Raw genomic sequence first — 72,089 nt, 5'->3', positions numbered from 1 at the left:
TCAGTAATGATTCTAAAAAACCAAAACTGCAGAAAAACTGGGCTTTCAGCTGTTGCACTCCCATGTCCTTGTTTCCAAAGACATGACCACTCTGCTGTAGTAGCAGCATACATATGTATCAAGACCTGACATAACACGTAATGATAAAAATTACACGGATCTCACATTGCTCCTTTGATCGCTTCAGTTTACACTTGCTGCACAATGGGTAACGAGAAAGAAGAGCTCCTCAGACCACCAGACCATCCTTATTCTCATCCCACAGAAAATGCAGACATACAACACTCACGAATAACATGAAAGGAGAAGAAAAAGTGAACTTGTGCCATTCACCAACAAACCTGCCCAACACAGCCAGTGCCGTCTCTTCTAGACTGGGATGGTCCTCCAAGGCATTCATTCAACTGTGGTTTCGCACGCCCTTCTGTGGATCGAGCTTGTCTCTTCCAGATTAGAATGGATGCTTTGGACGCGATGTATTCATTCAAAAACAACTGTGCAAGTAGGGCTAACACTGGGTGTGGAGGTTTGCTTCTATTTCTATGTATCTTTCTTTCTTTCTTTCTTAACCCATTTTTTGTTTTCCCACATACTTAATAAGCCAAGGCATTCAAAAATACAAATCAAACCTCAGCTTGTCCTAAAAATCTGATTTTTTGAGTAGTCAGTCCTATTGCAACAGCTTTCATTTTAGCCTGATTTTCAAAGAAAACTACAGTTACAAATTTCAGCAACTTCTTGTCCATGCAGAAGCATGCATAATTATACTACAAAATTATTCCAGAACTTCTGAATTCAAGACATCTCAATTAAAAAGAGAGATTAACGGCCTGAAAGAAGCCAAGTTCCTACAACTTTGATGAAAACAGGTAGCAGAGAAGAAAAATGCTATTGATACTTTAACAAATTATGCAGAGAGCACAATCAATATCAGGCATCAGAGAACCCACTTGGAAGATCATCACTGTGAATGTCTCTTCTGCACGAAAGGATTCTTGCATGCAACTGTTTAGAAACAAGAAAGTCCAAAGGAAACGAGCCTTTACAAACCATGCTGTTCAAAGAACTATTTATAATATGATATCCACAAGAAAGCTACCTTCTTATTTACTTATTAAACCATTTTCTCTTTGTGGACTTGTTTTTCCTTTCAATTGAATTGTCTTATTCTGATAGCTATACATACTTCACTAACTTTTTAGACACTGATATGCATTCTTAAAAGATTCTCAAGAGTCTTAACTTCGTTTCGCTGAGTTTTGTTCTTCTGTGTATGTTTTAGTTCCTTTGGAGGGTGAAACATGCACCACAATATGCATTTCGATGACTTTTGTACCCCAGTGACTCACAGCCTTGCCCATCTCTTTTTACAATAAATGGAAACAAACTATCAGTTAACAGACAGCTGCATCCTCCTTCCAAAAGAACAACCTTTAAAAATATTGTTTACTTGTCTCAGCACAAGATATCCCCTTATCCTTCAAAATAAGAGACTGATTGATAGGTAGACAAAAGCATTTGCTTTGACAGAATCAGACTGACATCAATTTTTATGTTCTTCACTGTTTGAATAGTCTCAAGCTGATCAGATTTGTAATTCTTCTGAAGCACATCAAATCAAGTGAAAAAAAAACACAGTCCCTTCCCACACTGGACTCTTTGATTTATCCAGTGTAAGTTAGTGAGTAACAGACTCAACTATGATAAAAAAACATTGTATAAACTGGTTTTACAACTTCTGAAACACAGAGATCATAGAATCATAGAATAACCAGGTTGGAAGAGACCCACCGGATCATCGAGTCCAACCATTCCCATCAATCACTAAACCATGACCCTCAGCACCTTGTCCACCCGTGCCTTAAACACCTCCAGGGAAGGTGACTCAACCACCTCCCTGGGCAGCCTGTTCCAGTGCCCAATGACCCTTTCTGTGAAAAACTTTTCCTAATGTCCAGCCTAAATCACCCCTGGCGGAGCTTGAGGCCATTCCCTCTCGTCCTGTCCCGTCACTTGGGAGAAGAGGCCAGCAACCTCCTCTCTACAACCTTCTTTCAGGTAGTTGTAGAGAGCAATGAGGTCTCCCCTCACCCTCCTCTTCTCCAGCCCAAAGAACCCCAGCTCTCTCAGCCACTCCTCATAAGGCCTGTTCTCCAGCCCCTTCACCAGCTTCCTCACTCTTCTCTGGACTCTCTCCAGAGCCTCAACATCCTTCTTGTGGTGAGGGGCCCAGAACTGAACACAGGATTCGAGGTGCGGTCACACCAGTGCCGAGTACAGAGGGAGAATAACCTCCCTGGACCTGCTGGTCACGCCGTTCCTGATACAAGCCAAGATGCCATTGGCCTTCTTGGCCACCTGGGCACACTGCTGGCTCATATTCAGTCGGCTGTCAACCAACACGCCCAGGTCCCTCTCCTCCAGGCAGCTTTCTAGACAGACTTCTCCTAGTCTGTAGCACTGCACAGGGTTGTTGTGCCCCAAGTGCAGGACCCGGCATTTGGCCTTGTTAAACCTCATCCCATTGGACTCTGCCCAGCGGTCCAGCCTGTTCAGATCCCTTTGCAGAGCCTCCCTACCCTCCAGCAGATCCACACTTCCAGCCAGCTTAGTGTCATCTGCAAACTTGCTAAGGGTGCACCCGATGCCTTCATCCAGGTCATTGATAAAAGACATTGAACAGGGCTGGACCCAGCACTGAGCCCTGGGGAACCCCACTTGTCACTGGCCTCCAGCTGGATTTCACACCATTTCCCACCACTCTCTGGGCCCGGCCAGCCAACCAGTTTTCCACCCAGGAGAGTGTGCGCCTGTCCAGGCCAGAGGCTGACAGTTTCCCAAGCAGAACGCTGTGAGAAACTGTGTCAAAGGCTTTGCTGAAGTCCAGGAAGATACATCCACAGCCTTTCCCTCATCCAGCAGCCGAGTCACTTTGTCATAGAAGGCGATCAGGTTAGTTTGGCAAGACCTGCCTTTTGTGAACCTGTGCTGACTGGGCCTGATCACCCGGTTCTCTTGCATGTGCTTCATGATAGCACTCAAGATCACCTGCTCCATGACTTTCCCTGGCACTGAGGTCAGACTGACAGGCCTGTAGTTCCCTGGATCCTCCCTGCGACCCTTCTTGTAGATGGGCACAACATCAGCCAGCCTCCAGTCCAGTGGGACTTCCCCAGTCTTCCAGGACTGTTGGAAGATGATGGAAAGGGGTTTGGCCAGCACATCCACCAGCTCGTTCAATACCCTAGGATGAATCCCGTCTGGCCCCATAGACTTGTGGGTGTCTAGTTGGGCTAGCAAGGCTCTGACCACCTCCTCTTGGATCATGGGAGCCTCATTTTGCTCCTCTAGCTCCTGTGTTTGTACACAGACGGAACAACTTTCTTTACAATTAAAGACCGAGGCAAAGAACGCATTAAGTACCTCAGCTCCTTACAACAACTTAGTTCAGCAAGAAGATGAGCAAGACTGTGATATAGGATGTGCTAAAACACCCAGCTACTTATTCTCTTTCCAGAAAAGTGAAGCATTTTAAAGTAAAGAGCTTGTTGAGGACATAAAATCTATCTGGCAACACTTAGATTTGCAGAAAGATAGGGATTATGTTTTCTGATGCTGTACATGCACAGGGCTTTTCTTGGTTTTGATACTTGTCAGATCTATCACATAGTATAAGGAGAGAGCTTCAGCATCATCTCAAGACTTTATACTCCACTGACACACGATTTTTCAACACCGATATTTTATCTGCGAATAGCATAGTTTTGAAAACTGTAACTTAAAATACATGTTATTTTAATATTTTAAAGATACTTGTGCTTTATTCTTCTTCATAAAAGTAAAAATTCATCTCCATATACACTTAAAAAGGTAGAAAATTAGATTTCCTTTCTCTTGGGAAGCCATTTCAGAATAATACGGAACAGATTTGTAAAACCTGTTTAACCCAGTCTGTTTTCTGCTGTGCCTGAAGTACTATATATGCTACACATGAAAGACTCACTAAGAAAAGCTTTTGCTACAGTCTCATTAAAGAAGCCTTGGTACATAAAATAACGTGCAACATATGTATTTGAGACACTCCATATTAGGAAAATTACCAAACTCTTTAAAAACTTAAGAAACTCTCAAATAGTCTACAATCCGCTATGCATTTGACATCTCAAATGGCAAAACTTCAAAATCTTAGTAATTTGTTTTAGTTGCTTTTCTAGATAACAAAAAGAAAGAGGCATGATGTCATGGTCTGAGTATGCAAGTGGAAATCAAAATGTCTTACGCAATGATTTGCCAAACCACACTACAGGAACTAACAAAATTGTACCAGCCTTCTCTCAGTATAAAAGAGAATTTAATTGACACTTAAGTGTTTAAATACATTCAGTTAACAAGGAATACAGGAAACATTTGGCTGCCAGAAGTGACTTTTAGAGAGCAGTAAAGGACATGCTTAGCTACAAGCTAAAACCAATTGTAACAGTATTGTTAGCTACTGAGAAATTCATAACTTCAAAATTTTAACTACTAAACAACTTAGCTAGTCTTGCTAGAGAATGGTATTGGGTAAAATAGAAATCAAAGGACTTAAATAATTTTAAGAAATAAATCATAGAATCATAGAATAATTTGAATTGGAAGGAACCTTAAAGGTCCCTGCTGCCTGGGCCGTTGCCATGGGCAAGGACACCTTCCACTAGACCAGGTTGCTAAAAGCCTCATCCAACCCGGTCTTGAAAACCTCCAGGGATGGGGCAGCCACGACTTCTCTGGGCAACTTGTGCCAGTGCCTAACCACTCTCACAGTAAAAAATGCCTTCCTAGTATCTAACCTAAAACTCCCCTCTTTCAGCTTTAAACAGTTACCCCTCATCCTATCGCTGCACTCCTTGATAAAGAGCCCCTTCTCAGCTTTCCTGTAGCCCCCTTTAAGTAATGGAAGGCTGTAATGAAGTCTCCCTGGAGTCTTCTCTTCTCTAGGCTAAACAACCCCAACTCTCTCAGCTTGTCCTCATTCAGGAGGTGCTCCAGCCCTCTGATCATCTCTGTGGCCTCCTCTGGAATCACTCTTAACAGATCCATGTCTTTTCTGTGCTGAGGACTCCAGAATGGAATGCAGTACTCCGGGTGAGGGCTCCTGACAGCAGAGCAGAGAGGGAGAATCCTCTCCATCGACCTGCTGGCCATGCTTCTTTTGATACAGCCCAGGATATGGTCGGCCTTCTGGGCTGCAAGTAAGTAATCAAATCAAATCAAGCATTCGGTTCTTTCCCGGCAAACTGAACTTGCACAACTTAATTTGAAAAATGATATATGTAATTTTTTTACTCTATACTGAAGTAAAACACAGACTAGTGACAGAAAAAAAAGTTTATAAGTTGACCAGGGCCACCGACCAATCAGAAAAAAAGTGCTAAAGATAGGAAAATTTTAATAGGGAGTTATAACTTACCAGCTTCTAAAATGACAGATGACTTGACAGAAGTCTTCAGTGGCAGAAAACTGAAGTCTGTATATATACTGCTCTGACAGTTTAATTTAAACAAAATATCTAAGGATGCACAGACAGCAAAACTAGATAAAGTGCAAAAAGAAATCTGTAAACTATCAGAGAAAATATTACAATTGTCTCTTCCCCAGCTTTTTAATCAATTTAAATTCTCCATTTGGGTGCTTTTATACATTTTAGAGTAAAAACTAACATTCAATAACACACTTCTAAGTTTTTTCAGGCCCCAAGTGACATGAACTTTTTCTTTAAATCAACATTTTAGTATTTATAGTCAGATAAATGGAGAAGGAAAAGTTAGCAGATGGACACTTAGGGGATACTAAGTATATGCTGTCCTAACATTCAAATCCCATTTGCTATGCTTTTTATTGAAATATCTTCACATGACCTTTCAAAGCAAAATTGGTCACGCTTTCTAGCAAGCCATTATGAAAAACCACTACCACGAAAGATAAAAAACAAAACACTGAAAAATAGGGATTGCGAAACTAGAAGACCATTATTTTAACATAATTTCTTCCCAATCTCTCATGCTTGTCATGCAATTATGATAATTAACTGCACATCCCTTGGAAAATGTTATCAATACATAACTGTCAAAAATTTATCAATTCTTAATGTGTGAATTGCCTTCTCCTTCTTGCAAGAGCTTGGCTGCTTCTGGCATTTTTTTGCAGGAAAGCTTTAGCATTATTTGCCAATTTAGTCCTTTTATCTTCCATCAGCATCTAGAGTCAACTACTGCTTTGGTTCAAGAGACCAGTATTCTCTTATAGTTTTATTTTAAGAGAGGAGGCACAAACTCAGAGAAAAGAGTTGTAAGTCCTGCTGTTTCAAATTCTTTTTGTAGTTCATCCAGCGTTGAATATTCTTTGACTTCAAATGTCTGAAACCTAAATTGTAAAAGGGAAACTCATGAATACGACTAGATTTGTCAGAATGTAATTATCAATTCTGTTACTTTTCTATCCACAACAGTACTAAATTATACCTTTTATGCTGTGACTGTACTTTTGTCTCACACAGTACACTAATCATTTTCTCTTTGCATTTCTTTCCGCTTGAGTCCACATCAACCTTAGAAGTTTTCTGAAGAATCAAGTACTCCTAAATGACAAAAAAAGAACAAAATATTAAATGCCATCTAGTATCTTTGAAATTTATTAAAATGCAAAAATCGATCAAAACATACATATTTTCAGAAGATAGCAATCAAACTTTGAAAGTGCCCATCCCAAAAAGTGTATGACTGTTTTTGTTCGCCAGCCTGAAGTTAGGCACAGTCTTAAGTGATTTAGAAAACACAAGTTTCAAAAGCCAAAACATTCTCCTCCAATAACACCACAAAAACTTGCCTAAAGCAGTGGGAGTTCATAAGTAGAGACAAGTTCAAAGCTCAGGTGGGCACTTGCAGCACCATGTGGTCTAAGTCAAGGAAAGAGACAGTAATGATCTAGAAATATGTCTGTCAGTAAATTCTCATCGCAAATTTTCTGTTTTCCAGGGCACTTGGGAAATACAGGAGACTGAACCTAGGCATATTAGAGTAATGGAATACAGACGGATCATTACAGTGGGAAGCAAAGCAATATAGGCCACAGTCTACAAGTATCATTGGTTTCCTTCCATAGAATAACTTGTTTTTCTTGAAAACAGAATAAAGCTGCTGGGCCTTCCTGACCTCCTAATGATCAATTTGCTTCCAAAATTGTTAATCTCAGAAAAACACACACAAAATATTCAGACACATGGGTTTCAGCAGTAGATCGATAGAACTAGACAACATTCATTGTTCCCGCACCTTAATGTTGTTCCTGTCACCCTGAAGAAGAATCAATATTATCTTGCCCATGAACATCAGTCTTCCAGTCAGCCTTAGATCTGAAGCCCATTTTTCCACAGTTTTGATGTATTTTGCCTTTGCTCTCATGTGATCTAAATGCAAAAGGAACATCCAGATACCATCCTCTGCACTTGCTTCTTTTGACAAAGTATTTTCATTGCAAACTGTTGCGGATTGCTTAATGACATATTTAAGATGCTGCTGTATCCAGAGAATCAGATCATGTACCATCGGTTCAGAAAGATGCTTCTTTGCTTGTTCAAGTAATTTATCTTTCACGTCCATACACTGGGCCCTTGTAAGCTGATCTGAGCTAACAGAAATATCTGGTATAGCTGAGGGATAATTGACTGGTAAATGAAACAACAACTTTAGAAGTACATCTGTATCCAGCAGTTCTTTCACACTGATTTGAATTCTAAATGTGAATCCATGCGTCTCTGTAAAGTATCAAAAAATAAACATTAATAGTTTGCTTAAAGTTGAAATACATAATAAATCATAAAGTCATGCTACTTTCTGTACCAATTCAACTCAAATGACTGCTTTTCCATATGAGATAGGAAGCGAGGGTTATTTTGCGGGGTGGGAGGTTGCAACCAATGGCTCAGGCTATACTTGCAGGGAATCTTGAAATGAAACACTTCTATATCATACTAGAAAGAAAGTTATTAACACATTCTAAAAAGCATTCACACTTTTTGGCTCTTTCAAAGTCTAGACAAGTCAGTAATAAAGAATTGTCTCTCTTAGAAACACATAAGCTGGCTTCCACATCTCAACAGCAGCAGTGAGGACAACTGAAACCAGACTTTTCTGGATGGATTCAGCACTACCCTAAGTTTGCTCCTAGAGAAATTTGTAGGGCTTCTAGCACCAATACCAGCACAAACAAACAGACCTGGCAAACAGACTTGTACCGGGTATTATTTTAAGAAAACCATTCCAAAGTAGCTCCACACTAAAAAGAGCCTTGGAAAGAAAAAAACCAGATTCTTTGTCCCCTTCAAATTTCAGGGAAATTATGCTTAATTATTTCTGCCAGCTTCTCTACATTTACAGCAGCTGGCCTGACATAACAAAATCATTTCTCATGTACATCTGACCCTTAATACCATATACATACATACATTTGCATATACTTATATATCTGCATATATCTGCACATCTACTCAACACCTGTTGCTGGTCTCCTTTAGAACAGAATTATTTTCAGAGTGAAACAGATACATACAGCATGTAGCAGGAAGAGCAAAAGACCACATCCTCCTTATAAATCACATAATCAGAGATGCTGAATATTTAAGTTATGTACAGTAATTCTGTCAACAAAACCTTTTTGACTAAAATGCATTTCACAGAAAAACAATACAAAACTTCATAAAGTGAAAAGCAGACACAAAGACCTAACCTACTTTTGCTCCTCTGCAATGAAGAAAGAGGGTATCAGATAAAAGATGATCTTTTTCAGATGTTCTCTGCTTCACCCCTTTGATGCATTCTAAACACTCCATGCCATTTCTTTAAAAAACTGCTAAAATGTCAGGTTGATTCATCCTACAAGGGCAGAAGAAGCCAGATTTGAAAGGCAGATTACAGCAGAGCCAAGTTTCAGAGGAGCTCTTTTGAAGTGACTTGCCGCTTTCTCCCACTACCTTATCTTACCTCCCTTTACATGCCAGTCAGTTGAATTATGTTTGATTGATATTGCTAATGCCGCTAACCAATGTCAGTGCTCTCTATGATTTCATATCTGAGCCTTACTAAATAAGTGAAAGAACCTAAAAGTGGCTTGGACAGACAGAAGTACTTTAGAGAGCTTAGCCAAGGGCTTGCTTCCAGGCCTCCTTCCTGGGTCATCTGAAGAACTCTCTAGGTCAAAGCAGACACAAAATAAAAAGGCAAACCCTCCAAACCCAATAATCAAACTCTAGCATTATTATAAAAAACTATACAAGCATCTACAAGCCATCACTATCTAAACTGAGTCAAACCCAGAGCTGAAAGCAGTGGACACAAATCCAATTAATTAAATTAAATTACAACCCACCATGCCCATACCTGCAGGCACTACACCGCAAAGCCTCGTTCCCTGCCAATGGGAGTTGGTCTCCAGTCTTGTAAGACCCGATGAAAATTTCCAGACTGTTTTTAAGGCAAATTTGTTCCCCAGAAATGCACAGAAGAGACTCCTAAGCATCCATCTGGCAGCATGCAGCCCTCACTCTCAGGTAGTAACTATGCAGGAGGACTTCAAGCCTTGCCACTCCAACCTCTGTCTTCTGCTGCCCTGGCAAATGTTTCTAACTAAGCACCAGCAACAATAGCTCCTCTGCCATCGCATTAGGCTTGGCACATTAAACCACACACACAAGAGGAAAAACCTGCACTGCACCTGCTGGGACTCCCAGCCCCCTCCTGGCCACCCCGGAGTGTCTCCGCACACACCTAAGCATCGCACCACACATGGACAGTGCCTGCTGCCCCATCTCCTTCCAGCTGCCCCTTCTGCAGGGCAGCCTCACCAGGTACGCAGCCAGTTGAACGCAAGTTGCACTGCCTGAACAGTATTAACACCATCACATTCCTGCCCACAAATCACTTTATTTTAAACCGTGCTGCCAATAAATTTTAAAATGCACAACCTATAAATGCACCCTATTGCCAGATTAATTGCAGTGACAGAAAAACATGTTACTTTTCTAATAATCCTCCTAGGATTTTTTCACTACCTTGTCATAACAGATCTCACCAAAAAGTAACTGAGGGATAAACAGACAGACCAACCTTGCCCCTTCAGCAAGGGCCTCCTGCTGCAGTGATCATCTTAAACCTGCAACAACCTCACACCTTGCCCTGTGACGATGAACTAACCCAAAGGAAGCAGCACAGCCTCGCATCCCAAGGTGTATCACCCTGTGCTAGCACAAAACACCCAGCCATGCTCATTTACATCTGCTTCAGACTTACTTTGAAAGGGAGAATCAGTTCACAATGTTTGTGGGGCTAAAGCACCTAAAGTTTATTTAAACATGCCAGCGTCCATTTTCTGCACCAGCGGTGCAGACAGCTGACAGAACAAAGAGCGAACCACTGTCATCCTGCGTAAAGAGGCTCTAAAGAAATATTTCCTTTGTTTGCACACGCTATAAGGTCTGAGCTGTCTTCACAGCAAAACAGTGATTATTCTGAAATAAAAGGTTGGGTATGGCCATTCTGTTGGCATTTAATGTGCTAGTAAGGCTAAACTCAATACATTTTAACTAATTTCCCCCATGGCTGCATGCTTATCAGTATATTTAGCTCTAGCACACTTCAGACTTTTTATGTTCCATATCAACCAGACAGATATCACCCTCCTCTCCTGCCCAAAGGCATTTTACGCAATACACGTGTCTATTTTAAAATTCAGAAAATGGCACCTACTGATGTACAAGCTTAGAATATATAAATATCTTTTTATAGCAAGCTTGGTGAGCAAACCAGAAGAGAACAGATTAACAAGTAAATTATGGATTTCTATCTGTAATGCTAACCTTTGTAAATAGATATGTAAGGTAAAAAAGATATACTGCAATTAGTTTATTTAAATTCATCAACACATCTGTTTTGATAAAAACGTATTTTACATTCTGAATACTTCACTGTTAAATTCCAGAAACCTGAAGTTTTTAGCATACCAAGAGATCTTCAAAAGCATTTTTTAAACATTCCTCAAAACGATAAATCCCCGATGGCCTCTGGTTTTGACCCTGCAGATCTACACACAAATTACTCTTACAGCATTAGCAATACTATAACATAACAGTCTTACTCAAAGTTACTTCTGTGCACCCTTTGTCTACGACAATTTGTATGGTTTGAAGAGATAAAGCAAACATAAGCTAATGAAGACAGCAAAAGTTAATCGTATACAAACTAAAAGATTCTGTAGCCCTAAAGTAAAAGAGAATTCCGAAAGTAAGACAACTACCAATAATGATTGTCGTAATGTTGTTTTCAACTCCAGCAGAAAACAATGGAAATCAACCAGATACAGATGATCCTAACATACTATGCACACAGCCTGGCTAAAGGCCCTGCAAGGTTACATAACATCAATACAAATATAACAGCCTGCTCCCCTTGAGCATTCATGGCACTTAACTCTACCTTCCTGGAACGTTTCTAAGTCTTTTACAAAGCACCAAGAAGGATGTGTGCATATTTCTCTAACAGATCTGGAGGCACAGATATGCATCCACACTGTTCAGATACATTCAAATTTTTAAAAATAAACATCTGCTAAGCCTGGATACTGTATTTTCAAACTATGCCCAAAATAACATTTCTGAACTTGATAACTTTTAAGACAATAAAGCTCATCCAAAACATTTCATCCACCAAATTCTAAAAATACACCTCTATCTGCATTGGTGTATCTGTAAAAATACATCAATCAAAAAACCACAATGGCAGAACTACCTGCCTGCACTAGTGCAAGAGGTGTGCCACGCAGATCTAGACAGAAAACAATTCTGCTTTTAGATTATCCTAGTTAATTGTGCTCCATGCAGACACTGATGTTCTCATCCCTCTGCGGCTGTCTACATACAAAGTCCTCTTTTCAAGCAACTGCTTGCTGTTGTCTATTTCAACAACTATTTTCAAATCAAAGTTTCAGGTTTATTAAATTAATTTCCTGGCAACTTTTTAATTAAAGTGAGTCACTCGAGAGAAGCTACATGTAATTTCACAACAAACCAGCAAAAAAGTTATTTTTGCAGAATCGTGGAAGAGTTGAGGTTGGCAGGGTCCTCTGGAGGTCACCTTGTCCAAACTTCCCAGTCAAGTAGGGCCAGCTGCAAGCAGGCTGCCCAAACTCCAGATGGCTCCCGAGTATCTCTAAGGGATGGACGCTCCACAGCCTCTCTGGGCAACCTGTTCCAGTGCTCACTCACTCTCACAGTAAAAAAAAGAAAGAGTGTTTCCTTATCAATCCCAGTTGTTTTGGCCTGAATACACATGCAGACGAAATCTGAAGGCAGGCCACTGGATGTGGAGACATGTTATAGGGAAGAAGGACTTGATGCTGTGGGCCTTGTTGACATCGAACAACTGGATGCGTTTTTAACCACATTCTCCAGGATTTTACCGCAGCGCACCCAGCCGCAAGCTGCTTGCAGGCAGCTTGCTCCAATAGCTCCCAGGACATCAGGGAATAGTGACTGATACAGAATATATGCACATTCACTGTGTTTCTGTGTGTATATATCTCCAACAAATAAATAAGAGAGTTGTCGCATCTGTGGTAGGTACTAGGCAAAATGTATCTGAACAGGGATGTTCAGATGTTCAAAATGTACCTGATCTGAACAGGGATGCATCACTTGCATATTTCACCAGGTATGTTCTTTGAGCCTGATAGTAACCGCTGCTGTACATTGGAACTAGTGGGATTTATTGTCCCTGGCTGAAGGGGCATCTTCACAACACGGCGACAGCACAGACTGATAAAAGTCATCTCAAAATTAGCTTCTGGCTGGCGCAGAAAACGCAGAGTGAATCATAGAATCACCAGGTTGGAAAAGACCTCTTGGATCATCAAGTCCAACCATTCCTATTGCCACTAAACCGTGTCCCTGAGCACCTCGTCTACTCGCCTTTTAAACACCCCCCGGGACGGGGACTCCAGCACCTCCCTGGGCAGCCGGTGCCCGGAGCTCCCGCAGCAGACGGCAGCGAGAAGGACAAACCTCCTCCCCTTCTCCCCTCAGCAAAGGCGAAGGCTCAGCCTCCGAGCGCTGGAAAACCGCAGCCACGCGCCTGCTGCTGGAGCCGGACAAGTTCCAGCACATCCTAAAGCCTGGATTATCGCTTTACCCCCAGGAAAAGACGGAGACAACCAAATCTTCTCCGCAGCTGAACCCTCGCTAAACAGTTCGGGATAAGCCCCAGCTCTCGCTACACGCGTGGGTTGCGAACGCTGGTTCAGCCGGGCAGCAGCCGGCCCGTGCCCCGCTGCTCCTCACAGAATCCCCGGGCTGGAAAAGCCCTCCGAGAGCCGGGACCCCCGAATCCACCCCAAGCCCCGCGAAGACGGGCCCCACGGCCTCCCTGGGCCGCTCGTGCCGAGGAGCGGCGCCGCCGGCCTCACCTGAGGCCGCCAGCACCTCGCAGGCGCCCGGCTCGCAGTAGATGGCGGCGAGGGCCGAGAGCTCCTCCCGCGCCAGGGCCGCCATGGCAGCTGCGGCGCCCCCTGCTGGCGGCGCGGGGAGCGGCACCGCGGGCTGCGGGCGGCGAGAGCGGGCGGAGCGGGGTGGCGGTCCTGGCAGGAGGGCGGGATGGCGCCCAGAGGGACCCGGACCGGCGGAGAAGGGGGGCTGGGAGAACCCCGGGAGGTTCAACAGGGCTAAGGGCAAGGTCCTGCACCTGGGTCAGGGCAATCCCCGATTTCAATAGACAATGGGGGATGATGTGATTGAGAGCAGCCCTGCAGAGAAGGACTTGGGGTGCTGGTCGATGAGAAGCTCGACATGAGCCAGCAGCATGTGCTCACAGCCCAGAAGGCCAAATGTATCCTAGGCCGCATCAAAAGAAGTGCAGCCAGCAGGGAGAAGGAGGGGATTCTGCCCCTCTACTCCCCTCTTGTGAGATCCCACTTGGAGCATTGTGTCCAGTTCTGGAATCCTCCGCATAAGAACGATATGGAGCTGTTGGAACGGGTCCAGAGGAGGCTACAAAGATGATCAGAGGGCTGGAGGAGCACCTCTGCTATGACGACAGGCTGAGAGAGTTGGGGTTGTTCAGCCTGGAGAAGAGAAGGCTCTAAGGAGACCTTACAGAGACCTTCCAGTACCTGAAAGTGGCTACAGGAAAGTTAGGGAGAGACTGTTTACAAAGGCTTGTAGTGATAGGACTGGGGGCAATGGGTATAAACTGGAGAGGGGCAGATTTAGACTAAACTTAAGGAGGAATTTCTTAACAACGAGAGCGGTGAGGCACGGGCACAGGTTGCCCAGTGAAGCTGTGGCTGCCCCATCCCTGGCAGTGTTCAAGGCCAGGTTGGATGGGGTCTTGGGCAGCCTGATCTAGTGGGATGGCCCTGCTCATGGCAGGGAGGTTGGAAACAGGTGATCTTTAAGGTCCCTTCCAACCCAAACCATTCCGTGATTCTAAATTCACACTTCTGTGGCTCCATAACCCTATTAGCAGTCCCCTGAGCTCTGCCACAGCCAAGGGTGTTCTTAACTCCCAGGAATAACCATCCCAAAAGAAACATTCAAATCATCCCTTGTTACAAAATCACTTTTAAAAGCAAGGAATGGGTGGTTTGCTTTTTCAGGAAACTATATCATGCTATTTTTAATTCCCTATATCTAGTATAAATCTGCCCCTCTCCAGTTTATATCCATTCCCCCTCGTCTTATCACTGCAAGCTTTTATGAAGAGTCCCTCCACAGCTTTCTTGTAGCCCCTTCCAGATACTGGAAGGTCACTTGAAGGTCCCCTCAGAGTCTTCTCTTCTCCAGGCTGAACTATCCCAACTCTATCAGCCTGTCCTTGTATGGGAGATGCTCCAGCCCTCTGCTCATCTTTGTAGCCTCCTCTGGACCCATTCCAACAGCTCCATATCCTTCTTACACTGAGGATTCCAGAACCAGATACAGTACTTCAGATGAGGTCTCATGAGAGAGGAATAGGGCGCAGAATCCTCTCCCTCTCCCTGCTCGCCACGCTTCTTTTGATGCAGCCCAGGATACAGTTGGCCACCTGGGCTGCAAGCGCACACTGCCACCTCATATCAAGCATCTCATCAATCAGCACTCCAAGTCTTTCTCTGCAGGGCTGCTCTCAATCACATCATCCCCCATCCTGTATTGAAACCAGGGATTGCCCCAGCCTGGGTGTAGGACCTTGCACTTGGCCTTCTTGAACCTCACGAGGTTCTCAGAGACCCTCTTCAGCCTGTCCGGGTCTCTCTGGATGACATCCTGTCCTTCTGGGCTGGCATTTGGAATGCCTGGATTCAATTCCTGCTTCTCCTGTGGGCTTCCTGGGTAAATTCTCTTGCATTCTTCCAGTTGCAAAAATGGGAATATTTCCTTTCTCCTACCAGATATCCAATTCGCACCTTCGCCTGGACACTTTTGGATGTTCTTCCACGTGGATGGGAAGCGAAAGGCAATGGGAGCTGTCAGGAGTACAGCCAGCGCCACTGGAGGAAGGCTTTGGTGGAAATCCACCTCACAAGTGCCTTGTTCTATCACTAAGAACTTTCTTGCCCCTGGTCTTTCCCCCTTCTCCTCATCCACTTTGCATATTCCATTTTACATGTTTAAATAAAAAAGTCGATGTAAATGTCTTTTAAATTGACACTATCACAAGACACTGAGGTCCCTGTGAATAAGTTACCGCGCTCTGACATTTGGAAGTCATCAAATGAGACAGTATAATGTCAGCTTGATATTTTTCACACTATGAAAATATCAGCTTCATGTCAAAGATCTGAATTCCATCTTAATGTAATAAATTTTCTTGTATTTGCAAGACTAGTGGAAATGCTAAATATTTAAATTTGAAATGAACTTCTACAGTTACAATCTGGCCTTCATATTCCATTATTCTTAAACTGGAAGTCAAGATCTTATTTTCGCTCTCCTTCTTTTATGATTTCTTCAAACATTGCAGTGTTTTATGGAATAACATTAGCCATATTCATTTCTCTAAATGGATGCTTTCCCATCAGCATGTAGCAAATAGGGTTCTAAAAAAATCTTGCTTTTTAAAGTCAGCCTAAACTAGTTCCAGCATCCTGTGACAGATCGACATGGCACTGAAGACACCAGTACTTTCCACTTTGCCAGACAAGGCAAACAGAACGCAACCTTTCATAGTATGTAAGATTAATCTTCCCAGTGTTACTTGCAAACGTAGTATCCTTTGCTTTCCACTCATTATAATTACGGCCACAATCAATTAGGTGTCATGTCAACAACCACTACAGAGCATATATAAACTGTGTGTTTAGGCCCATTTTCCACTGATCCGAGTGGCAAATAAGAGAGGAGGAATAGACTGACATTTAGAAAAAAAACATCAGCTTGGAACATCTGTCTACATCTTTTTACCACCATTTCCATTCCAGGTCCCAGCTACTGCAACTGTAAGCAATCCTAAAAGCGTGTACTCTAGCAAGCATCAAGGGACTGCTAGGAAGAGTCTAAAAAACACTGCAGTTGGCCATTTGGGGGTCAAAGACATGCACTAACAAGGAACCCATAACCACAGCTGAGTGTGATGGCTAACTGAAGCAACATAAATCATGTCCATCTTTCAGCACTGCTGTAGGACAGCTGTAGTTCCTATACTTTCTGCTAAACAATGTTGAGAGCTTTAATGCAGCCAGAGTGGCATTCTTACCAGCTAGAGCTGCTCTGATCTGAGTTAGAAAGCACTGATTTTACAGATACCTAAGAAAGAAGCCATAATTGCTGTAGTAACAACTGTTATTGCAATGGTAGTTTTCCCAAAAGTGGCTTATACAAAAATGGCAGAGAGAAAGCAACCTGAAAACGCGTAAAAATCATTCAAAATAAGCTAAAAAGCAAAAGTTTTCTTCAAACAGAAGAAGCAACCTCTGTAATTGTGAAAAATTGTGTGTATAATACGTGGAGAAGTTTGTCCTCAGTATTCTCAAGTACAACTAGTACATAAGAATTAATCTTCTTTTTTGTTGTTTTTTTTTTTTCTCCTGGCCCAAAGTATGTGCTTTTTAAAGGTGGAATAAAATCATTTAACAAAAAGTTACATTGCAAGTTAAAGTGCCAAAATTTGCATGGTTTGTTCTAGGGTTAAATTCAACATTTTCACGATGTTTTGCTCTTTAGTTTTTGAAAATGAGCTAAAGAATTCTCATTGATGCAATAAAAAGCTTTCTCTAATTTGATTAAAAAAAACAAATCAGAGGAAAAATTTTTTCTATTACTGTTCCTTTCAAGTGTTTGAGAAGCAAGTTTTTCAAGGATTTGTGGTCTAGCAGTGCTTTCTAAAGGCACTTCCATTTATTCTCCGTGCATCAGGTTCCTGTAAGTCAATTCCCTACAAAACTTAATCTTTTGGCAGATGGAAATTTTGAAAATTTTGGAAGTCTACTAATGATCAATTAAAGCATTAGCTATCTCTACAGACAGGAGGTTTACGGAGTCACAGTCTTCAGAAGCTGGAGGCAAGAGCAGCAGCATGTTAGAAAAACAGCTAAAACTTTCAGTACTTACCACAAAAATGGCAAAGCATTGGAAAACAAAAATCATGAGTTAGTCTTTAATGGTTGTTTTTGCCATAATATGTTGAAAACAAATGTGATGATTTCTATTTTACAAGAGAGGTTATGGTCCAAACTGAACGACAGGAAACTATTGTATGAATTCTTTTTAATGAGGCCTAATAACAATCCCAATGCATCCAATAAATCTACATTATATGTTGAAAATTGGATTCATTCAGGCTCTAATCATAAAAATATGTACCCATGTTGAAAATAAGCAGGCATGTGGGGAGTGAGGCCCTGGCACAGGTTGCCCAGGGAGGCTGTGGCTGCCCCATCCCTGGAGGTGTTCAAGGCCAGGTTGGATGGGGCCCTGGGCAGCCTGAGCTAGTGGGAGGTGCCCATGGCAGGGGAGATGGAACTGGATGATCCTTACGGTCCCTTCCAACCCAAACCATTCTATGATTCTATGATTTGATGATTCTGTGTCTTGCAGCTGGAATTAGTGGTTCACTGGTGCATCATTTCACATTTGCTCAAGGTCTCACTTTTACGTTTGGAGTCAAGTACTCTGACCAAAAGTTTCTATACAATTTGATGTACAAGTAGCATGACCAAACAGGTGCAACTGCTACATTCGTGAAAGAATTTAAGATTCTTTCTCTAAGAGTTTGGCAAGACTTTTTTACTTCAAGAAGAACGTAAAAGTGACTAACCATCCTACGCAAACTAAAAAGGATGCTTTTTGCAAATTGACATATCTAGCATGATTGTAGGTTGCTATTATTACTAACATTGCCGAGACAATCAATACTTACTTGATTCACTGCATATAGATCTTCACCTGCAATTTACCCTGTACAAAGTAAGATGGAATAATAAATAGAATGCTCTTTCAGTGAGCATAAAAATGTGTGAAGCTGCCTACTGAAAATTTGTAGAAAACTAGCAAAGTTGTGTACTTTTAAAACAACATATGTGATGATACCTGTGGGTAGGGAATGGTATGATACTGAAGACATAAGCATAGCTTGCATTATGAGGAGTATGTTTTACACTCAAAATGAGTTCAGCTTCCACATCAAGTACAACTGTTTGTGGAACCTTACTACATGCATGTTCCTCCAGGTAAGCAAAGGCAGACATAGGATTCAAGTGTAATTTAATGTAGTTAATGTTGGAGACAGATCTCTAGAAAGCAAAGGAGTAGTGGTTTTGAAAGGGGCATTTCTAACCTCTATAAAAACCACATTTATAATGAGTCCAAAAATTAGGCAGTGCTACTCAGTTTACCATTTTCCTTCATTTTTAGCTGCTGAGCTACAGCAGTCTCAGTATCTGTGCCTCCATCTCTTGAACTTTGGCACATTAACTATTATCCCCTCACACTCTGACATGAGAGTTGTACAAACAAAAGAGGGCGCATAAAATGAAGGATTATCTATATTCATTTTCAGACCATCAAGAGATCTTTTGCTACTCTCACACCTTTTGGAGGCAGAACAATATTTGTCATCATATTTAGACTTCAAATAATTATTTACAGAGCATATTAAAGTCCTGATAGTAAATACATTTTATAAACATTAGACAGCGTCGTTGTCTCATTTCACACTAAACTAGCATACTTCTTTCACATGATAATTAAAAAATGGTAACCTAAACCACTTTGCTTTGGCAGTAAAAACCAGCAATAATCATGAATGGACACAAATACCTTCTTATCAACAATACAGTCTCCTCCTTCTACAGCAGAGTAGGGCAGAAATTCTAGGGCTTAGCTGAAAAATTCTCGAAGAGGTTAAAGCTAGGACCATTGGCATAACATGAAAGGGAGGAGCAAAGTTGTTTCCAGGGGAGAGGCGGGGAGATAGGTAGGCAGGTACATAGATAAAGGATAACCGAGAGCTACAACTCCCTTTTCCAAACTGCTAGTACAATGCAAGGGCAAAACGCCATGGAGTGACGAGCCTGTGAATTACACGTGAATTACAGGGCACTCGCATTGACCGGATACTGTCAGGACATACTGCAGAAGAGCAGAGAGCTGGGCTAACATTACAGAGTAGGGAGAGTGTTGTAGGCACAGCAGCCACATGCTTGGTGCCCCTCTAGGCTGGCAGCACTCAGCCAGCCAGGCATCTGAACCGCAGGATAGTCACTGGCTGCCTGAAGCGATGTGATGGCAAGAGGCCAAAACCAGATTATTTGAACGCAGAATGGTCTCCTGCTCCAGGTAATGAAGATCAGTTGCACTCCTGACTACATGTGTGTGACCCAAGAGCTGATTACACCCCCCCCGAGTCTTTTTTTCCATCAATAGTCACAGAGACTAAGGCTTCTGAGCACCGCAATATCTTTGAAGAATGTATCTTGAGGTACAGACCAGGAGCGCTCTACTAACTTGTTTTAACAGTCAAACACAGTAAGTCAAGCATTGCTTCAACACAGTAAAGCAGAACATAGGTGAACTTTTAGATACCTAAATACATAACTGAGCTAAGAAGTGTTCCTCTTTTACTGAGTGTCCACCTTTTCCTTTTCATAGTTGCACAAGGTTAACCTGGTTTAAGATGCTGGGTTCCAAACTTCTGTTTCACCCTGACTGGAAATGGGAATCTAATGCTGCTGCAGAATTCCCCAAAGGGCCTGATCAGCATTCTTCCTCAATTTTTTGAGCTTCGTGAATTCTCCATACCTTTCTATACTTACAAAAACAAGATATAAATGTATTTATGTATGTATATATACACACACAACCTTTAATCTAGCCTAAACAAGTTCTACAATTAAAATATCTTCCCAAAGCGTAGAAAATGTCAATTTAAATCACTGTTTTTCAAGTTTACAGTGGAATTCTAATCACTCTTGACACTCATTTTCTGAGAAACAGTAAACTGCTAACATCATGTGGAAAGTAACTTAAATCTAGAAGAGAGAGCAGTTTTCAGTTTCCTATGTTTTGCCAGAATACAGGTAGGTGCAGAGCCAGGACAGATAACCCAAACTGGCCAACAGAATATTCTTACCATAATATCACGCTCAGTATAAAAACAGGAATTTGGCTGAGGAGCAGGCAGGCAATCCATGTTCCACACTGGCTGCAGTGACTGCATTCACGGCTACCGCTGTGCTTGTCGTGATCTCTGCACTCACAATCACAGAATCACAGAATCACAGAATAACCAGGTTGGAAGAGACCCACCGGATCATCGAGTCCAACCGTTCCCATCAAACACTAAACCATATCCCTCAGCACCTCATCCACTCGTGCCTTAAACACCTCCAGGGAAGGTGACTCAACCACCTCCATGGGCAGCCTCTGCCAGTGCCCAATGACCCTTTCTGTAAAGAATTTTTTCCTAACGTCTAGCCTAAACCTCCCCTGGCGGAGCTTGAGGCCATTCCCTCTTGTCCTGTCCCCTGTCACTTGGGAGAAGAGGCCAGCACCCTCCTCTCTACAACGTCCTTTCAGGTAGTTGGAGAGAGCAATGAGGTCTCCCCTCAGCCTCCTCTTCTCCAGGCTAAACAACCCCAGCTCTCTCAGCCGCTCCTCATAAGGCCTGTTCTCCAGCCCTTTCACCAGCTTTGTTGCTCTTCTCTGGACTCGCTCCAGAGCCTCAACATCCTTCTTATGGTGAAAATTCATTGCTATCACTGCACTTCTTATGGTGAAAAACTCATTGCTATCACTGCACTTGCTGAAACTGCTGCTCAGGACAGGCTAATCATTGGGCCATAAGCTGCTGCATTTTAATATATCCTTTCATAATTATTATTAGTCTCTCTTCTTTTACAGTTCTATTAAAGCTATTTTTATCTCAAACCATTAGTTTCTTTTTTTCCCCCATTTCTCCCCTCCATCCCACCAGGAGGGCAGGAGTGAGAGAGCAGCTGCGTACCGTTTAGCTGCCGCTGAGGGCTAAATTATGACAACAGTCAAAGGTGTCATTAGTTGTAACAGACTATAATCTCACATGACACATGCAAGAGCTCATCTTAATAATTCTTACAGCTGCAAATATGATCACAAAATACCAAAGTTAAGAAAAGTATATTTATTTGATTCGCCTTTTTGTTTGATGACAAAGTAGCACATGTCATTAACAGCACAAAAAAGAACAATTTTGAATCTATGTGAGGTGGAATACAAGACAGTAAATGCATGAAGTGGCATCTGACACCTCTCACCAGATGTAGCAGCAATTCATGTTTCCATAATGCACTCAACATCACACTTCCAAAATCAACAAATCAAACCCCTTCCTTTGAAACTTCTGAAGCACTTCCTACACTGATGTTCCTTTTCCATATTTAGTTGTGAGAAAGACAGAACTCTGCAAGTATTGAGTTACTAAATGTATATGTAAGCCAACCAAACACAAAAAAACCCCAAAAAGCAGTAAGCCTCAGTTGTTACTGTTAGAACAGAGAGGAGCAGCTCTTTCATTATCAGACATGCCTATGAAGTGGGAACCACTCATCTCCATTGGCAGCTTAAAGAATGGAAGCTTACCTGAATAATTTTTTCCTAAATGTGAAGTTATTTGACTGAAATTTTGAGGCACTTTCCCCTCAGGAAAAAAAACCAAAACAAACAAACAACTTCCAATGTCAGTTAAAAATAACTGTTTTCAGAAAATGAATGTACAGCTGGTTCCCAGTTGCTACAATGTGATACTCTCCTAGTTCTTCCACATCCAAGTGTTCTGCATGGAGAACTCATTCTCACAACTAATATACACTGAAAGGGAGGAATAATTTAAATTTATGGGCGTGTGGCACCTGAAACATACCAACCCACGCAAATTCAAAGCTATTACAGCAGATGATTTGAAAAAAAAATTATTTCCCTTACTAAGTACAAACATTAATCAAATCTTTAAGCAACCCAGCATTAACATGCATAATTTAAAAACACTCAAAACAACCCTATTTCTTGGCACTTTTGATGCCCTTTCAGCCAAGTTATATACACGTCTGTAATACCTCTCACTATAATCACTATGCAGAAATGTGTACAACTGTGTAGTCATACACCCCTGTGCAATTTCATATTGTATAAAAAAACCACACCATGGTATAGTTGGTGAAGCCAAAACGCAAAATACAGATGTAGTACGTGAGTTTCTTTAAATAAGGCTTAATTCTGTCCTAAATGCATTATGACACACAGGTTAAAGACATGAAAATACTAAAATACTAGTCTTCTTACATCAGAAAACAAACCTTTTAAATACTCAAATAAATAGCCATTAAATATCAATTTTATCTCCCTTTAGAAATGCTGTTTTAAAAATAATTGATACTCATTTCCTGCTTCTAACAGATGATCTTCTGTTCAAAGATAAACTGCAGATGAAGGCATGAGTATATTCTCCTTTTCAACTTAACACACCTTTAGTAATACTCATATCACACTATACTTCCCTTAATAGAACAGACTTGACTGCAGTTTTCTGAGGAAGCATGTCTTTGAACAGGTAAAGTGCCCATGTGAAAACAAATACATGGCTTTATATAGTTAATAAAACAAGCAGTTTGAAGCACTCCATGTCTTTTACCCTTCACTCAGCATCTAAGTATTCAAATTCTGTAACTACATGAAATAGTCTATGAAATTTCCAGTTTTCACTATTTAAGTAATACTCAAGACTCCAGTCAGTCAGAAGCCCAATGTATTTGGTGCAGCACTGGAGTTATGAGGTGAAAAGGCAGCAACCTTATGCAGAATCCGTGACAAAGTAAGATTTCCCAACACTTAAGAAAATTAAGATATATATTTTTGCTACTATAACTTTATTATTTAATTCAAAACGCCATAAAGCATCAGTGTATTTAACAACAGATTTCCCCATCCTCCCTTCCCCCTGCCCCCCCCCAGAACAGTGGTGATGATGAAAATAAGGAGAAGTGCAGTCAACTTCAACTTCTATTTCAAGTCCTAGTACTCACTTATCCTTAGTTTAGGAGGAAAGTGGTTTACTTTCTGACTACACCCCACAGGAGCAGTTACGAAGTCCACCTCCACCAAGCTACCTTCATTCTGTCCCACACAGCTGAGAGAGAGTCAAATGCAGGGCGAACATCCAGAATAGTGAACTGGTAGTTCTTATCTACTGCTCCACCATCATAGTAATCAATAACATACCGCACTTCTTTTCCACATCGGTCAACTATCCAATCATGTCTGTCAAAGGGAAGTTCGTATCTGGAAAGACAGGTAACAGACCATGCAGATATTTCAATGTGTATTATGAACCTAAGAGAGGAAGTGGAAGTCCTATTTAAGAAGATTTATTTATTCAGGCACTGACATAAGACCCCCACTAGTACTGCTATCTTCTGGTGATTATAACTTGCAATTCCAGTTCAGAAGCACCTTAAAATAAATTCTACACCACGCTTCCTGATATGTCTCCCTGCCCACCTCACTGGAAGACATTTCCTGCCTACATACCCCATCCATGAACGTATTCTGGCCCTTGGTGAATACTCCTTTGCTTTGCCTCCAAATCGCATCAGTGCTGGTCCACACGGACATTCCCTGTGCACACAATTAAAAAAGGATATAGTCTTAACCTTTCAAAACAGTCTTATTTTCAGTGTTTAAACCACTACAGTAATTTATTTTAATAAGACGTAAAACTAATAGGAAAAAGAGCAACAGTAAAAAATTAATTACAAGTGATCTAAACCAGATTTTTTTTAAAAAAAAAAAAGTTTGAGAACTTCCCTAGTTCCTGACAGCATTTACTGTAGTATGATACTACCTTTGATATGCTCCATACCATTGTTCTAACTTATCAGCTGAGTAGTTCTCAGCAAATCTAATCCCCATATTTAACAGATTAATGAACAGAAAACTATAATCCAAACTACTGTGTGACAAAGACCATGGAATTTCAGAGAACTATTTCTACATAGAGAATGCTTAACTGGTCTGTCAGGGACTATACTGACCTAAAAAGTGACAGTTTGTTTTACACCAGTCACTTTTAATCAAGTTTACATTTTCCATCTTTTTCATAATTTACAGATTTCATATCAATAATTACCAAACAGACACAATAAGAAGTTAATTTCTCCAAGTCCTCATTATACACACACCACCAAAACGCTCATCTGTTTTATCAACATAATAATTATTCAGTTCTAGTTAAGCTCTTCTGGATAATCTTCCTCCATATTAATCAAAATGCAGGCTCCTACACGAACCTAACTCGAGACAAAGCAGTGCCAGAAAACTTCTGTGAAAATTAGAGACATTCTATTTTCAAAGAATTTCAAAAGCCAGAACTAAACCAAAGTATTTGCTTTTCAATTCATATGTACATACCCAGCATGAAGTGCTTCCCATTTCAAAATCTCCTTCCAAGCTTGCTCATTATTTTGGTTGTGTATCTTAATAATGTTGGTCATGTCTTCACCTGTTATGTCATCATCTTTCCACCTCCACCTAAAAAATAAGAGCTTAAAAACAGTTTACAAGCATTACAGCATAACTATTCCACCCTCCTTTGTTTATCTGATGGGCTTTTGAACCAAGAGATTTATATTATGCAAAGACCCAAAGCAAGTATGGAAACTTCTGCCTCATCTGCTTAAGCATCTTGAGAACCACTTCATTTTCTGTGTAGAAGTGTAGTCATCAAATTATCATAGAACCACAAATTGTAGTCAAATAAATTAACAGCTTAACTGGATTGGAAAATTATCAGTGTGCAAACATAAGCACATCCACAATATTCATAACAACACTGAGGAAAAATCCCACCTGGATTCCTAACGCACAGAATTCCTGTATTCCAGACATTCTGCAGGCCTTTAGAAATGCCTTTCAACTCTCTGACTCCGCACTGTGACTACACATGCGCTTCCCTTTCAAGAAGCAGAACACTCAACATATTTAAGTGTTTACAGAATCAAACCTTGTGTTCAATACAGACTTCTTATGACATATACTCTTAAGAAAGACACTGATGTGTAAAAAAAGAACTACTATTGTTTTAATAGTAACTGCCTTTAAAATTATCTGTTTGAGAATAACAAACAAATAAAAGAATGAGGAAAGAGCACAGAAGGCTTTTTGGGCCACAGGAGACATTTATCATTCAGTCAGATCTTGCCTAAGCTGGGTTTCCGTGAAGACTGAAAACATTCACTTGTCAAACAATCTGCATATTTTTAGCAATTCTGCAAAGGCAAATTAGATGTTCTCAAAATTGCAGAACTTTTACTATCAGTTTATAGGATGAACATGAAGCCAATCAAGTTTGAAAGGTGCCAATCACGCAAAGTTTGTCTATGCTTGTGCACTGACTGTTAAGTTTTCTCAGCTAATGGCAGTTGCCTAACATTCCCTACCATCTTACTGATCACTTGAGGAGATGTCACCTTTGAGACTAGCTCTCATCTTTCAAAATAAAGTAGTTTATAGAACCAGCAATTTTTCAAAGAGTTGGTTATTTGCTGCTTAGAGTCCACAAACGCTTAAATAATATCAAGAAATAACAACTAATGGTATTAATTCATGAATTTCATGCTCCCAAACTCCATCTGAAAATTCACAGTGTATTTACCCTTTCCTCAGCATAGCATTCCAGAACATTTGCTCTGAAGGGTAGACCCATTTCTTGTCAGAATGTGCTCTAGGAATGGAAGATTCTTCTCTAGCAGTTGACAATGGAAATGGTTGACCTGGAGATGGCTGCTGATTAGGAGGAGGCATCTAGAAAACAAGGAAAATCAACAACAAATTAAAGTATGCTTTTTTTATGTTACAGTGTTTAAGAAAAATAAAAGCTTAATCAATCAGCAAAAGTCAAGACATTCAGCTTTTATTTAAGTTCACCAAAATTTTCTTTTGCAGTAGAACTCCTTACACAAGTTTGTCATCTGAAGACTAAAGGAAACCTTTTGCCTGAACTTCAATCTCCAAAAGAGCAGTACTTTTTCTAAATCAGAGGAAATCCTGGAGAGACCCGAATCAGAACTTAGCCATACTGCTGCTACACAGAACATAAAACCCACTAGCGCAGCATAAAACCCATTCATGTCATTAACAAATACAAACAGACAGCAAAAGGTGAAAACTAGAAAATCCCCCTTCATCAAAAAAAGTAAATTTGAAGAAAAGAATGTTAAGCAAGATGTAACTTAGTTTTATAAAAAATTTGCACTCAAAATGAGAAAAAGCAGTGTTAAAAATTAAAATAACAATCTTATCTGCTAGTTTCCAGTATCACCATTTACGTTTTGGAGATAGTATTTCAGAAGAAATAAGATTGGAGAAAACATCTGAAATTACCATATACCGTCAACAATTACCATATTGCTAGGATCTAGGTCATCTTTCATTTGAGATGCACCAGACTTCACTGGACATGCCACAAATTCATATGCTCTTTCTTGATGAGCAGGAACATCATCTGTGTTCTCAGTTCTACGATCAGGGGTCTTCATATGCATTGGACACCCTGAAATACAGGAAAAAAGCAGTACATATTTTTTCACAAAATGAAAACTCTAAGACATGGCAGGAAATGGGAAACAGGTCATTGAATGCCCAGGTAAATGCAAACTGGTATTTGGTTTTTCTTCTGAACTTTGCAATGGTTTTACCTGTTTGCTTTCCTGCATTTTAGGACCCACCATGGTAAGATCTAAGCCTCTCATGAAGTCCCTAAATGTTCATTCCCCACCCCATGCCTATACTCAACTGTCTGTACTTAAGATTTCCACAGCAATGTTAATCCAACACGTGTTGAGTGCGTCAACAACAGAGCTCACGTCTCTTTCTCCAGGCATTCAACTTATTCAACCATTCTGCTGCCCTTTTCCAGCAACAACCACCTGCTCCCAGTTACCATCTTTTGCAGCTCCCTGACCCTTTGTGGGTGCACCACTCCACGGGAATAGATCTGCAGGAACCCTGTGAAATGGGATAACCAGAGCAACCTCCAGCTTCTACAGGAAGTACCTACTCTCTCTACAGACGAAGCAGCATGCATGCTGCTCTGGTGAACAACTGATCCTCTGTCATGAAGAGTTACTTGAGAGCTATTCCTGCTAAAGAAAAAACTCAAGCTTTTATTTACAGAACCATTTTTCTTCTTTCCACCTCCCCCACCCCCAAGTAATTTTTGATCTGTTTTCCAAGTAAAGGGTTTATTTTACTTTCAAGACTAATTACCACTCATTTTTTCCTGATGCATAGGACATTCTGAAGGTGGAGATGACAACTGATGTTGCTTCGACACATCTGGCGACTGCGCCGCAGCAGCCGGGGAGGACGCAGACAAACCCATGACTCCCGCACAGCAGATTTTTTCTGATCAAGTTTCTAAGGCAAAAAGGCAAATATCCATAACACCAAGTACAGATGCACTGCTACATCAGGAATTTAAAAAGTGAATTCAATATCAGCACAAGTAACAAACATCCAGCCAAAATGAAACCTAGCTGTGCTGACAGCACCGATTGCGCGGGACAAACAGTGAGGGGCTCCCTGTGAGCGGCACCTGCACTGACTGGCACACCCCAAGACTGCAGTGGCCTGAGCCTTGCACCCCAAAATAGCACCAGCAGCCCCATAGTCCCGCATCCTGCACCCCGAGGCTGCAGCCTCGTCAGCCCTGCACTGTGAGAGCGCAGCAGCCCCAGCAGCCCCACACAAGCATCTACACTCAGGGAGCTCTGCGCCTCAAGACCGCAGTGGCCCCACACCCACATCAGCTCTGTGCCCCAATAGTGCAGAGGCCCCGGCAGCCCTGCACAGGCATAGAATCATAGTCAGGGTTGGAAGGGTCCTTAAAGATCATCTGGTTCTAACTCCCCTGCCGTGGACAGGGACACCTCCCACCAGACCAGGTTGCCCAAGGCCCATCCAACTGGGCCTGGAACACCTCAGGGATGGGGCAGCCACAGCTTCCCTGGGCAACCCGTGCCAGTGCCTCACCTCTCTCATTGTGAAGAAATTCTTCCTGATGTCTAGTCTAAATCTGTCCCTCTCCAGTTTATACCCATTGCCCCCAGTCCTACCACTACGAGCCTTTATGAATAAGGCTCTCCAGCTTTCCTGTTGGCTCCTTTCAGGTACAAGAAGGTCGCTAGAAAGTCTCCTCAGAGCCTTCTGTTCTCCAGGCTGAACAACCCCAACTCTCTCAGCCTGTCCTGTATGGGAGGTGCTCCAGCCCTCTGATCATCTTTGTAACCCTCCTCTGGACCCGTTCCAACAGCTCCATATCCTTATTATGTTGCGATTCCAGAGCTTGACACAATACTCTAGGTGAAGTCTCACGAGAGAGGAACAGAGAGGCAGAATCCCCCCCCTCGCCCTGCCGGCCACGCTTCTTTCGATGCAGCCCAGGGCACGGTTGGCCTTCTGGGCTGCGAGCGCACGCTGCCGGCTCTTATCGAGCTTCTCAGCGACCTGGCATCCGCGCCCCGAGCCCGCAGCGGCCCCGACAAGGTCAACCTGGACTCCGCGCCCTCCCGCCGCGCCCCGCACTGTCCTCACCTTGGCCCGCGCCACGCGCCCGCCTCGCGAGAGCGCGGCCGCCCCCCGCCCCGCCCCGCGCCTGCGCGCGCCGCCGGCGGCGCGCGCAGGCGCGGGGCGGGGCGGGGGGCGGCCGCGCTCTCGCGAGGCGGGCGCGAGGTTGCAGCCCTCAGTGCTGCAAATGGCTGTGTAAGTGTTAAAAAAAATCCTATCCAGTCTGGACCTCCCCTGATGCAGCTTGAGGCCATTCCCTCTCGTCCTGTCCCCTGTCACTTGGAAGAAGAGGCCAGCAACCTCCTCTCTACAACCTCCTTTCAGGTAGTTGGAGAGAGCAATGAGGTCTCCCCTCAGCCTCTTCTCCAGGCTAAACAACCCCAGCTCTCTCAGCCGTTCCTCGTAAGACCTGCTCTCCAGCCCCCTCACCAGCTTTGTTGCTCTTCTCTGGACTCGCTCCAGAGCCTCAACATCCTTCTTGTGGTGAGGGGCCCAGAACTGAACACAGGATTCGAGGAGCGGCCTCACCAGTGCCGAGTACAGGGGGAGAATAACTTCCCTGGACCTGCTGGTCACGTTTCTGATACAAGCCAAGATGCCATTAGCTTTCTTGGCCACCTGGGCACACTGCTGGCTCATGTCCAGTCGGCTGTCAACCAACACCCCCAGGTCCCTCTCCTCCAGGCAGCTTTCTAGACAGACTTCTCCTAGTCTGTAGCACTGCACAGGGTTGTTGTGCCCCAAGAGCAGGACCCGGCATTTGGCCTTGTTAAACCTCATCCCACTGGACTCTGCCCAGCGGTCCAGCCTGTTCACATCCCTTTGCAGAGCCTCCCTACCCTCCAGGAGATCGACACTTCCACCCAGCTTAGTGTCGTCCGCAAACTTGCTAAGGGTGCCCTCGATGCCTTTATCCAGGTCATTGATAAAGACATTGAACAGGGCTGGACCCAGCACTGAGCCCTGGGGAACCCCACTTGTCACTGACCTCCAGCTGGATTTCACACCGTTTCCCACCACTCTCTGGGCCCGGCCAGCCAACCAGTTTTCCACCCAAGAAAGAAACACCAAGAAAGAAACAAATGATTCCCACTTCTTTTGGAAAAGATCAGAAGGATTATTAAATACAAATTCTAAACCACACTGAAGCAGTTCTAACAGGCACTATTTCAAATGATGTAACTATCTGAATTTTAAAAAAATGGAGTGCTTTTAGGAACATGTTTCAAAACAGGACCTCCCTTATTAGCCATTCAGTGTGAACGCGAAATAAAAATACAAATATGAAGCAATATCAAATATCCATCCTTTCACTCTTTTTTGCTCTTTCATAGTCTTAATTACTTAAGAGGAAATTGTACCCTTTCTGAATGCAGGAATTATTAGCACACTATTGAGAGTTTGGAGCGAGGAAACTGGCACTGTGTCAGTAATTAAGTCTCTCACTGCCCATGTTTTAGGCATGTTCGGCTTTGGTGAATACTCCTAAGACTGCATTCCCAGTAATAGCTGTGTAAGCAGCACTACGTAGGATACAAGCATTTCAGTCTTCACTTGCTGCACCTGACAATGCAGTTAAATAACAAGAGCCTCCTGTAGACCAACTGACATCTCTGCTTCCAAATATTTCAAGTCAGTGGCAGAACAACTATAGGGTGAAACACATTTTCTCTCTGATATTTTCAAACCAGGAATTTTCTTTACACCCTCCTCTCAAAGTGCTTTATGTTGCTGATGTCAGTATGCTGTCTCCCTGCTTTCCACGATCATGCTCCACCAGAAGCAACAATTGCACTATTTATTAGACCTTGCATAGATAATAGTTTTCACCTTTTATAAGATAAGCCAAGTAGCAAATACTTTTTCCTCAATGTAAAGAATTACAAAGAACACCAACGTCACAATCTCACAAAGCACACATTCTACACTTAGGTATGTTACGCTTGAACTCCAGAAAAGCTAATAAGAAGAGCAAAATAAGAAGATACTCACAACAGAAGTCCACTGTTAAACAGATATCCATTGTTAAAGTTAAATAAGAAAAAAAAACTGATGTAGAATTATCACACCAATACAAGGACAGAAAACAAAAGAACACAGAGTAATAAAAAAAATAAACAGGGAAGGGGAGTGGCGGGGGAGCAGGGAAGGAAGTGAAGAGTGACTGCACCAAAACATGACAAAGAAGTAGATATACAAAATACTTTCAGTACCCTGCATCTTAGAAAGAGGTATGTTTCTTACACTTCAGGCAAGATTTGTTGAATTTGTCAGGTTAAAAATGGTTCTCTGAAAGACATCCCTTTTTCCCAGTCTTAGTCCTTCCTTTCCCCAATTCAGTGTTAAAAGCTGGCCAGCAGCAGCTTGAAGCTGCCCACCAAACCCCCGTTGTCCTTTCTCAAGCAGTTGGAAATCTGACCTATATAGCATCTGACCCCAAATAAAGCTTCCAGACATTCCCAGTCACTTCCAGACAGACTGATTAGTTAATGAGCAGTTTTCCATGCTAACAGTGTAAAATTAGTACCCTAAGAATATAATTTAAAAAGGGAACAAAATACCCCTTAAAAGATGAGGGGACAAAAGTAAAACCCATTGGAATGCTTTGTGTATTCTAGTAATTTCAGTGTCACAAAATACATAAGAAAATTCAAAGAAACATGAGCAACTCCTGTGCTTGGAAGCCAATGGTTAGGGTCTAAGAGAGGAGCAACTGCCTCCAAGAACGCTCATAAACTTCCAAGTTTTACTACCCATTTCATGCTTCCCAGCCATACATTCACTGCACACATAGAATCTAGGAACTGCCATATTAAGGACCTTACTTGCTCATTTTAGTATTCAGTGAGGGACTGTGTACTGGATCACATTTATAATATGATGATAACAGTAGCTCTTTATCCCTACAGCCTTCAGACAACTGTCCAGTTTGTGCCCTGAAATGTGGTATTACAATACAATGCAATATAATTCTATTATACAATATAAATAGAAGGTTTTCCTCAATATACAACAAAATTTTTAGTTTAAGTTATGTTCCAGGCCCCAGTGATGTCCTGCATAGAATTTCACCCTTTAAAAGTCCAGCCACCTGCACCACAGTGTGGCTCAGACCTCAGAACTTCCTCCCTGCCTTTTTTAAATAAAGAAGATACAGCACAAAATCTCAAGATTCCAAGTAAGCCAGTTATTTCTGAACTGAACCCAAAGTAAACACTTCTTTCATGATGCATTCATTATAGGTACATAAGCTATTACCATATTAAGAAAGAAAAAAAATCACAAAATAAGAAACTGTTCCTTTCCTTTATTATGAAGTACCAAGACCTTGCATACAACATGCAATTTATTGCTTCTTGACATTATTGCATATATCAAAGGGAAAAAAAATAATCAGCCAGTATCATTTTATGCAAGCTTTAAACTGGTCAAACAAAATACAGAAATGCTTTACAGTATCACTGAAATGCAAACAAATAATTAAGATTTTTTATAAGTAGTAGTAAATTTAAACCCATAGTACTTAATCATTCGCCTTATTATGACTGATTACTTTTATCACCAATCTGTTATATTGCATTTTTAAGTCCTTGCGCCATGATAAGGATTGCTGCTACAATCAGACCACATTACTATACAAATTTAATAATGTGATCCTGACATTTTGTGACGGTATTAGTATTTACTGCAAACTAGATTGTCAAGATTTACCAGAAATGAGTCTAGCGGAATTTACAGTTTCTGTCCTTGCTCTGCACATAAGTTACACACATTTATCAAGTCTTTTTTTGAGACAGAAGATTATAGAAATATTTTTGAATTACAGGTTCTGTTACTTATGCCTAACTTCTGACTCATTTGTTCCCAAGAGTTTTTGTAATTCAGTTTTATATCAGGTTAGCTGTGCTTACATGTTAAATTGTTCTACATGTATAGGTATCTGTCAAGATTAAAGAAAACACTGGTATATGCATGCTAGAAACAAACCCGGGATATTTGGATATGTGCATATTAAGTGTGCAAATTATATAGCCGAGCTCATGATTAGCCCTTTTCCTCCTTTCCCCCTATCATATGATGGATTTCTCTTGTGACTGGAATAGGGTTACAATAAACAAACCAAATATATCCTGCATTGCATTCAAAATGCTATGTTCTGTATTACAGCTTAGTATTAATATTTAAATTTTGCTTTCAAACCCAGCAAATTTTTAAAAATACCAAAATTTAAAAACTTAGAGTAAAATTTACATGCAACATGCTCCACTTGGGTGCAGATTCTCATATACTTACATATTTATAGGCTCATAAAAGCATGTCCTGTCCGCAAGACAATGTTTGACATCCCACACATAGATTAAAAATGAAGATACACTACAGAATATTTTCTTTATTTCTGTATTTTCAATTTCAGTAAGTAGGAAGTTATAAATAGCACACTGAATCATTATATGGTTGATACCAAGGCATGCTGAACTCTTCATAATTCACTCTCTTAAAGACATTTCCTTTACATTACAACTAGATTAAAAATTTATATACATCATTATAATCAGATGCCTCTTCAGTGCAGGACATCACACAATGAAACTGATCTCAGAAGAAATTTTGCCAAAATAATTCTTATACCAAACAATACAATTTATTCTTCATAGCTACCTTCCATTCTTTACTGAACTATAAAGTGCTTGGTTATTATAAATAGAGTAAGAATAGCAAAGGAGGTAGCTAGTAGAGATTTGTAATGGATAAGAAACCTTACTAAGTGTTACCACCTAAAAGTATGACTTAATGCTTAATCCCAGGTCTCTAAACAGCCCAAGCAGCACACCTTTCATCTTCTGTATCGAAAAAAAAAAAAACCCTTCCAAGTTGCTTTCAGAAAATACTAGCACCTTTACCTGTCCAACAAAGAGATTTTACCCAGGTTTGGATGAATGTTCGAGTTCATAAATATTGATCACTGTTTCCATATGACTGCTGTCAGGATCTCAGCAATGAAGTACCGTTCTTTTTCCAGATGTCAATATATTCTGTAGACAAAGACACTCCACCGGGAACAAATCCTTCCTTGTGAAGTTCTTTGTAGCAAGATAATGATGATGTACATTAGGCTAATAAAAATATGAGAGGGCTGCCCATATTTTTCAAAGTCTTCTGCACTTGGATTTTTTCATCTGAAAATTCTAGCGCCTTTCTCTTTGCTTTATTGGTGGCTTTCACCAGCAGCCAACACTGCACCAGATCCTAAACTGGAGTAACTGTCAAGCAGCCTTTTATTTTCCTCTGAATGGCTCAGCAGAAGCATCACAAAACAATTTTGCAAACCTCTCTATTAAATGATCTTTTATGGAAAGCTTATATGTACATACCCTTAAACACAAACAAATCCATGGGAAGAAATACCTAAACCTTTCTGCTACATATCAGTCTGCTGTTGTCCCAACCACAGCAGTAGGAAGACATCTGGATCTCTATACTTGTGTTCTGTTCTCAAAGTCTCCTCCACCTCTCCTCTTCAAATCTGCTTGAATGTATTTGCTCCCTTGTGTAAGCTTTTACTCTTAGGTTAGCATTAGTTCTGCAGTATGAGTAATACTCTCCCATAATTTTCTACATAAAGATGGAAGTAATTATCTTCCAGACACTGTAATTAAATTAGTTTTTAATAAATTTTAATACAAAATTTGGAATGGTTAAGAATTCTCTGTATAAAGTCAGCTCCCCTAATTTTCCTGTGTATATGATATTTTTCATTATTCAATAGTTTCTATTTTTAAGCAATTAAGTTATTAAATTACTGAGCTCACTCAAGATAGCATGGATTTATAGAGGTAGAGTAGGCTTCAGAGATGCAATTCTTACCACTGAAGAACACACACAGATAACCCATAAAGCATCTCTGTAGTGTAAGGCTCTTGAATTCATTGAAATGTACTGGAAAGCTCACTGACAAAATGAGTATTTGAAGTACATTTCCTCTCTGCAAGTGCTATACCCACAAATCAATTATAAAAGCAAAACTTTACCTACCATGTCCCTGTAGTAGTTCTCAAAGTGGTATCTACTTATCTTTTGATGAAAAACTAAAGCCATAAAAAAGGGAAACTTGCATTCCTACATACAGCCTTACAGGTACAAATAGACTCTCCCATAATCATAACACTAATTTTATGTCACCTGGTACTGAAGAATGTAAAAGAAAAGAAAAACAAGATATTTGACCATTTGCAAGATTAACTCCTTCAATTCGATATGTCCACGGCAAAGACACTTGGTGACATACCAAGAGTCTGCTTTTACACTAGACAATGCATCTGTTAAAACCAGAAGTTTTAAGCCATTAATAAGATAATGTTAAATTCTGAAGTTAGCATTTATTATGCTGCTACTTATCATGCATTTATTTTTTTGCATAAAAAAAGACACAAGCTTGCAACATTAAATTTCAGCAATATATCACCACACTTATTAAAATAAAGTGCAATTGAAAAATGTGTGTTGCAGCTATCTAATCTGCTGTATCATAAACTTTTAGTAGCAGGTAAAAAGTACCCTAATGTATTCAGTACATCACAACTTTGCAGACTGTTTACTACAGTCCTTGCCGACTACACGATTTTTTTTTTATCAGAAAGTTGTCTTCTGACACACAGTAGATGCATCAGGACATAACTGCAATACATAAAAATAACAATTAAAAATTGAAACCTATTGTATTGCAAAATAGTTTTAATTACATGAATTTTGTACAACAATCAAAAATATTACATGTTTTAAAGTAATTATCCCACTGTCCTTCCTTTCTGGATTGTTGCCCAATGTGTGTTATGCAGGGTCTGAGTTTTTTTCTATCTAATTTTAACTGAATTTTATTATAGCTTCATCTGCCCCCCCATCTGACACAAGCCTATCTAGAAGAAACAAAACTTTTTAATTAATGCTGTCTGCTGAAAACAAAAAAATTAAAATACCGAAATATTAATGATTATTAAGAAGGGATGAATTTCAAAAAGTTTTCATGAATTATCACCTTAAGTGTGGCTCCAAATCATGTCCCTTATCAGTTTTTTATCCTACTTCCCAAATAACAAAACCAGACTTCTTTTAAACATATTTTCCAAAATGTTTCAATTTACTAGATTTTTTTTTTTTGGAAAGGAACCAGCTATTACAAAAGGATTCCCTGATTGAGTGACTTAAAATACTTGAGAAAAAAGTATTTCATTTACACCTTTAAATGATAAAGGTGATACAAACATAAAGTCTTTGTACATAGCCTAGATTTTGCATTAGGTGCACCAAAACCATTATTTGTAAAGATCCAGGTTCTGCAAATTAGTATAAAAGGGGGTCTGTTTCTTTCAGCATAGCAGGGCACAGGGTAAGCTCACAAAGACTATGGATTTACCAGTATCCAAATAAAAGACTGCCCTCACTCAAATCATACTGCTAAACAGATTAACTGCTAACTTTCCCAAGGAATAAACACTTCTTTTGTCTGCAGGCTTGTGAAGTACTAATAAGCGCAGAAACAAAAAAACAGATGCTCAACAGTCCTTGATACCTCCTTTTACAAGGATTGGAAAATGGTTATGGAAAAATGCCTGCCCAGTGGAACAGCTGAACAAGGGCTACAGAGGAGAGCATCAAGATAGCCCAACATCATCATTTTAACTGGGGAACCAAACTCATTGCAGCTTACGCAGCCCTCATGGGACCTTACAGAGCTCCAATGCCTGGAAGACAGGAACACTGCGTCCCTCACTTGGGAGCACAGCACTGGGCACTCCCACCTCTGACAGCAGAAGGGAGAGCCCACGTCACCCCGCTGTGTCAGAGGGAACGGGACAGGAGCAAAACTAACTATCCTACACCAGGTAAGTGACTGGGATGTGAAAATGGGTACTTTTAGCACATCTTACCAGAAGGTATAACAAATAAGTAATGAAAAAAACCCAAACCCCAAAAACAACCCAAAACCCACACCAAAGAAAAACCCAGAAAAAAACAGAAGTTAATCACTCCCAATTCAGATATGGTTTAAAGCAAGTAGAACAAAACCAAACTACACACAAATACAGCTCTCAAAATCATTTAAGAATGAAAGCCATAATTTCCTCAAGTTTAATTATAAATTAGATCCTAGGCTATTCCTAGACAGTAGGATTTCTCTCTGATGCCTTCCAAACCTTTAAGTTTGAAGAAGGAACAGAGTATCAACTGGCAAATATGTGACTTTAAAAAAAATAAAAGGTTGCGTCTACAGAAGTGAACTGTCATTAGAATCATAGAATAGTTTGGGTTGGAAGGGACCTTAAAGATCATCTGTTTCCAACCCCCCTGCCATGGGCAGGAATACCTCCCACCAGATCAGGCTGCTCAGAGCCTCATCCAACCTGGCCTTGACACCTCCAGGGATGGGGCAGCCACAGCTTCCCTGGGCAACCTGTGCCAGAGCCTCACCACCCTCATCCTGAAGAAATTCCTCCTTACGTCTGCCCCTCTCCAGTTTATACCCATTGCCCCCAGTCCTAACACCACAAGCCTTTGGGAATAGTACCTCTCCAGCTTTCCTGTAGCCCCTTCAGGTACTGGAAGGTGGCTATAAGGTCTCCTCGGAGTCTTCTCTTCTCCAGGCTGAACAATCCCAACTCTCTCAGCCTGTTCTCATAGCAGAGGTGCTCCAGCCCTCTGATCATCTTTGCATCCCTCCTCTGGACCTGTTCCAACAGCTCCATAACCTTCTTATGTTGAGGATTCCACGACTCGACACACTACTACAGATGAGGTCTCACAAGAGAGGAAGAGAGGGGCAGAATCACCTACATTCTACAGAATTACCATACAGCTTTACAGATGTTTGGCACAGTTAATCAACACCTCTAATTTCTGATGTGATTAACAAGGAAAATGTGGTAAAAATCCTTAACACTTCATATCAAATGGGTCATTTCTGTGATAAAATAAAATAATTACTGTAAGTTACACCTCACATATACAGAAGAATTTTCTCACTTTACAATTAAACTTCACATCCAAATAGCCAATGGTTAAAAATACCGAAGAGATTTGCAGCACTTTGCAAAGGTAGCAGCAAAGGAAAAAGCACTCCATTCAGAATTATGCTGTTTCCACACAGCCTTTACCATACTGACTTACAAAATGAACTCCATGGGCAATTTACTGTTGCATGTAATCCAACACAGCAAAAGTGAATCCTTCCCATAAAAATCAGAGAATTTTAACAATTTTAAAGATACTCTATACTTTTATAATACAGCATTTTAGATAGAATTATTTCAAAGATTTACCAAGCTGCTTTGCATTCATATAAGGCAGAACAAAAAGCAGTATCAGACTTCACAGAATCAAAGCTAAATGTTTAGCTTTTCTTGCAAAAATTAAAAAGTTGTCAAGAATGAAATCTTGATTGTTATCCCTAGAAGAAAACATATAAACATGCCAGGAGAATTGCACCATATCAGGAGTCTGGGGAGGTTGGTTTTGTTTTCTAAAAAAAAGAGAGATGTCAGTTTTCACTGGATTTATAAAATACATTTATCTGAGAAACCTGAGTGAAACACTTCAAACACACTGGTGGACAACAAGCAAGTAACTGGTCTGCTCCTTTCTAATTTCAGTAGCTTGTAAATTGCTTAGAACAGATACCTGGAACTCATTTGTGTGAGCCTTTATTCCTCACCAGACAGGATCCATAAAGCGTGGCCCTGGGTGTGCAGGCAGTGTGGCTAGGGAAAGAGTAAGTTCAGTACAGAGGTAATACTTTGTTTCCTTAAGAGGAGCATTCCATGGCAGAAATGTGCACTGTTTCAGTGAACCCAAATTATTTTCATAGCAGAAATCTCATTTTATGCTTATGATTTCTAGTCAGATTTTCCATTTCTATGAGTTTTGGCTTCCTCCAGTCCAATAAGAGAAATGACTTTGTAGCACCCTTTTGCAATTTTGACCATCCACATCACATTCATAACATCCAAGACAACACTTGAGATAATCCAGGCGCTCTGGGCTGCAAGTCCTAATCTGTGGAAAGCCTCTGTTCCAAATGAAGATATTACATGGCTGTAATATATAGGCATGACGGCAATCCTCACCACGAAGAACACAACTGTCATCAGCACACCATTGATGATGTTGGCCTTTGAAGATTTGGGATATCCCAGGACTTCAAAAAACCACCTGCAAAAGACATGTTTACAGATACCAAGCAGACTTGAATCCAGCTAATTTAAAAATAATTTTATTTCATGTTTTTCTTAATGAATCATTTATTATTTTTTTCTACCCTTATCATTTCTAAATTATTGCACTATGTCTTAGCTTGGCTGCATTTTTTCCCCTACTTAAGCAGTGTGTAATAGCCAGGACCATTGCAGAATAACAGGTAGAAAAACCTGATCTGAATTGTAAACCAGTTGACAACCAGTCTACATTTCAGTTACTATTGTGTAATACATTGTAATTCAAATTCTCTTTTAAAATAATACAGATTTATTAGTACATTTTGCACCAATGGGCAACTAAATCTCTATTTGTTTCCCTGAAAGCAATTACAGCATTGTATTTGGATATGGTAATCTAGATAGAGCTCTAATATTCAGTTTCTCACATTTAAGATTTGCTGACTGCTTCTGTTCAGCCTGAAGCTAGAACTTTAGAACCAGACATTGTAAATGGCCCTGAATAATTTAACAGCTAGGTATGTTATGCAACGAAAAAGACAAATTTAACCCCCCCATCCATTACTGCATTATAGGTGATCTTTAAAAAAATAAATGCTTGCATATTAATTATATAATACATGCATAATGTATCTATTGCCTAGCACAGAACCTATGGGTTGATGGCTAGAAAAAGGCACAACAAACTCCTCTAATTCTTTATCATTTACACTTAAACCAGAATAAATGCAAGGAAAATCTGTGCAATGGCAGAGTAAAGACAGGACTGGAGGAAAATTTCTTAAATCTCTGTATTCATGATAGGGGATAGGGAGGGAAAGTGGAATCACCAATTTATATCCAAGAAGATATGAAGGTAAAATTAATTAACAAAATAACAGTTTTAAATCTTGTTTTAAAAGTATTTTTTAATTTAATTACCTACAGATTAAAACTTAGGTAATTATAGATATACTAAAAAGATTCGCCAGACATCCAGCTCTAACAGTAATCTTCCAGGAATTCATTATGAGTGCCACTGAGACACGTAAAATCCAGGCTTTCAAGGTGGCACTAAAAAAACTCTTATTGGGATGATGTTTTAGTGAGACCTGATATATTTGATCAGACTAAAAATCAGAGCCTGTATTTTCATTCATATATATATAATTAAGATTCCAAAAGTAATATAAAAAAAGGTTTTAAAATACACTGTGATGAGCCAAAATATGTAACTGGACAGCTGCTTAGCAATATCTCTCTCCCAGCAAATTCAGAAAAATAAAAGTTAGCAAATCACAGTTATCGTTACAATTTTACCCACTACAGTTCATAACTGATTACATAAATGCTGATACTAACATTAGAAGATCTAAATGCTTGCCATGAAGACAACCTCCAATTAGGTATCCCTAACAACACAGACAGGAAATACAAAGAATGCACTACAGTTCTAAGATTAGAATATCATTCTATATTTTAATAATAGGTCTTTTGGTAACACTAAGAATGCAAACAAGAAACATAATGTAAGTCATTATCATTATCCACTACTTACTGTCTTAAGCATCTGGTTCTCTTCAAATTTAATGGAAAAAAACCAACACATTCATGCACTAATGAGATCACATCCCATAGTGCAAGGGACTTTATCTCCTACAGTGACTTCTGTTTTTTCTGAGAAAGCAGTAAATGTCCAAAGCCTTAAGACATATGATCTCACCACAGGCATTTTACAATTATAAAATACAATGTCTGACACAAAAAAAACAAGACTAAGCCTATAGCTTGGGAACCCAGAGAGGGAGGGGAGAAACAGAGATGGTTCTAGAACATGTTCGAACCTGCCTCTATGAGACAAGCCTCAACTCTTATCGCTTCACTCAATATAAGCGGGCACGTGTTCAAACAGAGATGTTTTCTTACCCTTAGTTGAGAAAATGTCAGTGTGCTAGGATGAACAGCGAGTTAACAACACTCCGTCTGTGAAGCAGCTTTTAGCTAATAACACAACTGTGCTTGAACACCAATCCTGTTCACCAGACCTGTGATTTCTACCTCTTCCTAAAGATTAAGTTGGTGGTCTAAGGAGCTCATTTTTTCCTCAGTAGAAGATGTGAAAAAGCAAATCCAACAAAGATCCTCAACAGCTTTTCAGAAAATGACCTGCAGAATTGCTTTGAACATTGGCAGCATCGTATGCAGGTGTGTGTCAGCTCAGAAAGGAACTATTTTGAAGGCAATCACCGCTGATTTTCTTAATTTGTTACACAGAAAGTTACAGGCACAGTCTGGGGTTATTTTTTGCGTCAAACCTCGTATATTACTTTTAATAGCCAGATGTATCATGGTACTTCCTGTCACCATAGTCTGAAAGGGAAGCATTAGTACAGGTACCACTTAGACTCAGGATGAAATTCTGTCTTGGCAGAAGTCAGCGGTAGAATGGCCATTCAGTAGGACATGAATTTCAATATAGAAACTTAGCATGTAACACCACCTTTTTTCATTTTCTTACTCTCCTCTTCCTTGTATTACTAAAATAAGTTTAAAGAAGCATTTATTTACTCCTCAGCTCCTCTGTGCACACAGGGCACAGATTACACTATAGTCTCCTACTCAGCTGTACCTGGGCAAATTAAAGCAGCCTCTGAACAGCTCCATTATCCCATCCTGCCCTCCTGCAAGTTGAATTTGCCAAGCTGATGTTCGAAAGGGTTCTCTTTTTATTCTTACAGATCAGAGGACTGCTACAATCTCATAAAAGAGTTCAGAGCTTACAGCCACAATGCAGTAATGGGTAATACGTGGATACCCTGTTTGCAGGAGGATTACAGTTCCTATTTGCCTTAAAAAACTTATCCTTTCTCTACTGGACACCTGGTGAAGAAAACAGATACCATACATGTAGGATCAATAAAGTAGGAATATACCCCAAAAAGAATGGGAGAGAAAAGGCATCTGCTGCGCTGAAAGATCTGATCCTACATGGGAAAAAAAAAATTAGGAGGAGGAGAGGGCTGCAGCATTTCCCTATATACCAAGGTGCCTGAGATAAAGTGTTCCTGGGGCAAATCCCTGCCCCGAGCTGGGTCATCGTGGCTACAGAGTAAGGAGAGATGCCACCCTCTTCAGAGCACTGTGAAACTCCATTGACAGTTTTCCCCTGCCTGTGGTATGTGGCATTATTGCCTCCTTTTCCCATACTCACAGCACCAATTCTAGCAGCAACAGTATAACCAGAAGCCATGGCAGGCTTCAACTGTCATTGAGCTCTGCAAAAGAGCCTTCTGCCACTTTCTTCTCTGATCACAAGTGTGAAGATTTACCATTCCAGACGTATTTAGGTGCTTTACTATTTTTCTAGTTTAAGTGCTCAAAATAATTTCCAGAATGATTCTTAAAGAAATAATATAAACTTATATTATTCTATGTATATAGGTATATATTAATATTTTTTAGTATATATGCACTGTATTGCAAAATAAACCTAAGATTTTCTACGGCAATGCAATTCCATCCTAGGATTATGTTGGCAATGGTATTTTGCTTTTCTTTCCTGGTTCATGATACTAAAAAAAATCCCTATTGGAAATGATGGCTTTACCATAACAATTAAATGAACTTACAAATGCTAATAATATTATCTTTGTGAACTTTTTTGTTCAGAAATATCATAAAAATGTGGCATTTCATACGAAGGCTGGTCTACTCTAAAAAGGGAATCGGGGTGAATACATTAGTTATACTGTTGCAGCTAAAGCAAAGAGTTTTCATAGCAGAAGAGATTTCCACCTAATAATCCTTAGTTCAAGATGCATAAATTCCCTTTCAGCAGGCATTCAACAATGACAAAAAAAAGCTTCTGAAGTGACAGAAATAATAATAATAATACAGATTCAAATTTTAAAGAACCATGAAAAAAATCCCTAACCACTTACCGCTGATTGACAAAAGGAGTGGAGAACTCTGCAAGCAGACGGAAGTTTCCAAAATAAGCCAACAGACCTTTGCTCTGGTTAGCAGAAGAAAACAGACACGCACAAATGAACACCACAGATTTAAAACCTTGATTAAAATCTTCAAGTATACACAAAAAGGTACGATGTCTCAACTTCTTTTTAAAAACAATAGTAAGCCAGTTTGCCAGCTGTGGCCAACTTCCACATGAGGGTTAGTACAAAAGCTGCAATTTTCCTTAAATCAATAGTTTCTTATTTTAAATAAAACTTAGAAGATCTACAGTTAAGCAGCAATGGAAAGCTATCTAGAGAAGACTGGCACAAGCAGTCATAGGTTATAATTATAATGATACCAAGAGACTTACAAAATTTTGGATTTCTTAATGTTTAAACAAGCCCAAACAGAAAAACTGTAAGCTAAAGAAAAAATGTCCCTGCATTGTTTTAGGCATATAATTTGCCAAAGTGAAAATAAATTCCTAGCTTTTATTTGACAGCAGAAAGGGCACAAAGTCCTTTCTTCTCTCCTCCTTCTGCAGGGGAAGCCATTGCCACCAGCTGTGCTGCAGCTCCTGCTGTGCCCTGTGGCTTGGAAGAAAAGCACATCTTCTCCACGCTGGTATACGCATAACTGTGTAGTATATTTACAGACACATTTTAAATGAGAACTTCCCTCCAAGTGACAAAGTACAGCATATTCTCTGCCTTGTTGTTGTTTGGTTGTGCTGGAAATAGTATCCCATTACACAGCAGTTGGGAAAGCAGCAATTTGCAGAGGTGGAGATGAAAAGATTTAAAAAAAAAAAATTCAGAGGGTCTTCTGAACAACCTGTGGAGTATGTGTTCCTCTTTCCCACATCGTGCTATCACCCACTGCTTCAGGCACTGCACGCCAGTTTGCACTACAGCAAACAGAAAATCTGTGTTCTTAATCAAATTCTCTCCCATGGTCAAGAGTCATTTTTGAAATAAGATTCTTATGAGCAACTTTCTCTGAAGATAAGAGAATAACAGTACACACAGACATCCAAGGACAGAGCTAGATCCAAATAGTAAGAACCACTTTAAAAGAAGATCAACTTAACACTACATTTGCTGTTCACTCCAAAAACAATAAATGAATTTTCTGCAACAGAGATTAACCTTGGCAGATGTATTTTCATCTCATATTCAGCCCTAATTCACTTTCATCTGTGATAATATTAGTAATCTAATTATCTTCAACCCTAAACAGAATATTTACTTGTCATGTACATCATCCCCTTTAAACTGTTACATCAGAAATCTGACTGTGATCTGTCATCTCAACACCTTACACATTGTAAGCATGGGATTCGCACAGTAGATAGGGGGAAAAAAGGTGGTAAATAAAGTTAATTGTTTTGTATAAGATTTCTTCATTTACTAAATGAGCTTTTCAGAAGGAATTCAGAAGCATTATTCTGGAGGTCACTGCGATTTCTACCAAGTCACACAGGCATCTCCGAGAAATTCCAGCAGCAACAAAGAGTAACTAAGTTAGTCTTTACCCCAGAAGAGTAACTTTCTCTTCTCCTTTTCCCTTCAATGTATATACACCACAGGCATTTACAGAAATATAATTAATTATCTATTGTTTCCCCACCAAAGTAACCTTAAACAAGAAGGATGAGACAAACTGGTTGTCTGAGAAGAGACTTTAAAAAAAAAAAAAAGAAAAAAACACCACCCCAGAAAAAAATATACCCAGCTAATTGTAGTACATGCACGAGGATTATGGATCACTCACCTATGCAAATACAAGGAAAACATAACCACTTGAAACCATTTCCTTCCAATTTTCCAACTAAATATTCAGACTTGTGGGTTTATTTGAAAGCCTTTCCTATAACTATGTGAAAAGCCTCTCTGTCCAAGTCTTTCTACAGAAAAAAGCTAAGAAGAATTTAAATTTCAGTCATTAATTAAGTTACACGTTTTTGTTGAAGGACTGTGACACTGAAAAGACATGCAATTACAACAAACGACTGATAAAACCATTTAAAAAGTAATGATTGAAAATATAAATATGCCCTTCACAATGCTAATACACCAAGCAGTAAAGGGTTTTTTTAAACACAGAGTAAATGAGATCTATAAAAGCATTGCCTTCAATCCCATCGGCTTGTTAAGTTACTGGAAAAAAAACAGCACTCACCAGTACAAAATAGTAAGCATACAAAGCTGCCAAGTGATGGATTACAAAAAATTTGTCACCAATTGCCTTCCAGTAGTAAATAATAAGCAACAAATCTACAAGAGAAAAGAAATAATGATAAAGAACAATTTATTATGGAACCATTGACCTCAAAATAGTGTTTCTCTAAGTTTTAGAGGTATAAATGCCAGCATATGGCAGCTACAGAAACTCTCTGAATTAATTATCTCTGAAGATAACATCTTTATCCTAAAGACTTGACTGTACTAAAAGCATTAAGCAACCATATACTTCCAACAGTTGCTATAAATTATTGCTTTACACATCACGGGAATTACAAAGGCAATAGCTTTAGCTACAATATTTTGGAAGGAAAAATTGGATCCAGAATCTCACAGCAAGACTTCAAGCTTATTAACCACAAAATTGGAGCAATAAAAAAAAGGGGGGGAGGGCAGCTGCAGGGGTCACAGGCAATATACAAATAAATGCAGGGAGCTATTATGGAGAATTTGTGAATCAAAAAATAGTTATATTAGCAAACAGGGAAACATTTACTAAAAACATTTTGCAAGGGGCACTTGGAAAACAGAAACATGTTTGCTTTATTTAATCACAATTTTCTAATTACCGTAAAAGTGATATAGAGACCTGAGTTAATAATCAAAGCTTTGACAAAAAAGTTCTTCCTTGTCTCATGACAGTCTGATATTAGAAAATTTTCTGTTCTATAATGGAAGAAGAAATTGCTGCCTCTACTTCCTCCAACAGAGTTCTTTGGACAGGACTATTACTAAGGAAGGTTCCAAACTAAAGACTGCACGTTTCGTATCTCCTGTGAGTCCCTTGATCTCTTTTACATTAGCTGTCCTCAGGCAGGACTCGATATCATCCGACATAGCCGCTCCACATCCTATTAATAATTAAACATTAACTATATAAGGAAGTTAGAGAGAATAAGTGGCCAGGTTCAGGTCTCTGTTCAAAGGCATTCATTAATTCATAATGAAAGTCTAATGCATAATTATTCAAAAATAGATACCAATACATTTGAACATGGGAGCTAAAGTTCTTCTTGTGGAAAAAATGGAGAGTTAATTAACCCACAGTTTAACTGGGTGTGCTGATCACCAGATTATCAGTTCCACTGGGGCAAGAAATCTAATCTGAGAGATAATGAAGTCTGTGGCTCAGGCTCTGATCAGAGACTCCATCCTAACATAAGACGTTTTCCCTGAAAACAGTCCAAGTCAAAACAAGTTCTTGCTTTTATAAGCCAGCATTATTCCCACACACCATAAAGGAAAGCTTGAAAGCATTTTGCAGCAAAATTCCCATGCCAATTTTAGTTGACAGTAAATAACTAGGAACACGAAATATATGCAGGGGTAAATACCATACCAAGAAAATAATTTTAAATTTCCACATTTTATACATTACTAAATTTTGGCTTAAAGTGAGACTAAAAGGTAGGCAGGCAGGATCCTATGCAATAATCTGCCTCTGCTTGTTCTGAAGGTTTACTAATGTTCTTCTGGGACCATTCTGAAGTCACAGGAAGAAACACAGGATAAAGGCACAAGTTGGGGACACCTTGAAGGGAGAGAAGGGCACTGCTTTAACACCTTTTCAACTGGCTAAAGGACAAAACTGAGCTGGAAGTTGTGCATCAAGCCATCATAAAGCCACACAATGGTATTTCCTCAGTGCTTGAGCAGATATCATTGTTTTTTATATCCACTGGCAAGATTCTGTGATTTCCCCAAAACCCACAGCTCTGTTAGCAACTTTAAAGACTGCAGCAGAAACTGTATTCTATACACATATCACATCTCCAGCATAGTGGCTCAATATAAATATATAGGTATAGTGACTCAGTATAAAGGTTGTGGGTGTTATATACATGTTGCATACTTACCAGAAATGAGGTAGCCTGTGGTAATAGCAATATTCAGTTTCACAATTGAAGGGTCACCCCTATAAACATACAAAAAGTAAACAGAGCCTTTATAATAAGATATAAGATAATTTGCAAAGGACATACACATACCAAACACATCAGGACACTTTATTCTTGGCTCATCAGTAAGATGCTACTAGATTTGGTTAGGAAAGGTCCTAGTCATGAAAGCTGACTCCTTTTCTAACTAACTACCCTAAATCAGGCTTATTCTCTGCCTTGGGATAGAGACTGCCCCAAGAGCCTTGCTAGAGACTAGAACTGAAACCCAGTAAGTACCCTGAGCTGGCTTCTCTGTAAGTAGAGGATAAAAAAGAACAGCCCAAGCAATGTCTCTTCACACTTTAACTGACACTTTCCATCTCTATTTTTGTTCTTCTGCCAGTGTTAAAACTTTGTTAAGGAAGACAAAAATATCTTGCTCAGCTGGTGCCTTTCATATTCATAAGAGGATGGATGCTTATAGGGATAAACAGAGTAGAAGGAGACAAAAAAGGAATTATTTGCCGGAGCTAAGCAACCTTAGAGAAGAAATGCTTTTCAAAGTAGTTTCACACCCCCTGTTCCTTTCCTTTTGGTGCCAAACATTCAGCAGGCAAAGCTCTTAGTAGCACACACACAACTTCAGTTCCTCTAGGATGTTCAACCAACCTAAACTTGTGAATACAGCTCAAGAAAAGGAAGCACCTACATTAAAGCAAGTAACATTTGTTTCTTCTTCCACTGTCCTCTGTACATTCCTACTTTGAGGAGTTTGATAAGCAAATAGCTTTTCTTTGGCATGAAGATCATAACTTTTTTTTTCAACCAAGTTACGTGCCTAGATTTATCTAGATTTGTTTTGTGCAGATATGAATTGAACATCAAGTGATAGGACTACAATTTATAAAATGTGAGTTGCTCAAGACAGCTGCGAAAGCAATATTTTTTGTAAACCTTCTGAGAAAAAAAAGGAACATAACTGTGCTTACAGCCACCCTCAATAGAAAGTCTACCTCAGCTAGAAAGCACTAAAATGCTATTACTTAGCTATTATTTTTTAATCCTATTAGAACGAAGCCATGGAAGAGATTTCCTGGATTATTACAATCTGTTGGCTAAATTTTAAGGCTTTCTTAGCGTCCAAAACTAACTGCTTCCCTGAGTGAGAGTAGCTTACAAGAAAATAGAATGACTCACAAAACCAGAATTCTGCCATTAGGTGAGGAAAAACATCATCAGAAGAGCCTGGAGCTCACTCCATCTCTTAAGATTGGTCATAGGGGCTCTTTTAACTACAACTCGAGACAGGAACATTTTTTTCATGGCTTCAAAACCTGGTTTAATGAGCTACGTAGGTTGTGGGCTGAGTGCTTCCTTAGATGTAGCTCTTCCGAAAGTCACAGCTAAAACACAGCATAGGCAGATACATTCTCACAACTTTCAGAGAAACGGGTTATGGCCTTCCCATGAGAATTCCCAGCTATGGCAGCAGCAACTTCATAATCAAACTTGTAAGTGCTCCCAACACGCTTCAGCATGTTATTACCAAGACGGAGCCTGTGTTGAAGAACCTTCATACTCTTCTCCAGGGAAGATGCAAAGGATGGAGTATATGAAATTAGTTCCTTGATACTGGTAAACATGACTTAACTGGATAAAGCAGGGAATGACTCACTTCCCTTCATTCTTCCCACGAGAATAATCACCTTGCAACAGACCTTCTCTAGACTTTCTAAACCAACTCTTCAACAACAAATACGGCTGCAATGTCCATCTGTCACCTCCCTTCAAGAAGGCGCCATTAATCTCAGTTAATGGAAAACTTAGAATTTAGTCTAAAATCTGTTGGATTTCCTGATCTGTCTCCTTGAACAGGAAGTACAATGAAGCTCATGAGCCCTGATGTTTGCAGCCTAGTTTTGATGCAGGCAAGAGCCAGGAGTGACAAACAGGGAATGACTAAGTGAAAGGGAAGAGCTATCTCTTTTGTGTTTGGTAAGGAGGTTATGTGTGGCAAAGGAATTGCACACCAACATGTACAGGCAGATGTAACAAACCAAAGTTAGCATGACCGAACTTTCTTCAAAGTTCTTTGCAGTTACAGTCATATAAAATGCTAATCAGACTTGAAAACATGTAATGACTGTGAAGTAGATAGTCATATGAAAAAGCTTGCTATTCTGTGAAGCTGCAACTTAATTCACTTATTTGCATTTTCTCCCTCTCCTTATCTGATCTCTACCACCTCCACATTTTCTAACATGTTATTCTAACCACCTGAAAAACAATTTCTACATCGTCTACGTTAGCTAGTCTGTATTACATGCAGCAAAGTGTAATAAGAAGTCCTCGACCATCAAAAAGGTCTATGTGCACAACACTGATGCTTCTCTGTAACTTATCAGTGCTCCAGTCCTTATTATCCTTTGTTGGGATCTATTGAAACACAGTTTCAGGCATTACCTGACAGTAATAACACATACTCCGTCCAATGAACCCAAACCCTTAGCAGCAGTCCTGATCCCTTTCAATACGTATGGGTATCATCACCACCATGCGCTTATGCTTTGTGCGAAATCAGAGGTTAGGCTGACATACACAGAGGCCCTGTGATTTTCCATTACAGATATAGATACCTTTAAATCCCACAGAAAAGAACTGATTGGATACTGTCATACAGTCAATGACTACGCAAAGCTGATGGCGATAACTAGAGCAAAAAGTGTCTGCATCAAAACCTTCCCAGTAGTCTAAAATCTGAGCATCTGTGTAATGTTTTTAAGCTGATTGGGCTAGAACCGTGCAAGAAAGCTGTGTGAAAATTCCTAGACATTTACTTACAAACTACTGAAACTAGATTTACAAATGCTTCTTGTATTGTTAGTAAGAGATTCCTAGAGAATGGCTTATGCATCCTTCACATCTGTAAATGACCAAGTCCCACAGCTTACGCCTGCACTCCAAAAGGGCATTACATTCCCAGACTCAGCAGCCTTGCAACAGTCCATCTGGCATTTCCCCTATAATTTGTTGTTTTCCTCTTCAGTCTTATTCAATTGAAATCAAGACTATGTGGATTCAGCTACAAATCAGTGTAAAAATGATAAGCAATTTAAGACTTCACATACAGCTAAGCTATAAAACACACTGAGGAAAAATGATTAAAGCTCTACCTGATCAGCTATGTCTCTTATTGCTGGGTACCAGGAACCCGTATGACATATGGGGGAATGCATAGCCTAACGCTAGCCATCTTTGAGAGTTATGCAGAAGTTAGCCTTAGAATAAAACATACATCTGCAAATTCTCAGGAAACCACCCTATAATTCTGGCTTCACTGGCAGAAGAAAGCCTAATACAAAGTTGTATTTTACTTGCAGTCTGTATATGAGGACTTGTAAAGTCACAGGCAATACTAGGTTTGGCCTTCCTTTGCACTTAATCACTTGCATGAATGTAAATTCAAATCATTGCAATGGCTTTAAGTACACTGATACTTCACTCATTTTAAAATTATTAGTTTTGTAACTAAGAATACCGATTGTCACATTTAGAGTGTGCTCTGTGCACTTCTAATTGACAAACTCCTGAAACTAGTCTAAGGTTATTTTGACCAAGAGATAATTTACAGAAACACAGCCATGACGTGGACCTGAAGCTTTGCTTTAAAACACACAGATTGGATTTACCTCTACTAGATTTATATAAAGCTTTCCTTACTCCACCAAATGTAAGTAATACCACTCATTGCAATTACTGTAAACATAACCAAACAGATGAAATATTTAGAAGCAATAGTAGAAATACAGAAAAAAATTCCCTCAAAAGGCAGATGGATTTTGTCTTTTAAGATGTAATGTTTTTACATAATCTAGAATGCTAAGGCTCCATAAGCAAGATTAAGTTATCGATGCAGTATACAAAAATATTTAACATTTTTTCAAATTCATGAAGAACAAAAAAGTGGTTCAATTTCTGCTTAATTTGTTTGGTTTTTTTTTTCCTGGAGTTATACTAGGAAGACTTAGTGAATGTGAAGAATTAATTTATTTATCATTGCTAAGAGCCTTTTATTTCTGCCTTTCATGACTTCTCATGTACTGTTTATAGCAAGGTGTAATCAAACAAACCAGGACAAAAGCTTCTATCTGATAAGGCTTACCACAACACGCACTGAGTTATGATATGCCTTTCAACAGATCTCATGAGATTTTCAGACTACATTTGGTCTCTCTAAAGATACTAGAATGCAATGAAAAAAATTCAAAACTGCCAACAATTTAATTGTATATCACTACAAACTGAAAAGGCCAATGTTGCCTAAATTTGTGTTATGAATTGGTGTTGTATTTATTAAAGCTGCACAGAATATTTTGTTAACAAGAGATAAATATTAGAAGTCCATTTATTAAATATTCCTATTGCTTATGAAGACAGCACTTGAAACTTTCATACTTTTTTTTTAAAACAAAGATTGACAGAAGCCTTATGGAGGCACAAATATATACATCTTAATTTATCAATTTAGAGATAATAGGCCCCTCCAGCTTTTTCCCACACACACACTCCAGACGTGCAATAGCATTTTAATTTCCCTCTAAATTTATTATAGTAACTAGCAGAGTTTCAGTCATGTCAACTTAGAGTTACACACTTGGTTCTGTGCTTTACTAATTTAATATGCTAATTTCAAATCAAATGCTTGTATTTTATCTGCTCCACTTCACAAAGACACACTAAGATATTAACACTGACAAAATTTTGGAATTATCAAGTAGTACAGACATAAAAATGGACACATCGTAATTGCATATTTTAATGGGAAGTGAAACATTTATTTCAGTAATTACTAAATGGAAAAATTCTTTTTTTCCTTCTCAACTGTGTTATTGCACAAACACAACATATACATAACGTGCCTTACCAAAGACGGTCGGCATTAACAGCGTCATCGTACAACAAAATATACAGGCAAAACCCACCAACCACCAAGGCATGGAATGTGGACACTGTCCTGAAAAAAACATAAAAAAAAATCACAGTCACAAGGAGGTACCATCATTCACAACTTTTATAGTGTGCTTACAGTAGGATGTTTTCAAAGACATTCTCAGTAGTACCAGATACCTCTGTGGAAGACAATCATCTCTTCTTTACACTACATCCAACCACTTATATAGTGACAGGTGGGAAAAAGTCAAAAAGAAGAAATCTATTAGACTGAGGGGGAGAGGGGAGCTATAAATAGAAAGTAGGGTCTTAAAGTAACCAAGATCTACATTTTTCTCCAATTACCACATATATTAATGAAACCTTAAAGACAATGTGGCATCCAGTTCTCTAGTTAATTGTCCCATTGCTGGAAAAATCTACATGCATATCAGAATCATGTGCCCATCAGTCCTGAAGCAGTAGGTTTCTCCTTGTGGGCATTAGATTAATAGATTAATAAATCTGCCAAGTTCACGCTTTGGAAAGAGGGCTGTTAAATGCAAAATCCTATCAAGGAAAGTTTCAGAAAGAATTTCTAGTGTATTTGAAGCAGATTCTGGTTTTCAAAAATAAAACTCATAACAAAAGGTTGCAGCTGAGTATCTGAGGTATAATGGCTTCACTTTATTTTATACACCTCTTGTCCTTTATAAAGTCACAATAATGAGAGTTGCCTTGTCCATACTCGGGTACGAAACACTTTTTTTGACAAAGGCATCAGTGTCAAGTATCCAGCTGCATACACGCTGTAGATAAACTCTGAATGTTAACAAGCACTTAAAAAGAATTACCTATTTAGAGAGGCCCTGTCAGGGTTTCTGCCAGCACACAGGCCAGAGCCATTCCTGCCCTTTTGCGTCCACATGTATTTGTGGAAGGTAGAACAATGCAATGGGCAGGGGTCCAGAACGTGTAATCTTGTTCCTCTAGCCAGGGGTTTAACCCTACTATAAACTGCATCGAATACTGTGTAGCTACTTCTGCTTTTCCACCTTTCATGTTTGAGTACGAAGTAAAAAAATTATGTGCCAAAATACCTCTACTGGATATTCTCATGTTAGCTGTCATGGATACTGTTTGAAAGACAAAAACTCTAAATTCGATTCTGTGTGCTCAGAATGTGCCCCATCCATGTTCACAGCATTAGCAATACGCAGACAAATGTACAGATGCTCTAAGTTATTAGTCTTGTCTTTGTACATATCAAATAGATGTATTTGGAAGTTATTAATATTTCAGATGTGCATAAGTCACTCAGGGGAGTCTAAACTGCAAGATTTGAAGAAAACATCTTACGTCATGTGGAAGACTTTGCAAAGAAAGAGTAGGTTATAATCCCTAGTCTGTTTCCAGAAGTTATATTATCATCTATTGGCATTAGAAGATTTTGTAACTTTCCATAAAAAAAGTCTATTTACAATTTGCTTAAAGAGTGTCATCATAGTATTTTCAGCAGCTTTTTCAATAGCATTCAAAAAAAATAGAGATTAATATAACATGAATAGTCAGATATAACTGGATGAGAACATTTATTAACCATTATAGCACAGGCTTCTTTGTAGGGTTTTTTTTTCCTTTTTTTAACAAAGAAAGAAAATTTAGTTATCAGAATTTTAATGTTATTTAATAGTTTAATTAAAATGCCTAGTCTTGTAACACAGTATTACCACAGAGCTAGGAACTTTACTCCCTTTATTAAAACAAAGCATGGCATATAACATTAGTGTTTGAGAAACACCTGGAATTTTTGAACTTTAGGAGAGGATAATACTGAAAGAAGTAAAATTTGCCCTAGAATATAGCTCATTAGTTCACACTTTCAATTTGTCTCAGGGGTGCCTGTTTATCCAAATCTTATTGCTTAGAATATAAACTATACGTCAAGCACAGCACCTGAAGGGAGAGAGGAGAAAAAAAAAAAAAAAAGAAAAGCAGATTTCCTCCTTAACTCTAGACTTCAAAGTTTTTCCATAGAAGAGGGGACAGAAGAAGGGAAATAGTGCAACGTTGCATTTTAATATGGAATCTAGGTCAAGCTATCAAGCTCCATACACTTCCTGGAAATTACTGTCAAAGCTTGCATCCTTTAACTCATTAAGCTGCAAAGAAAAAAGTTGCACTGATAAACTGCATACTTGTTCCTTTTTTACTGAATATATGTGCTTTTGCAATTGCTTAATAGCAGTACAAACGTATTACAGAAGAGGTGACAGGAATTTATGCACAGCAAATTAAAGAGTTATACTACATCTGTGCTGAAGTATAGTTTTTAACTCCATTTGAGTGCCTGCATACTTAAGGCTGCAGAAGCAATTATTTTATTGTTTTTTTAATTCTTGGAAGGCCAGAATGAACAAGTTGACAGTACAGGAAACAGTGGGGAGCTGCAGCTCAAATGCTTGATTACAATACCCTCCAAAGTGTTACAATGTATTTTCAATGCTACAGCTCATTTCAGGCAGATGCCCTCTTCCAGACCCAGCTGAGCTGATAAAAATGCATAACCATCCTCTGTGCCAGTTTCCTTCAGGACTGCCAACACAACCATTTGTGTGAGCATTCCCTACAGCAGCTCAGTATAGGACAAAATAAGAAAAATCTACTTTTAAATCATTTAAGGTAACCCAACTCATTTTACTAGGAGATGGTAACTTTCTCTACCCGCAGGGCTGTCTGCAAGAGTACCTGCATGTCCACCTACGTTCTCTGAACATGTAAGATACTCCTTGGGGTGTCTCCTTGTTTTGGTGAAACACAGGAGCAATGAAGCAGTTTGACAAATCACTGTCTTCGGTTAGCTGATATAACAGTCAATCTTTTGTGGAAACGAAAGCAGAATTATCCTTTCTTTCACTCCATGCCCTCCTCAGATATAACATCAACAAGCTGCTGATGAACCTGCTTTGTGTTTCATGGCTTCTAACTCCAGAACTGGACGTAGCTCTGGACCACAACTTCTCTGTGTGCTAACATCTACATCAACCCCAAGAAAAAATGTGGAAATAAGTAAAAAAGGACACAACCTGGGGTGCTGTATCAGCTTGAGTAGTTAAACATCTTATTATAAAGTAGTCCAGAGATTACAGAACGGCTGTTTGCCAGCACACTTGTGATCTGTGAAACAATTCATACTTTATTATGCAAAGCACTACAACTCAGCATAGTGCTACCAGGCATGGGATAAATTCTCAGAAAGCCTATTAAGCAATTTAAGGGTCACTTGATGTGGCTTAGACACAAAAGTTCAGCTCCAACACGATAACAGTTTAGTTTAGTTTCCCTCTCTGCTTCCATTGTAACAGAGATAAACCTAAGCTGCACTGATACCATGAACTGGCATCCTACAAAGTTGTTCTGGCAGGTAGGCAATTATTCAAAACCTGAAATGAAATTAAGATGGTGCCTTTAAGAACACTGCAGGTGGACATTTGCCAAATGGAAGGGCAAAACCATTTGACTTGCTAATGCTGCCTAGAACAATGGAAACTTCAAAAGTATCCATCTGATATTGCCTTTAAACAGCACTGAGGAGGAACAGCAATAAGACTAATGCATTTTGAGTGCAGCGACAGCCATACAGTACACATTTTTAGCTTCAAATGTGAGAAACATTTCAAAAATACCTTAAAGCTGTAATAGTCTACTCAGACATAAAGTTATACTGTATAAGTTCATTTAAACAAAGAAGCTCGTGCACTATACCTACCTAGTATATTGCAAATAAAACCTCAGTGAGCAGCCCATTCACAATTACTACCCTATACTTCCTTTATGCCTTAAAAGAGAGGAAAGCTCCCAGGAAAGATTCACAGAGCTGAAGAAGCTTCTAACAGCTCTCTGTCTGAGCAGACAAGTGTTACACAGGTGGATCCATCCCAGTGACAAAACTGCAGGAACACAAAGGGAGTGAGAAAAGCTGTTAGACTGAGTTTCCACAACTCTTTCCTGAGCACGTTCCCTGTGTCACAGTTTTCCTCTCTTCTTCTTGCAGTCTCCTTCCCCATCAACACACAGATGTACCTGTCTAACCTTGCCTCGCACCAATAGCGAGGCCGAGAGAGCTGGGGTTGTTCAGCCTGGAGAGGACAGGCTGAGAGAGTGGGGGTTCTTCAGCCTGGAGAAGGCTCCGAGATTTTATAACAGCCTGTCAGTACCTGAAAGGGGCCTACAAGAAAGCTGGGGAGGGACTTTTTATAAAGGCATGTAGTGATAGGATGAGGGGCAATGGGTATAAACTGGAGAGGGGAAGATTTAGACTAGACATAAGGAGGAATTTCTTCATGATGAGAGTGGTGAGGCACTGGCCCAGGTTGCCCAGGGAAGCTGTGGCTGCCCCATCCCTGGAGGTGTTCAAGGCCAGGTTGGACGGGCCTTGGGCAGCCTGAGCTAGTGGGCAGCGTTCCTGCCCATGGCAGGGGGTTTGGAATTAGATGATCTTTAGGGTCCTTTCCAACTCAAACCATTCTATGATTCAAATACTACAACAAAGATGCATAAAATTTCTTGCGAAACCATGACTTACATATAACGGGTTGTAATGCAGTAGCACCAGGAGAACAGAGAGCAATTTGCTTTGCACCTGAAAGCATGACCAGGGATAAACTAGCATTTAGATCATGGGATAAACTGCAATAGTTTTTATTTTCATGTATATCTGGGGGAAGGGGAATTTGTACCTCTTTTCTTCACTAGAAGTGTCACAGAGAAGCCATTTAAAATTAATCCACTTCAGCTTACTACCTCTCACCAGTCGCTGTTTTCTTTTGCTACTGGCTTTCACTTGGGCATTGTTGCCTAACATTTAATATTCAAGTGTTTGTAATACTGTGTGTTTAAGACTGGGCCTCAGCATTTTACAGTCAGAATTTGTCAAGTGCCTAGAACTATCCCTCTAATTTTTATAGATGTTTAACTCCTAACTCTTTCTGCAGTTTTACATATGTTTTACAGGTGGTTTAGATGTTGACAATTTCAGGCAGGTCAGTAGCTGTATTTTGTTTTTAACGCTGTACCTTGAATTCCATTCGATTTTCCTTTTTTGGCTGAGACTGTTAAAACCAGGCGTTATTCGTGTTGACACCCAAGAACTTAAAACATGGAACAGGAGCTGAAATACAGTAAAACTGGCAACAGCTATGCCAACAGTCAGCTTGCTGAAGGAAGCCATTGTTCTTCAGCCTGTGAGGAGAAGCAGAAAGTAATTTCAGTTCATTCTCCATTTAACTATTTTAAGCAGCCACAGACAGTGTTTTTGACACATAACTTATTTTTCACAATAAGTATCCTCTCGTTCAACATTTCTACTTAAGCCTTAATAGTATAAAAGTATCCCCGAACTTTTATATGTAAAAATTACATTTTACTTTTGGGGTTTTTAACATCTGCATACTACATATTTTCACTGCCTAAAGTCATATGCGTTTTGTTTACACAGAAAGGGCTGGGAGAACCAGTGACCATTGCAACCTCCAGCTCAGAAGCCTACGCTTCTGTCCCAAGAAGCTCCAAAGTTAAAACTCATTTCATTCTTACCAGACTGACTACTGCCAGTGGGATTTTACAAACCAACAATGAAATCAGATAAGCATAGCAGAGAGATTTTCAGGTCAGCCCAGGGAAGCAACAGTCTCGCTGCAGCTTTATGTTCATATATTTTACAGAGACAGCAGCTGTTGATTTGCACTTAGTTCACAGTTGAGGGCTTCTCTTTGTGCCAGCGTGTAGACTATCATATTTGAGCTTTATTCTTCCTGTGAAAGTCTAAACTTTGCACAGTTTCAGAGCACACTGAAAAGCTTCCTACCATCTAAGCTAAATGCACTTTTCAAATGCTGGGTGCTTAGCTATTTCAGAAGATCTAAAAAAATAGCTAAACAATTCCAAATATAAATGTAGATCCGTAAATGCTTCAGTCATTTCTCCCAAGTTGCCAGTATTTTGTATGACAAAATATTTTCCCAGAAGCCACAAACTTCTGATGTACATCTCCAGTTTGATGATGTTGTAAAGTGTTTTATATTGCAAAACTACCAAAGGTTACACACTCATAAACAGTCAATGTGTATTAAGTTGAATAGAAAAAGGAGAAAAAACAAATGGCTTTATTTAAAATATTTAAATAATTATTTTAATAGCCATTTCAATAACTGTTGTCACTTATTTCAGTTTTACTGAAGAAAATACCTAAATACAAAATAAAGACTTACAGGCTAAAATAACAGTCAGCAAAACCTGACAGAATTACACTTATGTCCACCTTTAGTTCACATGCATTCTAAAATGAGGGACATGCCTTAGATTTTTGAAAGTGTATCAGTATTGAATATGGAAAGAAACTTGAACATCTGGAGGGAAAAAAAAGAAAAAGATAAGAAAAGTCCACCACTTCAAATAATAACTTTTAAAAATATTAAGTTGAGTACTCTTAGTTGGTGGTGTCAATGGTGAGTATATTGAAACAGTCTGCATTTAAACTTAAAACTTTAACAAAAGGTGTATGATACATAGATCAGGAAAAAATACTTTTGTCTTCAGAGATTTAAAACCAAAAGGTTCAACGGTTTCAAACTTTTCTCCCTCCTCCTCTTTCTTTTTTTTTTCATCCCCAGTTTGAAAAGTAAAAAAGAAAGTGAATTATCTGAAAACGCTCTCTGACTAGTGCCCACAATGAAAGCTGCAGCATATATGCACAATAAAGGACCAATAAGAGATTTGCCGAGTGAAACTTGCATCCATATCATATGGATTTTGAGTGATTACTTCAAATCAGCTTTAATCCTGTCCTAGGGACTCTGCAATTGTTAGGCCCAAAGAGCACATCAAATACGATCTATCTCCCCACTCAGCTCAACCCAAAAGGAATCCAGCTTGCAAGCTCTGGGACAACTATGCAACACAAACCAAAGGGCAGTAAGTGGGGGTGATCAGGAGATTCAGTTCTTAAGTGCATTTTTACTCCAAAGTAGAATTTTAACATGCATGCACAGCAGTGCATCAGAACAAACTCTGGTTCATTCCAGTTGTTTATCTGATGACCTGTCCTAGTTCAGGATCATAGTAGTCTGGCATACTTCTTAACATTAGCCTATTAAAACATCCAGTTTCAAATGCTATCCTGAATATTCAGTATTCTCTCAAGTACTTTTTACATTGTTCTCCACATACTTCTCCATTTGCCTCCACTGGCCAAGATGATACAAAATACAAATAAAATTTATGCACTTTTTGCACAGCTTAAAGTTCTAGACATTATAGATGTTTAGCTCATTTTTTTTAAACTTTTCCCTTTGAGGGAATAATCAATTCAATTTCATATCTTCCAGCTTAAACCCATTGATAAGTGTTGTATGCCTTCCATTCCAGATTCTACTCCCAGGGCCAAAACTTCCTTACTACATCATGTCATTTGTCGTACACCTCTCTAGGACCACATAATGAAAAAAAACAAACATCACTTGGCTTAATTCCTGAAGTGAAGGAAGCCAAAATGCATGTTGAAGACAATTCTCTTCAGAAAAACACCAAAACCACTGAACATCACTCACACCTTAATCCTTTTGACTAAAATACAACAATTCTCATGATGCTACCAATTTTATTCATCCCCAATGACTACACTAGCACCTCTGAGTTTCAAAGACACTGACACAATCTCTTGGACAAAAGAAACCCAGGTTTGTTTTCGTTTCCTTAGTACTATAAGATTTTATTAGATAAGTAATGCGTGACAGGTGTTTGTTTTAGTACAGGAGATTACAGAATTAAACAAAAACCCTCCCAACCATCCCTTGCAAGAAATGCATTAGAAGAGCTAATCTTTCTTCTAAGCAGCCTGTGCAGGGAATTTGTTTTAAGAAAAAGTAATTGCATGGAAAGCGCATGATCTGACTTTCCAAAGTATTATGTATCTCTCAGAAGTTTTAGCAGCAAGTACAGAACCGTATGCCCACAAAGGAGAAGGGTATGACAGCACCAGAGAAGAAAGCAGTCACCCAGCCTTTAGCTGCTCACACGGATACTCATAAGGGTTTTACAAGATGGATTTCAGAAGGTGATTTCATATATGCTTATCAAGATGCTGATTAAAGTACAGCAGGAACCAAGTCCAGGAATAATTGTTTTACTTAGGCAAATTAAAAATGGTGCATTTTAATTCAATTCAAGGATCATGTGCAAACACAGAGTTTCACGTGAGATGGAAGAACAGTTCAGCTATAAACATTTTCTCGTATCTCTGAGTTGATTTCAACTATATCCTGTTCAACATGAAATTTAACTGTTGTTTACAGGACTTTATTAAAAAAAAAATCATTCATGTTGTTGAACCAAAGCTTATCACATAAAAGAAACATAATAAGCTGCTAATTACATATGATTTCTTTGCCCTGAGGGAAATAGCCAAAGTTAGTCAAAGGTTGCTTCAACTACAGTGCCTCAGTATCTTCTTATGGCCGTCCAGCAGCCTGATCAAGATACGGAACTTCATGAATTACGTATGAGCACACACTTTATTGCCCAAACTGCATAATCCTTGATTACCATTCAGGCAGCTGATACGGTGTTTGAGCTAGTGGGAGGCTGGGTGGGGAGGGAAGTTTAGCATAACTACTTTGTAATTCAGGAAAAAAGTACTATATTCAGGTTGGTTGTTAGCTATTATTTTTTTGGGGGGGTCTTTTCTCATCTTACCCCAAATTACTGTCTTAACCATTCAGCTAGACAGTAATTACAAATAACCAGAACTTCACTCTTGCAGCTTTTCAATCTTTTCAATGTAGACTTTGTAATATCAGCAAAAAATTGTAGACAATGTAATATCAGCAAACACTTGAAACTAAGGATTTTCAGCAAGATATCTAGCACAGTATCAAATTGCTCTATTGACCCCTGTGATTTTGAAAAAGCTGATAACACAGCTTTTCAGTCATACTTCATAAGAGGAGAAAATACTCTTTTCATCATTTCTATTAACAAGCTGGGAGTTTTCGGCAATTCTGTTTCTACTTGAATTTTTTAAAAGGCAACAATATTAAGACTCAACATTCATTCACCCCCAACATGAAACGATTATGAACTTCTGACAGAAACAAGTCAGCACTTACTTATCAGACAATAAAGGAGCAAAAGAGTCACCAACCGTTGTACCGTTAATGACATGTAGTATTTATGTTTTCATTTCAGTCACCTTCCCTGGAGGTGTTTAAAAGACAGGTGGATGGGGTGCTGAGGGGCAGGGTTTAGTGATTGATGGGGATGGTTGGACTCGATGATCCAGTGGGTCCTTTCCAACCTAGTGATTCTAGGATTCTATGATTTCACTCACATTTTTCACATCACAAGAAATGCAACTACAAACCCACAGGACAGAGTAAGGATGTGTAGAGAAAGCTAAAAGGCCCCGCAGTCCTTCCTTCTTTCAAGGCTGGATTTCAAGATGAGCTGGATCAGCTTCCAAACAAGATTAGAGGCTAAAGCTGCTGGGGATACCAGCACATCCCATTCATCCCTGCGCCCTCCCCGACCCGCTGAAAACGGGGAAAGCCAAATCCAATCCCTGGAAAACTCGCCACGCTCGTTCGCGAAGAGCAACGTGCGACTGCTGCCTGTTCGCACGTTTTATTGCGAGTCATCAAGCATCTGCAGCGCCGGGAGTTCTGCTGAGCTACGGCTCCGATCTGAATATTGGGGGGGGGGGGGGTTCGCAGGATGAAAGAATCTGCTCGTTGCGAAGAGCGAGCCCGAGCTGGGGGTCGCCTGGCGCCAGGCGACCCCCAGCTCGGGCTCGCTCTTCGCAACGAGCGGGTTGGACCCCGCAGACCTCACCCCTCAGCACCCACCCCTCCGCCCCGCACCCGGGAGGGGGAGAACCCCGTTACCTCGCCTTCCCCGCGGCGCCGCCGGCTGCGGGGCGGGGGCAGCGGCTGCGCGGCCGGGAGGGAGGGAGGGAGGCAGGGGCCGCACCGCCCCCGCTCCTCCCTCCGTCCCTCCGCACCAGCGGCCCCGGCTCCCCCTGCCCCTAAGGATCCATTTATGCCCCTAGGGATCCAACCTTGAAGCGGCCCCGGCTCCCCCTGCCCCTAAGGATCCACTTATGCCCCTAGGGATCCATCCTCTTCAAGGCTGCTCGTGATATTTTTGGAGTATTCAAGCACGCCCGGAGACTCCGCTCAGGTTATCGTTCGACCTAAGCCAACTATACCTTGTTAGACAACGAAACATCACGTCTGGATATTGTCTACGGATTATTTCTCGATACAAGGCAGATTTCTATGACAAGATAGTTAAACACGCAAACCAGCAGCAGCAAAACTTATCAACTAATTGCCACATGATGATGAATGGACTTAGATTTTTACCAATGTGAATGGTTGGACTGGATGATCCAGTGGGTCTTTTCCAATCTAGTGATTCTGTGAAAACGTTACGGTCAGGATTCTGCTCCTCCTGGCATGCTTCTGCTATCACACCCACCCTAAACCACCTCAACTCTCCATTTCCACTAAGGATTCCTCATCTTTCAGATTAATAACTTAAAAATCCTCCTCTCAAACACAATAATGTTGAAGGCATTCATCCTATCTCACACTACATTAAGATGCAGCTGACAAAGAAATTATCTGCCCCAGCTATGTACATTGATCTACACTTGCAAGGTGTCTCCCATGGCAGGAATGCCGCGGCTTAACCATGAACACAAACTGATGTTGGCCTGATATAACATGCCTATCAGTGAAACGTGGACACCAGCTTCTGATTCATGAGGGGCTGGGCCACCCCTGGTGTAGAAATGGTAACTGCAAGAGGCGGGCAGGGCGCACCGCCAGCATCTGTAACCGTTCCAAGCCATCTTGGCTTAATCTGTTTCTGAACATAAATCAACCACTAGATAAGTGTTTGTGCAAACATCGGAACTCCTAAAGTTGGACTTCCTATGGATCTGTCTTGTAGTTGATGAGCTTTTAGACTTATTTTTGTTAACAAAATTCCACAAGACATTCAGCTGACTGAAGGAGGAGATCCCATTCCCACTTCCAATCTTCTTCCATTCCAAAATAAACAGATGGACAAATCACAGAATCATAGAATAACCATGTTGGAAGAGACCCACCGGATCATCGAGTCCAACCATTCCTATAATAAAATAAAATTCCTATAATAAAATTAAAAAAGCCATAGCATATCAACACAAATTTCTTAGTAAAAACGGGATAAAAAGCTCATCTTTTATTGTCATGTCATCTAATTTCATTCTTCATATAAAGGAAGATTTTAACCTATTTTCTATTATGTCTCCACATTTTAGCAAATCAAAACGGCTACTAAAACCTAAGAGCTGCACGGTGCGATCACAAACCACTTTCAAAATGACATCACTAGAAAGGTGCTAAGATTTTTTTCTTCAGTAATTGACCTTCCAAAGAACAGTCGTCACTTTTCACTTAATCCAATATCGCTGACTTTGAAGTTTCTTTATACATACACCTTGCCCTTTAAGTTGTAACAACTATGACAAGTCTTCCACATGGACCAGCAGGTGACACCGGGGGTGACAGAGGATCTGCAGGGACAGTGAAGGCAGGAACGGTTGTCCTCAGGCCTGCAGCCCCAGGCAAGGACTCCTTCCACCCACAGCTGAGAACCAAAGGCTCTGAACAACACGCTCTGGCAGATTTAGCTGCTGCACTTTAAGATGTTATTTCTCCCAGCTGCCAGAGGTCATGGTCATTCTAGTAGAGCACAGCAATTAAAGTAGGTAGCTTTTGGTACACCAGCCTGTGACCTGGAGTCTCCACCATAAGACTGTGGTGATACCTCAGAGCACGGTAATGCAGACAGTTGAGAGCAGTAATGTCTTCAACTGAACAGGTAACTCTGCCAGAGGCCATATATCAGAGCTCTGAGCCTCAAAATAACCTATCACCATTATGCACTTACAGTGAGGCACTATGAGGAGGCACACCAGACTCTCCCCAAACCTCTGTATGAGGCCTGTGGAGCACATAGCCTACCAAACAACTCCTTCAGCCCCGTGTGCTGCGTAGGTGAAAGAAACTGGTTTGACCTGCCTCACTGCTCTCTCCTTGGCCCATGATCAACACATTTTTGATCATGCAGCAGATTGTGACCAGAGTCAATGCCATCTTTCAATAGCCCAACAGCACATGCAGGGTTGAGCACTGACAGCTGTAAAGCTGAAAAGGGTGATGCACTGAGGATTCCTGGCTGGCAACTGTTCCCCATGTCAGTGTGCAGCAGGGTATCTCTCAGCTTTCTGATGAAGAGATCTGGCAGATACAGGTAACAATAATTCTGTTGGCTTCAGGTGAATCATCTTTAAAGTACAAAAGAGAAAAATCAGGCTCTGCTTTTCATCTATGCTTTAATTACAATTAAACTCTTGGTTATACTGGTAATTTCAGCTTCATGCCAGTTAGGCCCAGGAATTCCATAAATGAACAAATCCTGCTGAAATGGAGGGCGTCTGCTAAGACAGGGTGGTAAAGAGAAGGTAGCCCAACATAAGTAAGTTGAAGTCTGCAGTAATCCATCTTCAGACAAGTTGTATACACCTGTTCCATACCCTTCTTCTTCTGTAATTGACTTTCAGGGTGGCACTTCAGGTATGGTAAAAATTTGTTGTCAGATGACCGCCTGTAACTCTCACTAAAATGTGTGAGAGGGATGTGACCATGAATAGAAAACTACACGGTACCTCCTAAGTATGCCTGTAATTTCAGAACCGTGCTTTCTCAGAGCTGAGCCTACCTACCTCTGCCAAGAATAAAGCCTTTATCACGGTTGCTGTATGGAAAAATCAGGCATATGTGAGACTTGAAAATACTTCTAGAGCATTTGAAAATTATTTCAGTTGTGGTTTTGAACCTACACAGGATGTAACTAACCTTTCTGTCTGAATTTACCAATTGTAGTGAGAATAGAGTCTTAATGAATGTTTAAAGCCTGATCAGTTTATGAAAGAAATTATATAACATGGTGTTGTAGCAGCGGTGGATTGAACTCAGTGACCTAAAAATGCTTAAATTTATTTCCATCTTAGGAAGTTCCTAGGTCTACCTGTCAGCAGCAGGAGATATTCCCAGAAAATCAATTATACATGTAAGCAAAAATATCATCAAGATGAAAGAACATGTGAAAGAGCTAGCACAATTCTCCTTTCAGGACACTGTGAATCAAGAGTAACTCCACTGAAGCCAACGAGTTACACTGGTGTGAGTGAGAAAAGAACCAGCTCCATTGTGTGAAAATTGCTCAGGCCACCCGTAGAGTCCAATCACAGTAACTGCAGGCAGCTAAATATTGCAGCATTTAATTCAGAAAGCCCAAGACTGAAAAGAGGAGACTGAAAAGAAAGGATCTGAACTTGGATCTGAAAGGATCTGAGATAGCAGGAAAATGGTGAATGGAAAAGGGGAAAAAAATGTTTCAGTTATAAAAAACCCTCCCTCCCCAAAAAAATTGCATAGAAAAGAGTGAATCTGAGTGCTTTGGGTTTTTGTTAAACACCCTGCATGTACCCAGTTAACAGTTGCTGAGCTGTGTGCTTCTCTGAAGTGTTCTCTTCATTTTCCAAACAGCAAACGCACTTTGTGTATTGATCTATATACCTACTTATATTTTATGTTATACCTACCCAGACTGAGTGATCACTGTAACATATCCTATCACATTTTTAGATAGCACTGTATGAAACACTACCATCATTTCCCCCTGCTTTTTTTTAATTCCTCTAAACATACCCCCACCCCACCCCCCACTTCATCTTGGGTCAGTTAGTTTAGCTTTACTAGCTCCTGTCACCTCCCCATCTGAAACAGCATTTCTTCCAGTAGTACCTCCTCTCTGTAAGGGAACAAAGGCAGGTTTCTGGAAAGCTGTCTGGTCACTAACCTCTTCCTGTATCTCAGCCTCTCTTCTTCAGTTTTCTTCCATTTTTTCGTGTCGTTTCTACTCCATTTCTCTCTCATAACATGCTGTCTCTCTCACCTAGTTACACTTTACCAGCAGCATTACCTTCTCTATTGGTGTTACTGTCCTGATTATAACCACACAGAAGCTATTGAGGACCTGTAAAACAGCACATTGTGAGTTTATTGTGCTGCATTACAAACTACTACACCGATGCACCATGTCAGCATTATGACAAAACATCAAACCACATTAAGACAGATGTGCTGAATATGATCCACAAAACTCGCAGGAACACCATCTTTTTTTTTTTTCTTTTTTTCATTTCCAGGTCATTCGTCTCCTCTTATCACCTTTTCCTTTTTTGTCAGTTTGTTTTCTTCCTCCTCACTGCCATCCTCCTCTGGATCCCTTCATTGTCGCCCTCATATTCCTCCATGCACTTTCCTCCATGTGCTGGCACACGGGACTATAACAGAGGCAATACTGCAGCTTTGTTAAATGTGTCCTTGAGTCTTTAGTAAACAAAGCCGCACCTGGGTGCACCATTGGGCTCAGCAAACTGAGGGTCTAGAAAGCATTCCATTCCCAAATGCTTAAACCAGAAAGCTTTGAGATTAACACAACTTCTCAGTTCCCTAATCTCTGAACTGGAGCACACCAGAAACAGCAGAGGGAAGCCTGAAATAATACCAGACTCTTTTCTTCACTTGCACATATTTCCTTTTGCTTTTTGTGAGTCAAGGCTCTTAGCAACAAGAGCACTGCAGAATGGGGTAGTGACTAGAACTTGATGATGTCACAACAGCAGAAAATGAAAGAAGATGTACTTTGTAATGGCATACAACTGAAAAGCATGAAATTGGTGCCAAGTACTGCTAAAACCAAACAAATTATTTCCCAACAATTCAACATGCAAAGGGTCATAAAGCAATACCTTTTTAAACGTACAGATTGTTAACTAAAATTAGCATAATCCAGGTAGAGATTCAGCTGCTTGTTGATAACAGGCATTTCGTTTTACATGACAGCATCGGATTTTCAAGAGCAGCATATCAGGTAAAAAGACCGAGTGCACGCTTGGGATAGACTCACTCATCTGTATGCTAAAGATAGCTGCTAAGCCTCGCTTAGATCAGTCTAAACTTTGGCACATATCACAGCAGCTGCACAGCATTTAGCTATGCCTCTTTCAGCACGCACTACAGTGCGGCAAGAATGGTTTATTAAGATATCTTAATGGCAGATATATTCACCTGAAAAGGCTAAGTAATTTCTTCAGACAAGATAGTTTCCTCTGAGTGTCAATTTTTGAGATTTTGCAGAAAGTGGTCTATCATTTTTAGTGATTTTTCCATCCTCTGTTGATTTGTGAAAGCCTCAAGGAAACAAGGAAGGAAAACGATTTAGCAGCACAAGGAAGCAATGAAACCTGGTGCACATTCATATTATATATGTCTAAATGCTGTGGAACTCCATCAAAAACACTGAATAAGAAAACAAGTAATTGTTTTTCACATAATTTTCCAATAGAGTACCAATAATACTTGTAATAATTATATATTTTTCAGAGAACATGACTTTTAAACTATTATGCCTTAAATATTACGGCTTTTTAATTTCACATTTTGAGGTAGATGTTACAGTTGTGCAGTACATTGCTACAAAAGGAAATACACTTTATGTCCTAATTTTGACAGTTTAGGAGCCCCAGAACATACTATTCATTTGTATTTTATTGCTAATAATGTCTTTTAGCAAAGACCCTGCTTCTAGCAGTATAATGTGTTAATACTGTAATTATATTTGCAAATTCTGTATTAGCACGGTTCTAGCTTCTCACCTAGAATTTTAATGCTTAGCTTCTATTGATCTCAGCAGGCATAGTGACCTCCCCCCTCTCTAAAGGCTTGATCTGCATGTTGTTTCACACAGGCAAATTTCTGTGCCTCTGTTCAATACGAAGGAGACCATACTGTGTACTGTACCTTCCAAACCTGAGATCTAAGACAGCAGTTCTAGTAAGAAAGATATAAAAAGAGAGGAGATAGTACATTTAAATACACCAGTGCTAAAACACAGAACTAAACATTTCCTTTCAGGTCAAGAGAGGAATTTTATAGGTTTCCACTTCCAGTAACGGTATTCAACACCATAAATATTTTTGTTGATGTGTAACACTCATTCTGATTGACATACTCAAGTATCTACAAACATCAGGAAAATAATATAAACCCCAATGACAATTAAAGAAAAATACAAAACTAATCCTACTTGTTTAAGTGATTTATATAAAAAAAATGTTAAGGTGGAAGAGTTTCACCATAAAAACATACCATGCAAACATTATAAATAGCTTTGAACAGTCTCTTTGTGAATTGCACGAAATGTATCATGTAATTGAATAACTGCAGGAAAATTGCATTGTAATATACACTAGTCACATCATCTTGGTTTGTTAAGGTGGTTTTTTTTTTCCAGAGTTGCACATTTGCTTTTATTTTGTTCTACACGCACACATTTTGTGGTAATAATTCTACTGGGACTGCTTAAAGAACTAACATTTCAGCACCTGTTCATTTGATTTGCCGAACAATGGACATAACACATCTGGAGTTCCTCTGGTGATGCCCTACGTGGAAATTATACCCCAGTGGAAACAGGAATCTCCCGACTGAAAACAGACACTTTGATTTAGAATGTCTTGGTCAACAGTACCTGCACATAGGCCAACCAAGATGTTCTAGTCCAATGCCACAGTCTGCAGTGCTCAAGTCAGATGTGTTCTGGACATCCTGTACTCAACGCTTATGCACTGAGTGTTGGACCTGACATCTCTGACTCACTGATGTGCCAGACCTACCATGCAGCAAGTCTGTGACATTCAGAATTCTGCAAATTTGATGCTCATATGTACAGGCCATCTGGGCACTGAACAAACCTTTATATGCCAAGTTATCCTACAGAAAAATACATGAAGCTAGGTGCTGGAGCAGATAATGCTCTACACCTTGTGTAATTATTTCTTCTTATAAAAAATACATATTTCAATAAATCTCCTTAAAACAGGGACAGTCTTTTCAACCGCCTTTTGCATAGTGCTTGTCCCAAAGGATCCCTGCTTGTGATAATCATAAAAAACCCCAATCTAGATGAAAACACAGTAATTGAACCCCCATCACCACTGTGGAATCACAGGAATCAAGACTTCTTGTGATCTGATTGTTAACTACAAAAATAAACAACAAAGGGAGAAGGCAGCAATTCCAGGGCAGTAACTCTTCAGTTTCACTTAAAACAAACTTTTTTTCATATGTGTGTATAGTACTCTTTAAAGGTACAAACAAATAGTTTCTCAATTCGGCTTTAAAAAACTTAATAATGATTGAAGCTTATGCAAGATCTTGGCTTGACTGTTACCACTTAAGAATTGCTTGTATTTACAATTATACTAGTCCTCAAACACAAAGGTACCATTAAAAGACAACACAGTTTGTCTTCAAAGTATTCTGGAAAGAATATGAAATAATTTGTAAGATCCCTAATTGGAAATTACTTCTATAATTTATTTGTGTTTGGGCAGCGTTAGTAAATTGGAAGCTGCCACGAAAACTCATGAGTGATTCCACATGCATAAGGCTTTTTTCTTTTCAGCAATATATTAATCATCACTCAGCAAAATAATTAATACCATAACTTAACCTTAATTGTCTCATTATCACTGTTTAATTCACCAGGATCTACCAGCTCTCTTGACACCTTAACAATGCCTTAAATTCATGGTAACTAATGCAAATAGTGTATAGTTTTCTAACATTCATTATTCATATATAGACAAGGACATCCTTTTCTTGTACTGTCAAGCATAGAGATGACAGTGTTACACATCACCTGTCGTTGATGAAAAAATATAAGTGAGGAATATTTATTTTAAAATTTTATATCATCACATAATTAAAGACTTAAAATGTAGTGCAGAAGGTGAGTTACATTGTCTATAACTGGACTTTCAACTGTGACAGTTTTTTGATAACATGTTTCATTGTGCTTGACACCTTACATATTTTCAACTAAACAGATAGAAGCAATAGAAGGAATTTCAGATTTGAAAATTTTAATATTTTGTCTTGAACTATACACAAACATATAGAAATTAAAATGCTGAGATAACCTGACCAGCTCTTGCAAATTCTACAAAGAATTCAATTTATCTCCATTGAGAGCTAATGGAGTCATTACATTCAATTGACTTTAATAGGATTTGGACAAATCCCCAAATTTATCACCATACCTGGCATCATCCCCAAAACAATAATCAATAAATGACATATTTTTAAATACAACTGTTTAAAGGAAAAGACAGAAGGAAAATGGGAGGAAATAAAAGACAGCATAGAGCAAAACCAGAATACATAATCTCTTCTCTTTTAATAAGGCCAGTTCTTTCCAGCTCCAGCAGGTCATTAACTCTATGCTAGACCTTTAGAAACCAGAACAGCTGAGAAAACTATATCATTTTCAACTCAGGAACCTGTCTTTACAGTGGAGGGCTATCAGTTCTGATGCATTTTATATGTTTATAAGAAGAGGACGGAGAAGGACCTGAGGGAATAGCAGGTTTAGGTTGGATACTAGGAAAAGGGAGGTTTAGGTTGGATACTAGGAAAAGGTTCTTCACCCAGAGGGCGGTGGAGCACTGGAACAGCTCCCCAGGGGAAGCAGGAATGGCACCAAGCCTGACAATATTCAAGACGCATTTGGACAACACCCTCAGACACATGGTGTGAATGTTTGGTTTATCCTTTCCAGGAACAGGAGTTGGACTCAATGATCCTTGTGGGTCCTTTCCAACTCAGGACATTCTATGATTCTATGAGAAAGCAAAGAAAGGTGAGCAGTCTTTTTCTCAAGCCTAAGAACACTGAGGGGTGAGTACTGGAATGCAGATGACGACCTGTGATGGCAGCAGAAACCCCCCACCTACCTGACTTTCAGTCCAAGAGAAGGATAGGTATGCACAAATACAAGCTGATAGATGAGACCACGCTATTTCCCTGCACAAGCAATGGCTAAACAAATGTGCATTTCTCCTCATCCTCCTTACAGATCCATAGAAAACTCAGGAAAAGCCCAGTCAAAAAGCAGCAGTGAATATGTAGAGAACCCTACATCCTAACCCCTCAGGTATCCTGCAGATCTCATTTAACATGATAAACAGATTTGAAGATCTCTTTCCAGGAAGGCAATATCAGACTCCATACCTACTTCTAGAAGAATTTTTAGAAAAGCCCTTATTTTTACAGGCTGAGTGGCCAGTGACCTCCAGGACGCTCTGTACTTTTAAGATGGGAAACAGCAATCTCTTTCTCCTGGCTTTTTGAATAGATAGAAAACATTAGTTTACATTAGGTTACGGGGACTGCTCCCTGAACGTGCAACCCAGTAATTGCCGCAAGCTGCAATATGTAATTTTGGTGCTGTCTACTACAAACATTCTTGCTTCATAAAATCACACTCAGAATGCGCCTAAATGGTTACCAAACCTTGTGTCATCAAAGCTACCCACACCGGCTCTCTAGCCACACAGTCAGATGTTGTAGGTTAAAGAAACATCTGCTAGCAGTCTGCTAGAGGAAAACATTTTCCTTACCCATTGCTCCTTTGATTCTAAATTCATACATGATATTTACACCCAGACAAATTTCTAAAAACAACCTCCTCCCTTCCAAAGACTATATACAAAGAGCTTAGCCTTGACAGAAAGAGGGAAATCTTTAAATAGTGGGAGGAAAGGATACCTTACTTATTGAGTTGT

At 39.9% G+C, this 72,089-nt stretch overlaps 3 protein-coding genes and 1 long non-coding RNA gene across 7 annotated transcripts; all 4 read right to left on the bottom strand.

The window, feature by feature from the left end:
- Nucleotides 1-5,349: 5,349 nt before the first annotated feature.
- RWDD3 (RWD domain containing 3) lies at nt 5,350-13,578 on the bottom strand. The gene is made up of 4 exons (XM_069862141.1): nt 13,489-13,578; nt 7,311-7,792; nt 6,501-6,616; nt 5,350-6,402 (listed from the first exon to the last, which is right to left on the bottom strand). Exons 1-4 carry the CDS (start codon nt 13,571-13,573, stop codon nt 6,288-6,290), a joined length of 798 nt encoding a protein of 265 aa, XP_069718242.1. The 5' UTR covers nt 13,574-13,578; the 3' UTR covers nt 5,350-6,287.
- Nucleotides 13,579-21,641: 8,063 nt separating this feature from the next.
- On the bottom strand, nt 21,642-27,985 carry HCCS (holocytochrome c synthase). Its single transcript, XM_069862140.1, has 6 exons — nt 27,794-27,985; nt 26,929-27,077; nt 26,181-26,329; nt 24,938-25,057; nt 24,059-24,145; nt 21,642-23,809 (listed from the first exon to the last, which is right to left on the bottom strand). The coding sequence occupies exons 1-6, from the start codon at nt 27,906-27,908 to the stop codon at nt 23,611-23,613; spliced, it is 819 nt and encodes a 272-aa protein (XP_069718241.1). The 5' UTR covers nt 27,909-27,985; the 3' UTR covers nt 21,642-23,610.
- A 10,629-nt stretch (nt 27,986-38,614) lies between these two features.
- Nucleotides 38,615-62,278, bottom strand: TLCD4 (TLC domain containing 4). Of its 3 annotated transcripts, none has more exons than XM_069862007.1 (7): nt 62,224-62,278; nt 57,361-57,526; nt 52,281-52,370; nt 47,333-47,391; nt 45,415-45,509; nt 43,218-43,291; nt 38,615-39,295 (listed from the first exon to the last, which is right to left on the bottom strand). In XM_069862007.1, the coding sequence occupies exons 2-7, from the start codon at nt 57,513-57,515 to the stop codon at nt 38,980-38,982; spliced, it is 789 nt and encodes a 262-aa protein (XP_069718108.1). In that variant the 5' UTR covers nt 57,516-57,526; nt 62,224-62,278; the 3' UTR covers nt 38,615-38,979. The 3 variants fall into 3 exon arrangements, with proteins under 3 accessions (XP_069718108.1, XP_069718109.1, XP_069718110.1); XM_069862008.1 differs by lacking the exon at nt 62,224-62,278 and adding an exon at nt 61,704-61,808; XM_069862009.1 differs by lacking the exon at nt 62,224-62,278 and adding an exon at nt 60,887-60,981.
- A 2,443-nt stretch (nt 62,279-64,721) lies between these two features.
- LOC138723214 (uncharacterized) lies at nt 64,722-68,255 on the bottom strand. 2 transcript variants are annotated; one of them, XR_011337830.1, is made up of 4 exons: nt 68,118-68,255; nt 67,531-67,653; nt 66,202-66,433; nt 64,722-65,007 (listed from the first exon to the last, which is right to left on the bottom strand). It is a non-coding gene; the product is annotated as an uncharacterized lncRNA (long non-coding RNA). The 2 variants fall into 2 exon arrangements; XR_011337829.1 differs by lacking the exon at nt 64,722-65,007 and having other exon boundaries at nt 66,173-66,433.
- Between the last annotated feature and the right edge of the window lie 3,834 nt (nt 68,256-72,089).

Source organism: Phaenicophaeus curvirostris, chromosome 8, assembly GCF_032191515.1.
Source record: "Phaenicophaeus curvirostris isolate KB17595 chromosome 8, BPBGC_Pcur_1.0, whole genome shotgun sequence".
Lineage (NCBI taxonomy): Eukaryota > Metazoa > Chordata > Aves > Cuculiformes > Cuculidae > Phaenicophaeus > Phaenicophaeus curvirostris.
Note: the sequence above shows the minus strand (reverse complement) of the source record. Positions and strands in the feature narration are given on the sequence as shown.

Excerpts from the sequence above, each read along its gene's own strand:
- RWDD3 (XM_069862141.1), bottom strand. The coding sequence starts at position 13,573 with ATGGCGGCCCTGGCGCGGGAGGAGCTCTCGGCCCTCGCCGCCATCTAC. Across the intron at positions 7,793-13,488 it reads CGAGGTGCTGGCGGCCTCAG|AGACGCATGGATTCACATTT; the intron begins GTGAGGCCGGCG and ends GATACTTTACAG. Across the intron at positions 6,617-7,310 it reads GTGACAGGAACAACATTAAG|GAGTACTTGATTCTTCAGAA; the intron begins GTGCGGGAACAA and ends TTTGTCATTTAG.
- HCCS (XM_069862140.1), bottom strand. The coding sequence starts at position 27,908 with ATGGGTTTGTCTGCGTCCTCCCCGGCTGCTGCGGCGCAGTCGCCAGAT. Across the intron at positions 25,058-26,180 it reads AATGCTATGCTGAGGAAAGG|GTGGAGGTGGAAAGATGATG; the intron begins GTAAATACACTG and ends CTTATTTTTTAG. Across the intron at positions 23,810-24,058 it reads AGAATACGTTCATGGATGGG|ATACGAACTTCCCTTTGACA; the intron begins GTATGTAGGCAG and ends CTGTCTTTCCAG.
- TLCD4 (XM_069862007.1), bottom strand. The coding sequence starts at position 57,515 with ATGGCTTCCTTCAGCAAGCTGACTGTTGGCATAGCTGTTGCCAGTTTT. Across the intron at positions 47,392-52,280 it reads GTTAATGCCGACCGTCTTTG|GGGTGACCCTTCAATTGTGA; the intron begins GTAAGGCACGTT and ends GTATGTTTATAG. Across the intron at positions 43,292-45,414 it reads ATGCTTACTATTTTGTACTG|AGCAAAGGTCTGTTGGCTTA; the intron begins GTGAGTGCTGTT and ends TCTGCTAACCAG.